Below are 72089 nucleotides of genomic sequence, written 5' to 3' on the forward strand. Positions count from 1 at the left end.
GGCTTGGATAGGTGTAGCAATATGGTGATGACTCAACCCGGCGGTGTAACGGGCTTGGATAGGTGTAGCAATATGGTGATGACTCAACCCGGCTGTGTAATGGACTCCGGGACACTTCTGCCATATTACATACACAAATCTAGAACCTCCAGATATGCGAACACTAACTAGAAACCAATGTCCAACTCCATACCAACCCTGGTCTAAAATTTGATTTGGAATTGGACACAAAAGATGAATGGCTAGGGAGAAGGGGTTAAGGACCAGGTAGCCTAGTGGTTAGAGCGCTGGGCCAGTAACCAAAAGGTTGCAAGATCGAATCCCTGAGCTGACAAGGTAAAAGTATGTCGTTCTACCCCTGAACAAGGCAGTTAACCCAGAGTTCCGAGGCCGTCATTGAAAATAAGCGTTTGTTCAAAGGTTACATTTTTTTATTTTTTTAAGTCTGTAACTGGGCAACTGAACAGTGAATTTCAGTCAATTGAACATTTTACTTGCAATGAATACATTTAATATGCAAATGTATACATTTACAGCCAATTCGAGCAAGTTTCAAATATTTACCAGCAAACAAATGAAAAAATGTACAAATATTTACATGCTTGTAAACATTACTTGGAATACAAGACAGATACATATGCTATATACTTACCAAACAACTTACCAACTTCACAGCCAATATCTGCAACAACAAAAAAACACATCTTTATACAAATTTAAAACAATATTACAACCGGTTATGCAGGACACAGGTAGTCTTGACACGCCTGAATTCCTCCTGGAGGCAGTCCCAGGTGGCCCTGGTCACCCAACCTTGCAGTGCCCTACACGGTAACTGTAGGCAGGAATCGCCAGTTACAAGGTATCTGTAGGAATATGGAAGACAATGTAATTATTAGACTGTTACATCACCAGGTCATTGTGGATTACTAAAGTATAATATCCCTGATAACAAATCATGATAACATTGGATTGCTAGATGCATGGGCACACATATGTACATGTGTAGCATGTGACAATAACAGGATCATATCAAGGACAGCATCACAAATGAACACATAAATACCACTTGAAGCTTGATGATGAGTTGATCATTGGAATCAGCTGTGCAGTGTGAAGGCAAAAACAAAAATGTGCCCCTCTTTAAGTCCCCAGGACTGACAACCACTGCTCTTCATTGGGACCTCTTCATATGTAGACAGGCCCACTGTTCCCCGGGCGCCCATTGTTCCCCGGGCGCCTAGCAACAGCCCTAGCAACAGAAATTAGAACTCAGAATCCCATTGTGACGTAGAGGGGGACACTATTTGGCCGGGGGACGACAGGCCCTTATACAGCCTACTGTAGATAGTCTACCTTACTAGTTATAGGTGGTCTCTATGGAAACAAGCCTACCTTACTACACTGAACAACAATATAAATACAGTATGTGTTGGTCCCATCACATTACAGAGTATTTTAGATATATATATAATTTAAAAAAATATTTTTTTAAATAAATGATCTACACAAGTATTTTGTAAAACAGTGATTGGTTCATTGAAGCCCTGCCCACAAACCTCAAATATCATCCGCCATTAATCTGACCCAGGCTCCAGGGTAGGTGTCTCATTGAGGGGATTCCATTAATCTGACCCAGCATCCAGGGTAGGTGTCTCATTGAGGGGATTCCATTAATCTGACCCAGTCTCCAGGGTAGGTATCTCATTGAGGGGATTCCATTAATCTGACCCAGGGGGATCTGCTGAGGAATATTTCTGTTTGTAATAAAGCCCTTTTGTGGGGGAAAAAACAAATTCTGATTGGCTGGGCCTGGTTCCCTAGTGGGTCGGCCTGGCTCCCAATTGGGTGGGCCTATGCAACATGCAACAATTTCTAATGTTTTACTGAGTTACAGTTCGTTTAAAGAAATCAGTCAATAAAATAAATTCAACAGGCCCAACCATGGCTATGCCCCTGCCCAGTAATGTGAAATCCATAGATTAGGGCCTAATGAATTTATTTCAATTGACTGATTTCCTTAAACGAAATGTAACTCAGTAAAACCTTAGAAATTGTTGCATGTTGCGTTTAAATTGTTGTTCAGTATATATTCACCCTGTCACACACTCACATACCTGATCAGAACCTCTCTCTCTCTCTTTTTATCTCTCCCTCTCTATTTTTCTCTCTCCCTCTCTCTCTCTCTTTTTCTCTCTCTCTCTTTTTCTCTCCCCCTCTCTTTTTCTCTCTCCCTCTCTCTCTTTTTCTCTTTTTCTCTCTCCTTCACTCTCTCTCTTTTTCTCTTTCTCTCTCTCTTTTTATCTCTCCCTCTCTATTTTTCTCTCTCCCTCTCTCTCTCTCTTTTTCTCTCTCTCTCTTTTTCTCTCTCCCTCTCTCTCTTTTTCTCTCTCCCTCTCTCTCTTTTTCTCTTTTTCTCTCTCCTTCACTCTCTCTCTTTTTCTCTTTCTCTCTCTCTTTTTCTCTCTCCCTCTCTATTTTTCTCTCTCCCCCTCTCTCTCTCTTTTTCTCTCTCTCTTTTTCTCTCTCCATCTCTCTGTCTCTCTCTTTCACTCTCTCTCTTTTTCTCTTTCTTTCTCTCTCTCTATCTTTTTCTTTTTTGGAGGGCGGCAGGTAGCCTAGTAACCGAAAGGTAGCTGGATCGAATCCCCGAGCTGACAAGGTAAAAATCTATCGTTCTGCCCCTGAACAAGGCAGTTAACCCACTGTTCCCTGGTAGGCCATTACTGTAAAATAAGAATTTGTTCTTAACTGACTTGCCTAGTTAAATAAAGGTTAAATCTCTCTCTCTCTCTCTCTCTCTCTCTCTCTCTCTCTCTCTCTCACACATCTGATCAGAACCTAACCCCTAGGTACAGTAAACAGGTACAGTAGGTAGGTACAGGTACAGTAAACAGGTACAGTAGGTAGGTAGGTACAGTAAATAGGTACAGTAGGTAGGTACTGTAGGTAGGTACAGTAAATAGGTACAGTAGCTTGGTACAGGTACAATAAATAGGTACAGTAGGTAGGTACAGGTACAGTAGGTAGGTACAGTAGGTAGGTACAGTAAACAGGTACAGTAGGTAGGTACAGTAAATAGGTAGGTACAGTAGGTAAGTACAGTAGGTAGGTACAGGTAAAGTAAACAGGTACAGTAGGTAGGTACAGGTACATTAGGTAGGTACAGGTACAGTAGGTAGGAACAGTAGGTAGGTACAGGTACAGTAGGTAGGTACAGGTACAGTAAATAGATACAGTTGGTAGGTACAGGTACAGTAGGTAAGGTACAGTAGGTAGGTACAGGTACAGTAGGTAGGTACAGGTACAGTAAACAGGTACAGGTACAGTAAATAGGTACAGTAGGTAGGTACAGTAAATAGGTAGAGTAGGTAGGTACTGTAGGCAGGTACTAGTAAATAGGTACAGTAGGTAGGTACAGGTACAATAAATAGGTACAGTAGGTAGGTACAGGTACAGTAGGTAGGTACAGTAGGTAGGTACAGTAAACAGGTACAGTAGGTAGGTACAGGTACAGTAAACAGGTACAGTAGGTAGGTACAGTAAATAGGTACGTAGGTAGGTACAGTAAATAGGTACAGTAGGTAGGTACAGGTACAGTAAATAGGTACAGTAGGTAGGTACAGGTACAGTAAATAGGTACAGTAGGTAGGTACAGTTACAATAAATAGGTACAGTTGGTAGGTACAGTAAATAGGTAGAGTAGGTAGGTACAGGTACAGTAAACAGGTACAGTAAATAGGTACAGTAGGTAAGTACAGTAAATAGGTACAGTAGGTAGGTACAGTAAATAGGTACACTAGGTAGGTACAGGTACAGTAGGTAGGTACAGTAAATAGGTACAGTAGGTAGGTACAGTAAATAGGTACAGTAGGTAGGTACAGTAAATAGGTACACTAGGTAGGTACAGGTACAGTAAATAGGTACAGTAAATAGGTACAGTAGGTAGGTACAGGTACAGTAAACGGGTACAGTAGGTAGGTACAGGTACAGTAGGTTGGTACAGTAGGTAGGTACAGTAAACAGGTACAGTAGGTAGGTACAGGTACAGTAAACAGGTACAGTAGGTAGGTACAGTAAATAGGTAGGTACAGTAGGTAAGTACAGTAGGTAGGTACAGGTAAAGGAAACAGGTACTGTAGGGTTAGGTACAGGTACAGTAGGTAGGTACAGTAGGTAGGTACAGTAGGTTGGTACAGGTACAGTAAACAGGTACAGTAGGTAGGTACAGGTACAGTAGGTAGGTACAGTAAGTAGGTACAGGTACAGTAGGTAGGTACAGGTACAGTAAACAGGTACAGTTGGTAGGTACAGGTACAGTAGGTAGGTACAGTAGGTATGTACAGGTACAGTAGGTAGGTACAGTAGGTAGGTACAGGTACAGTAGGTAGGTACAGGTACAGTAAACAGGTACAGTAGGTAGGTACAGGTACAGATAGGTACAGTAGGTAGGTACAGGTACAGTAAACGGCTACAGTAGATAGGTACAGGTACAGTAGGTAGGTACAGTAGGTAGGTACAGTAAACAGGTACAGTAGGTAGGTACAGGTACAGTAAACAGGTACAGTAGGTAGGTACAGTAAATAGGTAGGTACAGTAGGTAAGTACAGTAGGTAGGTACAGGTAAAGTAAACAGGTACAGTAGGTAGGTACAGGTACATTAGGTAGGTACAGTAGGTAGGTACAGGTACAGTAGGTAGGTACAGTAGGTAGGTACAGGTACAGTAGGTAGGTACAGGTACAGTAAACAGGTACAGTAGGTAGGTACAGGTACAGTAGGTAGGTACAGTAGGTAGGTACAGGTACAGTAGGTAGGTACAGGTACAGTAAACAGGTACAGTTGGTAGGTAGGTACAGTAGGTAGGTACAGGTACAGTAGGTAGGTACAGTAGGTAGGTACAGGTACAGTAGGTAGGTACAGGTACAGTAAACAGGTACAGTTGGTAGGTACAGGTACAGTAGGTAGGTACAGTAGGTAGGTACAGGTACAGTAGGTAGGTACAGTAGGTAGGTACAGGTACAGTAGGTAGGTACAGGTACAGTAAACAGGTACATTTACATTTACATTTACATTTAAGTCATTTAGCAGACGCTCTTATCCAGAGCGACTTACAAATTGGTGCATTCACCTTATGATATCCAGTGGAACAACCACTTTACAATAGTGCATCTAAATCTTTTAAGGGGGTACAGGTAGAAGGGGGGGGGTTAGAAGGATTACTTTATCCTATCCTAGGTATTCCTTAAAGAGGTGGGGTTTCAGGTGTCTCCGGAAGGTGGTGATTGACTCCGCTGTCCTGGCGTCGTGAGGGAGCTTGTTCCACCATTGGGGTGCCAGAGCAGCGAACAGTTTTGACTGGGCTGAGCGGGAACTGTGCTTCCTCAGAGGTAGGGGGGCCAGCAGGCCAGAGGTGGATGAACGCAGTGCCCTTGTTTGGGTGTAGGGCCTGATCAGAGCCTGAAGGTATGGAGGTGCCGTTCCCCTCACAGCTCCGTAGGCAATCACCATGGTCTTGTAGCGGATGCGAGCTTCAACTGGAAGCCAGTGGAGAGAGCGGAGGAGCGGGGTGACGTGAGAGAACTTGGGAAGGTTGAACACCAGACGGGCTGCGGCGTTCTGGATGAGTTGTAGGGGTTTAATGGCACAGGCAGGGAGCCCAGCCAACAGCGAGTTGCAGTAATCCAGACGGGAGATGACAAGTGCCTGGATTAGGACCTGCGCCGCTTCCTGTGTGAGGCAGGGTCGTACTCTGCGAATGTTGTAGAGCATGAACCTACAGGATCGGGTCACCGCCTTGATGTTAGTGGAGAACGACAGGGTGTTGTCCAGGATCATGCCAAGGTTCTTAGCACTCTGGGAGGAGGACACAAGGGAGTTGTCAACCGTGATGGCGAGATCATGGAACGGGCAGTCCTTCCCCGGGAGGAAGAGCAGCTCCGTCTTGCCGAGGTTCAGCTTGAGGTGGTGATCCGTCATCCACACTGATATGTCTGACAGACATGCAGAGATGCGATTCGCCGCCTGGTTATCAGAAGGGGGAAAGGAGAAGATTAATTGTGTGTCGTCTGCATAGCAATGATAGGAGAGACCATGTGAGGATATGACAGAGCCAAGTGACTTGGTGTATAGCGAGAATAGGAGAGGGCCTAGAACAGAGCCCTGGGGGACACTAGTGGTGAGAGCGCATGGTGCGGAGACAGATTCTCGCCACGCCACCTGGTAGGAGTGACCTGTCAGGTAGGACGCAATCCAAGCGTGGGCGGCGCCGAAGATGCCCAACTCGGAGAGGGTGGAGAGGAGGATCTGATGGTTCACAGTATCAAAGGCAGCAGATAGGTCTAGAAGGATGAGAGCAGAGGAGAGAGAGTTAGCTTTAGCAGTGCGGAGAGCCTCCGTGACACAGAGAAGAGCAGTCTCAGTTGAATGCCCAGTCTTGAAACCTGACTGATTAGGATCAAGAAGGTCATTCTGAGAGAGATAGCAGGAGAGCTGGCCAAGGACGGCACGTTCAAGAGTTTTGGAGAGAAAAGAAAGAAGGGATACTGGTCTGTAGTTGTTGACATCGGAGGGATCGAGTGTAGGTTTTTTCAGAAGGGGTGCAACTCTTGCTCTCTTGAAGACGGAAGGGACGTAGCCAGCGGTCAAGGATGAGTTGATGAGCGAGGTGAGCTAGGGGGGAAGGTCTCCGGAAATGGTCTGGAGAAGAGAGGAGGGGATAGGGTCAAGTGGGCAGGTTGTTGGGCGGCCGGCCGTCACAAGACGCGAGATTTTATCTGGAGAGAGAGGGGAGAAAGAGGTCAAAGCACAGGGTAGGGCAGTGTGAGCAGGACCAGCGGTGTCGTTTGACTTAGCAAACGAGGATCGGATATCGTCAACCTTCTTTTCAAAATGGTTGACGAAGTCATCCGCAGAGAGGGAGGAGGGGGGGGGGGGGGAGGGGGAGGAGGATTCAGGAGGGAGGAGAAGGTAGCAAAGAGCTTCCTAGGGTTAGAGGCAGATGCTTGGAATTTAGAGTGGTAGAAAGTGGCTTTAGCAGCAGAGACAGAAGAGGAGAATGTAGAGAGGAGGGAGTGAAAGGATGCCAGGTCCGCAGGGAGGCGAGTTTTCCCTCATTTCCGCTCGGCTGCCCGGAGCCCTGTTCTGTGAGCTCGTAGTGAGTCGTCGAGCCACGGAGCAGGAGGGGAGGACCGAGCCGGCCTGGAGGATAGGGGACAGAGAAAATCAAAGGATGCAGAAAGGGAGGAGAGGAGGGTTGAGGAGGCAGAATCAGGAGATTGGTTGGAGAAGGTTTGAGCAGAGGGAAGAGATGATAGGATGGAAGAGGAGAGAGTAGCGGGAGAGAGAGAGCGAAGGTTGGGACGGCGCAATACCATCCGAGTAGGGGCAGAGTGAGAAGTGTTGGATGAGAGCAAGAGGGAAAAGGATACAAGGTAGTGGTCGGAGATTTGGAGGGGAGTTGCAATGAGATTAGTGGAAGAACAGCATCTAGTAAAGATGAGGTCAAGCGTATTGCCTGCCTTGTGAGTAGGGGGGGAAGGTGAGAGGGTGAGGTCAAAAGAGGAGAGGAGTGGAAAGAAGGAGGCAGAGAGGAATGAGTCAAAGGTAGACGTGGGGAGGTTAAAGTCACCCAGAACTGTGAGAGGTGAGCCATCTTCAGGAAAGGAACTTATCAAGGCGTCAAGCTCATTGATGAACTCTCCAAGGGAACCTGGAGGGCGATAAATGATAAGAATGTTAAGCTTGAAAGGGCTGGTAACTGTGACAGCATGGAATTCAAATGAGGAGATAGACAGATGGGTCAGGGGAGAAAGAGAGAATGTCCACTTGGGAGAGATGAGGATTCCAGTGCCACCACCCCGCTGGCTCGATGCTCTAGGGGTATGCGAGAACACGTGGGCAGACGAAGAGAGAGCAGTAGGAGTAGCAGTGTTATCTGTGGTAATCCATGTTTCCGTCAGCGCCAGGAAGTCTAGGGACTGGAGGGTAGCATAGGCTGAGATGAACTCAGCCTTGTTGGCTGCAGACCGGCAGTTCCAGAGGCTGCCGGAGACCTGGAACTCCACATGGGTCGTGCGCGCTGGGACCACCAGGTTAGAGTGGCAGCGTAGGTACAGTAGGTAGGTACAGGTACAGTAGGTAGGTACAGTAGGTAGGTGCTGTAAACAGGTACAGTAGGTAGGTACAGGTCAGTAAACAGGAACAGTAAATAGGTACAGTAGGTAGGTACAGTAAACAGGTACTGTAGGTAGGTACAGTAAATAGGTACAGTAGGTAGGTACAGGTACAGTAGGTAGGTACAGGTACAGTGGGTAGGTACAGTAGGTAGGTACAGTAAACAGGTACAGTAGGTAGGTACAGTAAACAGGTACAGTAGGTAGGTACAGTAAACAGGTACAGTAGGTAGGTACAGGTACAGTAGGTAGGTACAGTAGGTAGGTACAGTAAACAGGTACACTAGGTAAGTACAGTAAACAGGTACAGGTACAGTAGGTAGGTACAGTAGGTAGGTACAGTAAACAGGTATAGTAGGTAGGTACAGGTACAGTAGGTAGGTACAGTAAACAGGTATAGTAGGTAGGTACAGGTACAGTAGGTAGGTACAGTAAACAGGTACACTAGGTAAGTACAGTAAACAGGTACAGGTACAGTAGGTAGGTACAGTAGGTAGGTACAGTAAACAGGTATAGTAGGTAGGTACAGGTACAGTAGGTAAGGAAGCCAAAAAACACTTAGTCACCCGTGTCACAGTCACACCCCTGCTGTAAATTCCTCTCATCACAAAGCAGCTCTCTATTCCTCCTTACAACACATGAACAGGATTCTCGTCCTCCCCTTTTCACCATGGGGAGTGTACAGATTTTAATATACCTACAAGGGACCGTTTTAATGAAGTATACAATGTATAATGAAAGAGAACGTTTGGAGGGTTCTTGGAAAACGGTCACAGGACTCGGGACACTTTGACGGGGGGGAGGAGTTACGGTGCTGTGTTCGTTGAACTTTTTTGGGATTTCGTTAAACTCGCCATAGCGTTTCAGGCGGAGGACAGTAAAGGCAACATGGTTGACTGGCAGGCTACTACATCCAAGATCGTGTTTGAAAACGGGACCTTGACGGTGACGGTAATGTAATGGTGTGATTTATAGCCTACGCATTGCACGCTGAGTATCTACATTCTTAGTGCGAAGTTTCCCACCACCGACCCATTTGGTTAACGTCGCATGCCCCTCCAGAAAACGGTAAGCGCCTGACGCTCCCCAACTTGCTCCATTTGAAACAAGACTACGGTCATATTTTTGTTGCATTTATCGGGAATATATGAAGCTATTTTACTTTGAATGAAGTCGGGCGGTGTTGTGCTGTATTGGGTTAAACCGATTAATGTATAAAGAATATAAAGAACGTTTGAATGGCAACTGGTGAGCTGTAGCTTGAAGCTCGAGACAGTTTGCACAATGAGCTGGTTTGCATGTCCAGGCGTTATAATTGAACCCACCGCAGAGCTGTCATGACAGTCAGACTGAAAGTGAAAGTGTTTCCTACAACCCGTCTTGCTGCTGCTGCCAGAATCTTCCAAACAGACACAGTCCTGTTTTATCGCTCCTCTGATTATGTTTATAACAGCCAATGAATAGGAAGATAAGACACTGTCCTGTTTTTATTTTTTTTATTTCACCTTTATTTAAAAAGGTAGGCTATTTGAGAACAAGTTCTCATTCCCAACTGCGACCTGGCCAAGATAAAGCAAAGCAGTTCGGCACATACAACAATACAGAGTTACACATGGAATAAACAAACATACAATCGGACAATCAATAATACAGTACAAAAATCTATATACAGCATGTGCAAATGAGGTAAGATAAGGGAGGTAAGGCAATAAATAGGCCATAGTGGCGAAGTAATTACAATATAGCAATTAAACACTGGAATGGTAGGATGGGCAGAAGATGAATGTGCAAGTAGAGATACTGGGGTGCAAAGGAGCAAGATAAATAAATAAATACAGTATGGGGATGAGGTAGATTGGATGGGCTATTTACAGAAGAGCTATGTACAGGTGCAGTGATCTGTGAGCTGCTCTGACAGTGTAACGCTGTCTGAAGAGAGAGTAGACCAAGGTGCAGCGTAGTTAGTGTTCATCTTGAGTTTTAAATTGCGTACGAACACAATACAACAAAACAAGAAAACCGACAGCCAAACAGTACTGTCAGGTGCAAGACACTAAACAGAAACAATCCCCCACAAAACCCAAAGGAAAAACAGGCTCCTTATGTGTGACTCCCAATCAGCAACAACGAACTACAGCTGTGCCTGATTGGGAGCCACACACGGCCCAAAACAAAGAAATACAAAAACATAGAAAAATGAACATAGAACGCCCACCCAATGTAACACCCTGGCATAACCGAAATAAAGAACAAAAACCCCTCTCTATGGCCAGGGCGTTACAGTACCCCCCCCAAAGGTGCGGACTCCGGCCGCAAAACCTGACTCTGAAGGGGAGGGTCCGGGTGGGCCTTCTTACGGCGGCGGCTCAGGTGCGGGATGTGGCCTCCGCTCCACCCTCGGCGTCACCCACTTAGGTGGCGCCCCTGGCCACGCCGGAGGACTGCCGGCGACTCTGGCTGCGCCCGGCTGGCGGGCGACCCTGGCTGCGCCCGGCTGGCGGGCGTCCCTGGCTGCGCCCGGCTGGCGGGCGACCCTGGCGGCTCCGGCGGCTCCGGGCTGGCGGGTGGCTCCGGCGGTTCTGGCCCAGGATTCACCAGGCTGGGGAGACATGAAGGAGGCCTGGCCCTGGGCGCAGGTACAGGACTCACCAGGCTGGTGGGCGGCTCTGGCGGCTCCGGCGGCTCCGGGCTGGCGGGCGGTTCTGGTGGCTCTGGCCCAGGATTCACCAGGCTGGGGAGACATTAAGGAGGCCTGGCCCTGGGCACAGGCACAGGACTCACCAGGCTGGGGAGACATGAAGGAGGCCTGGCCCTGTGCGCAGGCACAGGACTCACCAGGCTGGTGGGCGGCTCCGGCGGCTCCGGGCTGGCGGGCGGTTCTGGTGGCTCTGGCCCAGGATTCACCAGGCTGGGGAGACATTAAGGAGGCCTGGCCCTGTGCGCAGGCACAGGACTCACCAGGCTGGCCGGCAGCTCTGGCGGCTCCGGACAGGCGGGCGGCTCTGGTGGCTCCGGACAGGCGGGCGGCTCTGGCGGCTCCGGACAGGAGGGCGGCTCTGGTGGCTCCGGTCAGGCGGGCGGCTCTGGCGGCTCCGGGCTGGCGGGCGGCTCTGGCGACTCCGGACAGGCGGGCGGCTCTGGCGGCTCCGGACTGGCGGGCGGCTCTGGTGGCTCCGGACTGGCGGGCGGCTCTGAACTGGCGGGCGGCTCTGATGGCTCCGGACTGTTGGGCGGCTCTGGCGGCTGCGGACTGGGGGGCGGCTCTGGCTGCTCCAGACTGTCGGGCGGCTCTGGCGGCTCCGGACTGGCGGGCGGCTCTGGCGGCTCTGGCCCAGGACTCACCAGGCTGGGGAGACATGAAGGAGGCCTGGCATAACCGAAATAACACCCTGGCATAACCGAAATAAAGAACAAAAACCCCTCTCTATGGCCAGGGCGTTACAGTACCCCCCCCAAAGGTGCGGACTCCGGCCGCAAAACCTGACTCTGAAGGGGAGGGTCCGGGTGGGCCTTCTTACGGCGGCGGCTCAGGTGCGGGACGTGGCCTCCGCTCCACCCTCGGCGTCACCCACTTAGGTGGCGCCCCTGGCCACGCCGGAGGACTGCCGGCGACTCTGGCTGCGCCCGGCTGGCGGGCGACCCTGGCTGCGCCCGGCTGGCGGGCGTCCCTGGCTGCGCCCGGCTGGCGGGCGACCCTGGCGGCTCCGGCGGCTCCGGGCTGGCGGGTGGCTCCGGCGGTTCTGGCCCAGGATTCACCAGGCTGGGGAGACATGAAGGAGGCCTGGCCCTGGGCGCAGGTACAGGACTCACCAGGCTGGTGGGCGGCTCTGGCGGCTCCGGCGGCTCCGGGCTGGCGGGCGGTTCTGGTGGCTCTGGCCCAGGATTCACCAGGCTGGGGAGACATTAAGGAGGCCTGGCCCTGGGCACAGGCACAGGACTCACCAGGCTGGGGAGACATGAAGGAGGCCTGGCCCTGTGCGCAGGCACAGGACTCACCAGGCTGGTGGGCGGCTCTGGCGGCTCCGGCGGCTCCGGGCTGGCGGGCGGTTCTGGTGGCTCTGGCCCAGGATTCACCAGGCTGGGGAGACATTAAGGAGGCCTGGCCCTGTGCGCAGGCACAGGACTCACCAGGCTGGCCGGCAGCTCTGGCGGCTCCGGACAGGCGGGCGGCTCTGGTGGCTCCGGACAGGCGGGCGGCTCTGGCGGCTCCGGACAGGAGGGCGGCTCTGGTGGCTCCGGTCAGGCGGGCGGCTCTGGCGGCTCCGGGCTGGCGGGCGGCTCTGGCGACTCCGGACAGGCGGGCGGCTCTGGCGGCTCCGGACTGGCGGGCGGCTCTGGTGGCTCCGGACTGGCGGGCGGCTCTGAACTGGCGGGCGGCTCTGATGGCTCCGGACTGTTGGGCGGCTCTGGCGGCTGCGGACTGGGGGGCGGCTCTGGCTGCTCCAGACTGTCGGGCGGCTCTGGCGGCTCCGGACTGGCGGGCGGCTCTGGCGGCTCTGGCCCAGGACTCACCAGGCTGGGGAGACATGAAGGAGGCCTGGCTCTGGGCGCAGGCACTGGACTCACCAGGCTGGGGAGACCCACAGGAGGCCTGGTCCTGGGAGGAGGCACAGGATAGACCAGGCTGGAGAGACCCACAGGAGGCCTGGTCCTGGGAGGAGGTGCAGGATAAACCAGGCTGGAGCGACCCACTGGAGGCCTGGTCCGAGGAGGAGGCACAGGATAAACCGGGCTGTGGGGGAGCACTGGAGTTCTGGTGCGTAGGCTTGCCACCCAAACTCCAGGCTGAATGCCCACTTTTGCCCGGCACGGGCGGAACGCAGGCATTGGGCAAACTGAGCCCTCCCAGCGCCCTGGAGACACAGTGCGCAGAGCCGGCGCAGGATAGCCTGGACCGAAACGGCGCACTGGAGACCAGACACGCTGAGCTGGCACAATCCGTCCTGGCTCGATGCCTGCACTCGCATGGCACTCCTTCCTCCGCTGCTTGGTCCGTTGTTGGTGGGGGATTCTGAAACGGCTGTCTGAAGAGAGAGTAGACCAAGGTGCAGCGGAGTTAGTGTTCATCTTGAGTTTTAATTAACGAACACAATACAACAAAACAAGAAAACCAACAGCCAAACAGTACTGTCAGGTGCAAGACACTAAACAGAAACAATCCCCCACAAAACCCAAAGGAAAAACAGGCTCCTTATGTGTGACTCCCAATCAGCAACAATGAACTACAGCTGTGCCTGATTGGGAGCCACACACGGCCCAAAACAAAGAAATACAAAAACATAGAAAAATGAACATAGAACGCCCACCCAATGTAACACCCTGGCCTAACCGAAATAAAGAACAAAAACCCCTCTCTATGGCCAGGGCGTTACAGACAGCTGGTGCTTAAAGCTAGCGAGGGAGGTAAGAGTCTCCAGCTTCAGAGATTTTTGCAGTTCATTCCAGTCATTGGCAGCAGAGAACTGGAAGGAGAGGCGGCCAAAGGAAGAATTGGCTTTGGGGGTGACCAGTGAGGTATACCTGCTGGAGCGCATGCTACGGGTGGGTGCTCGAAATGTTTTGGTACAGACCTGGATAGTAAGATAGATCTCTGCAGGCTATCTCTGCAGTAGATTGCAACACCGCCCACTTTGGCAGTTCTATTTTGGTGGAAAATGTGATAGTTAGGGATGGAAATTTCAGGATTTTTGGTGGTTTTCCTAAGCCAGGATTCAGACACGGCTAAGACACCCGGGTTGGCAGAATGTGCTAAAGCAGTGAATAAAGCAAACTTAGGGAGTAGGCTTCTAATGTTAACATGCATGAAACCAAGGCTTTTACGGTTACAGATGTCAACAAATGAGAGCACCTGGGGAGTGGGAGTGGAGCTAGGCACTGCAGGACCTGGATTAACCTCCACATCAACAGAGGAGAAGTAGGATAAGGGTACGGCTAAAGGCTATAAGAACTGGCCGTCTAGCACGTTCGGAACAGAGATTAAAAGGAGCAGGTTTCTGGGCACGATAGCATAGATTCAAGGCATAATGTACAGACAAAGGTATGGTAGGAAGAGAGTACATTGGAGGTAAACCTAGGCATTGAGTGATGATGAGAGAGATATAGTCTCTAGAGACGTTTAAACCAGGTGATGTCATCGCATATGTAGGAGGTGGAACAACATGGTTGGTTAATGCATATTGAGCGGGGCTAGAGGCTCTACAGTGGAATAAGACAGTAATCACTAACCAGGACAGTAATGGACGAGGCATATTGATATTAGGGAGAGGCATGCGTAGCCAAGTGATCGTATGGGTCCAGTGAGTGGTTGGGCTGGCTGGGTACACGGCGATTCAGACAGTTAGCAGGCTGGGGCTAGCAGTTAGCAGGCCGAGGCTAGCAAGCTAGCATAAGGGCATTAGAGGGACGTCGCGATGGGGGAAAGTCTGTTTTTGCCTCCTCGTGCGGTGACGTCGATAGTAGGGTTCCAAGTAGCAGAGGGGTCCAAGTCCAATTGGCAAAATGGGTATAGTGGTCCAAGAAACTGGCCGATGGATCAGCTAACAGTCCAATATGCTCTAGATAGCTAGCAGGCCGCAGTTAGCAGAATGGGCCTTCAGGGGACATCGCGCCTGAGGGGCATGTTGGGATCCTCAGGCAGATTATGTCGGTATTCCAGTCGTAGAGGATCGGCGGGGTTCCGTGCCCCGTACCGGCAGTAGAAGAGGTCCGGATATTGTAGCCGAGCAGTGGGCTTCAGGAGTAGCCCAGGAGCCCTACCCGGGAGATGTGTCTAGCATGGGCTAGCCCCAGGCTAGTTGGTGCTAGCTCCGGGACAGAAACGTTAGCCAGGAGTAGTCAACCCGGGTTGCGGTTAGCTAGTTGTGATGATCCAGATGAAAAGGTTTCAGAGTTTGCGGTAGGAATCCGGGGATATGAAGAGAAAAATAGATCCGGTATGCTCTGGTTTGAAACGCGTTGTACGAACTGGCGAGAGCTTTCCGAGCTAAAGGTCAGCTGATGACCGCTAGCAGTGGTTAGCTGACTGATAGCTGATAGCTAGCTAGCTTCAGGTGAGGTATTCCAGTTTGGAAGTAAATAGAAATACTTTAGAAAAAAACAGATCCACACCACATTGGGTGAGGCGGGTTGCAGTAGAGTATTTTGAAGTTGAGGTTTAGGATTTTTTTTTAAAGAATGTGAAGAAAATGATAGAAAAAAATATATACATGTGACGAGACATGACAAAGACGTCTGACAGCTACGCCATCTTGGATGCTGATGTTAGCAGCTCTAACTAGGAAGATAAGACACTGTCCTGTTAACAGCTAGAACTAGGAAGATAATACACTGTTCTGTTAGCAGCTAGAACTAGGAAGATAAGACACTGTCCTGTTAACAGCTGTAACTAGGAAGATAAGACACTGTCCTGTTAACAGCTAGAACTAGGAAGATAAGACACTGTCCTGTTAGAAGCTAGAACTAGGAAGATAAGACACTGTCCTGTTAACAGCTAGAACTAGGAAGATAAGACACTGTCCCGTTAACAGCTGTAACTAGGAAGATAAGACACTGTCCTGTTAGCAGCTAGAACTAGGAAGATAAGACACTGTCCTGTTAGCAGCTAGAACTAGGAAGATAAGACACTGTCCTGTTAACAGCTGTAACTAGGAAGATAAGACACTGTCTTGTTAGCAGCTATAACTAGGAAGATAAGACACTGTCCTGTTAGCAGCTAGAACTAGGAAGATAAGACACTGTCCTGTTAGCAGCTAGAACTAGGAAGATAAGACACTGTCCTGTTAACAGCTGTAACTAGGAAGATAAGACACTGTCCTGTTAACAGCTAGAACTAGGAAGATAAGACACTGTCCTGTTAGCAGCTAGAACTAGGAAGATAAGACACTGTCCTGTTAGCAGCTAGAACTAGGAAGATAAGACACTGTCCTGTTAACAGCTGTAACTAGGAAGATAAGACACTGTCCTGTTAGCAGCTAGAACTAGGAAGATAAGACACTGTCCTGTTAGCAGCTAGAACTAGGAAGATAAGACACTGTCCTGTTAACAGCTGTAACTAGGAAGATAAGACACTGTCCTGTTAGCAGCTAGAACTAGGAAGATAAGACACTGTCCTGTTAACAGCTGTAACTAGGAAGATAAGACACTGTCCTGTTAGCAGCTAGAACTAGGAAGATAAGACACTGTCCTGTTAACAGCTAGAACTAGGAAGATAAGACACTGTCCTGTTAACAGCTGTAACTAGGAAGATAAGACACTGTCCTGTTAACAGCTAGAACTAGGAAGATAAGACGTTGTTTGTGATTATTTGTTTTATTTGACCATTTATTTTTTAAATCAAAATCAAATTTTATTGGTCACATACACATATTTAGCCAATGTTATCGCAGGTGTAGCGAAATGCTTGTCAGGTCAATGAAGAACACATTGTGATTTAGAATGATTGCCTGGCAAGAAGCAAAAAGGCTCCTGTGGGGCAGGGGGGCGGGGATTAAAAGAAAGGGGGCTCCTGAGTGGCGCAGCAGTCTAAGGCACTGCCTCTCAGTGCTAGAGTCGTCACTACAGACCCTGGTTCCATTCCAGGCTGTATCACAGCAGTCTAAGGCACTGCCTCTCAGTGCTAGAGTCGTCACTACAGACCCTGGTTCCATTCCAGGCTGTATCACAGCGGTCTAAGGCACTGCCTCTCAGTGCTAGAGGCGTCACTACAGACCCTGGTTCCATTCCAGGCTGTATCACAGCGGTCTAAGGCACTGCATCTCAGTGCTAGAGGCGTCACTACAGACCCTGGTTCCATTCCAGGCTGTATCACAGCGGTCTAAGGCACTGCCTCTCAGTGCTAGAGGCGTCACTACAGACCCTGGTTCCATTCCAGCCTGTATAACAACCGGCCGTGATTAGGAGTCCCACAGGGCGGCGCACAATTGGCCCAGCGTCCTCCGGGGTTTGGCCAGGGGTAGACCGTCATTGTAAATAAGAATTTGTTCTTAACTGACTTGCCTTGTTAAATAAAGGTTAAATACATATAAAAAAAAACATGGAGAACATGGACAGAACATTCTTGGCAACAGCAAAGATACACTAAATGACCAGAGGTATGTGGACACCTGCTCATAGAACATCTCATTCCAAAATCATGGGTATTAATATGGAGTTGGTCCCGCATTTGCTGCTATAACAGCCTCCAGTCTTCTGGGAAGGATATCCACCTGATGTTGGACCAACATTAAACAACACCACATGGTACAGCATTAACTAGGACAGATAACACTCCAAGAAGGGAGACCACAAGGTTACATGAAGGGAGATCCACAGCAACGACATGGCAGACCACAATACAAGCAGCACAAACGACAGCAGCAGAAAGAGACAGACAGAAACATGCAGCACAATCAGCAGCCTGCGTTACTGGGTTCCCATAACAACTACAGCTGTCCATGACGGAGTCCTTGAAACCTGAGACGGAGACTGAACTTTCCAGCGTTAGTGGTTTCTGTAGTGTGTGTGTGTGTGTGTGTGTGTGGCCTATGTTATTATACAGCATCTCAATAACACTGTCGCCTGTCTGTCTGTCTCTTCTCCCAGGATCTCTCCAGATCATTCCGGATCTCTCTCCCCTCGCCCCTATAGTGGATTTGGATATGTGATAGTGATCCACCAATGGGATGGTAGGGATCTGGTGATGGGGGATCCAGTGGGGGGCTCTCTTCTGTATGATGGTCAGAGACACTCTGGCAGGAACCACAGTGGAACCATCGCAGAACCACACGGCACCCACACAGAACCAGGACGGAACCCAGCAGCTTCCAGGGAAAACCCTAGAACACGTAGAACAACAGAACCAACTCCTAGAACTCGAGAACTTAGAACTCCTAGGTCAAGAGAATGAAGTCTTAGAACAACAGAACCTAGAACAACAGATCCAACTCTTAGAACTAGAGAATACGGTCCAGACCAGCACAGACAACCTGACCAGACCTCCAGACAAGACTAGTTCTGGCGGTCCTCTCCATCTCTGGTGGTCTCAACAGAGCAGCTTTAGAACGGCTAGACCCAATATCCCTCTCCCCTGGCCAAGCCCCAGACCCTGCCTTCTCCCCATTCCTCTCCCCTGGCCAAGCCCCAGACCCTGCCTTCTCCCCATTCCTCTCCCCTGCCTCAGACTCCCTCTCCACTTGCCCGATCCGATCCCAGACTACTGGACCACACACCTCCGGCCCTTCTTCAGCCAGCAGGAGTATGTTGTAGTGCGACACACACACCGTCAGCTGGTTCACAGTGGCTACTACTGGGGCCCTATGGAGATGGAGGAGGCCCACCGCACACTTCTACACACACCGCCTGGGAGCTTCCTCATCAGGTATACACCACACCATTCTACACACACCGCCTGGGAGCTTACTCATCAGGTATACACCACACCATTCTACACACACCGCCTGGGAGCTTCCTCATCAGGTATACACCACACCATTCTACACACACCGCCTGGGAGCTTCCTCATCAGGTATACACCACACCATTCTACACACACCGCCTGAGAGCTTCCTCATCAGGTATACACCACACACACACATTGTTCCTCGTCAGGAAACAAACAAGCACACCCCTCCTCCCTGCTGTTCCGTCCTGTGTAACGTTGTGCTGTCATGTGGTTGTGTGGTTGCCAGGGACAGCAGTCAGCCGGACGTCTTCTTCACCCTCAGTTACCACGGCGACCAGGGGCCCATCAGTGTCCGCGTCCTCTTAACCAGTCAGAGGTTCCGCCTCAACGGCAGTAACAAGGCCTTTGATTCATTGTTCGCCTTGCTGCGGTTCTACATGGAGTCATCCCATAGGCGGCTGCGGAGGGCGTGGCGCAGGGAGCGACCGATGACCTTACAGCAGCTGTGTAGGGGGCGAATCATCGAGTTGTATGGAGCGGAGAGGATAAATTCACTACCTGAGCTTAACCAGGTGGTCACACAGTATCTACAGGACTATCCTTATAGTATATAGACACACCCTCCTACTGGAGAGTTTGGGGACCAGTTCCATTTCAACAGACTGAAACTCTCTGGACGGTACTGACCAAAACTAAAATGGAATGGCGCCCCAGAAAACTGAATGCGAATTTGCTGTTTCTTACACTCTCTGTCTCTGGTCTGTGGTTCTGTCTCTGGTCTGGTTCTGTGGTTCTGTCTGTGGTTCGGTCTCTGGTCTGTGGTTCTTATCTGTGTGGTTCTGTCTCTGGTCTGGTTCTGTGGTTCTGTCTGTGGTTCTGTCTCTGGTCTGGTTCTGTGGTTCTGTCTGTGGTTCTGTCTCTGGTCTGGTTCTGTGGTTCTGTCTGTGGTTCTGTCTCTGGTCTGTGGTTCTGTCTGGTTCTGTCTCTGGTCTGTGGTTCTGGTCTCTCTGTGGTTCTGTCTCTTGGGCCAGTTCTATGGCTGGTCATGTACTGTAGTTCTGGTCTGTGGTTCTGAAGGTTCAGTGGGTTGGTTTCCCAACCTTTATTCCTTATTCTAAAATGGATCAAATCATTTTTTCCCTCATCAATCTACACACAATACCCCATAATGACATCACAATACCCCATAATGACATCACAATACCCCATAATGACATCACAATACCCCATAATGACAAAGCGAAAACAGGTTTTTAGAATTTGGGGCAAAAAATAAAACAGATACCTTATTTACATAAGTATTCAGACCCTTTACTCTGAGACTTGAAATTGAGCTCAGGTGCATCCTGTTTACATTGATCATCCTTGAGATGTTTCTACAACTTGACTGGAGTCCACCTGTGGTAAATTCAATTGATTGGACATGATTTGGAAAGGCACACACCTGTCTATATAAGGTCCCACAGTTGACAGTGCATGTCAGAGCAAAGACCAAGCCATGATGTTGATGGAATTGTCCGTAGAGCTCCGAGACGACAGGATTTTGTCGAGGCACAGATCTGGGGAAGGGTACCAAAAAATGTTTGCAGCATTGAAGAACACAGTGGCCTCCATCATTCTGAAATGGAAGAAGTTTGGAACCAGCAAGACTTCCTAGAGCTGGCTGCCCAGACAAACTGAGCAATCGGGGGAGCAAGGCCTTGGTCAGTCTTTACTAACGACATGCTACATGGTATTGAGTAAAGGCAGAGTGTCTATGTATGCGGATGACTCAACACTATACATGTCAGCTACTACAGCGACAGAAATGACTGCAACACTTAAAGAGCTGCAGTTAGTTTCGGAGTGGGTAGCAAGGAATAAATTAGTCCTAAATATTTCCAACACTAAAAGCATTGTATTTGTATAATGAATAATGTGGAAATTGCGCGACTTACAGTAGTGAATGCAAAAGAGCGACTTACAGTAGTGAATGCATACATTTCATTAAAAAAAAAATCCGTACTGGTCCCTTGTGGGAATCGAACCCACAACTCTGGCGTTGCAAACACCATGCTCTACCAACTGAGCCACTCCTCAGTAAAAGGCACACGATAGCCGCTTGGAGTTTGCAAAAATGCACCTAAAGGACTCTCAAGATTTTCTGGTCTGATGGCCTGAATGCCAAGTGTCACATCTGGAGCAAACTTGGCACCATCCCTACGGTGAAGCATGGTGGTGGCAGCATCATGCTGTAAGGATATTTTTCAGCAGAAGGGACTGGGAGACTAGTCAGGATCAAGGGAAAGATGAAAAAGAGCAAAGTACAGAGAGATCCTTGATGAAAACCTGCTCCAGAGCGCTCAGCACCTCAGACTGGGGGCGAAGGTTCACCTTCCATCAGGACAACGACCCTAAGCACACAGCCAAGACAACGCAGGAGTGGCTTTGGGACAAGTCTCTGAATGTCCTTGAGTGGCACAGCCAAACCTGGACTTGAACCCAAAGATACTTCAACAAAGTACTGAGTAAAAGGTCTGAATACTTATGTAAATGTTATATTTAAGTTTTTTTTATTTTTAATAAATTAGCAAACATTTCTAAAAACCAGTTTTTGCTTTGTCATTATGGGGTATTGTGTGTAGATTGATGAAGGGTGGGGACAACTTAATACATTTTATAATAAGGCTGTAATGTAAGAAAATGGGAAAAAAGTGAAGGGGTCTGAATACTTTCCGGATTAACTACATATTGAATATTGAATGTGTGTTAACTGTACAGCTGTTGTTTTATGATCAACGTGCGTCTGTTAAATATTGCAAAGACTTATTCAGCGTTTTCTATGTTATTTAAAAATGAAGAACATATTTTGATAGTGTTTCATGATAAAATGACTGCTTGACACACCCATACACAAAAAGGAGACAGGAGAGCAGGAATGAAAGGAGGGAATAAGTATTGTTGGAACGGGCGCTGCTAGTGAGCCGCTAACCGTTGGATGTTGGAGTGACAGCGACATGAGCTGGTCAGAGCGGGTAAGAACGTAAACACTCTTATATCTAATTTAATAAAAACAGTCCGTTACTACCTAACAAAACATTAAAAAAGTCTTAGCAACAGTTTAAGTAGCCCAGACGACCGGATAACCTACTGTATAATATGGCTGAATGTAGGCTATATTAAAATAGCAACGTAGCGTGTTTCTCTCACAGAAAGAAAGTTCGCATCTCTCTTTCCAGATCATGCTGATGCGAGAGCATCTCTCTCCGTCTCTGGTGGGTTAGATAGGAGGTCCAGTCGGACCCATTTCACTGCGACACCTGCTCTAATCTATCCACCATTAACAACGGACAGGGCTGTCAGAACAGAACGAATGAGCAAATAGCAGACAGGTCTGGACTACAACACCCGTCTATCGCTCACAATGAAACAGGTAGGCTAGGTTGCGTGTGTTGTTGTTATAATTAAATCCTTTCTCCGGTCGGTCGGTCGGTAGCTAGTGGTCTAACGGTTTGTGTGATTACAGTTGTGTGTGCCCCGGTTCAGGGTGGTCTCGTGGACGACACGGAGGATGTGGAGTTGGATTTCAGTACCGAGGAGGAGGAGCAGAGAGCGCTCAGGGGGCCAAAAATCCGGTAAGAGAGACTAGAGAGGTAACCTACCCTCTATAGGTCTACATGGATGTACCCAGTAATAGAGACTAGAGAGGTAACCTACCCTCTATAGGTCTACATGGATGTACCCAGTAATAGAGACCAGAGCAGTAACCTACCCTCTATAGGTCTACATGGATGTACCCAGTAATAGAGACTAGAGAGGTAACCTACCCTCTATAGGTCTACATGGATGTACCCAGTAATAGAGACTAGAGAGGTAACCTACCCTCTATAGGTCTACATGGATGTACACAGTAATAGAGACTAGAGCAGTAACCTACCCTCTATAGGTCTACATGGATGTATAGTACCAGTCAGGAGTTTGGACACACCTTCTCATTAAAGGGTTTTTCTTTAAATTTACTATTTTCTACATTGTAGAATAATAGTGAAGACATCAAAACTATGAAATAACACATATGGAATCATGTGGTAACCAAAAAAGTGTTAAACAAATCAAAATATATTTTATATTTGAGATTCTTCAAAGTAGCCACCCTTTGCCTTGATGACAGCTTTGCACATTCTTGGAATTTTGTCAACCAGCTTCATGAGCTAGTCACCTGGAATGCATTTCAATTAACAGGTGTGCCTTGTTAAAAGTTAATTTGGGGAATTTCTTTCCTTCTTAATGTGTTTGAGCCAATCAGTTGTGTTGTGACAAGGTAGGGGTGGTATACAGAAGATAGCCCTATTTGGTAAAAGACCAAGTCCATATTATGGCAAGAACAGCTCAAATAAGCAAAGAGAAACGACTGTCCATCATTACTCTAAGACATGAAGGTCAGTCAATCTGGAAAATGTCATGTTTCTTCAAGTACAGTCATATCTGCAGCAGAGGTAACTCTGGTTCTTCCTTTTCTGTGGCGGTCCTCATGAGAGACAATGTCATCATAGCGCTTGATGGTTTTTCGACTGTACTTGAAGAAACTTGACATTTTCCGTATTGACTGGCCTTCATGTCTTAAAGTAATGATGGACTGTCGTTTCTCTTTGCTTATTTGAGCTGTTCTTGCCATAATATGGACTTGGTCTTTTACCAAATAGGGTCATCTTCTGTATACCACCCCTACCTTGTCACAGCACAACTGATTGGCTCAAATGCATTAAGAAGGAAAGAAATTCCACACATTTAAAAAAAAAAAATGGACACCTGTTAATTGAAATGCATTCCAGGTTACTACCTCATGAAGCTGGTTGAGAAAATGCCAAGAATGTGCAAAGCTGTCATCAAGGCAAAGGGTGGCTACTTTGGTTACTACATGATTCCATATGTGTTATTTCATAGTTTTGATGTCTTCACCATTATTCTACAATGTAGAAAATAGTAAAAATAAAGAAAAACCCTTGAATGAGTAGGTGTGTCCAAACTTTTGACTGGTACTGTATATATATTCTCCAATTTTCGCTTTTTGGATATAAAAATTGTAAAATTACCAGGTTTGAAATTATTCTGTTTAAGTCTGACTGGCTGATTGACTGACTGGCTGATTGACTGACTGGCTGACTGACTTTCCAGACACCCCCTCGCCTCCTTCCTGCACCTGTTCTTCCGAGTGGCTGCCATAGTAACCTACCTGCTCTGTGATTGGTTCACCAAGAGCTTTACTTCCTGCTTCATTATGATCATCACTCTGCTGTCCTGCGACTTCTGGTCCGTTAAGGTGAGAACACACACACACACACACACACACACACACACACACACACACACACACACACACACACTTTCTCACATGTGTGTGTGTCAGAATGTGACAGGCAGGTTGTTGGTGGGTCTGCGATGGTGGAACCAGATCGATGAGGATGGGAGAAGCCTCTGGGTGTTTGAGGACAGGAAGGTGAGACGCTGGTGTGTGGAAGGCAATGCAGTTCTAAGTTGGTGTTGTGTTGTGTAGTCCTCTGTTGTCTATGTGTGTAGTCCTCTGATGTCTATGTGTGTAGTCCTCTGATGTCTATGTGTGTAGTCCTCTGATGTCTATGTGTGTAGTCCTCTGATGTCTATGTGTGTAGTCCTCTGATGTCTATGTGTGTAGTCCTCTGATGTCTATGTGTGTAGTCCTCTGATGTCTATGTGTGTAGTCCTCTGATGTCTATGTGTGTAGTCTTCTCCCCAGGCCGGTGGTACGGAGGTGGAGGCCAGGATCTTCTGGTCGGGTCTGATCATCTGTCCTCTCATCTGGACCGGCTTCTTCTTCACTACCCTGTTCTGTCTGAACATACACTGGCTGGTAACACACACACACACACACACACACACACACACACACACACACACACACACACACACACACACACACACACACACACACACACACACACACACACACAGCTAGACTGACCATAACAGCTGAAACAGAGCAGTACCTTCTCCATACAGCTAGACTGACCATAACAGCTGAAACAGAGCAGTACCCCTGAGTTAAGTCTCCACCCCCGTGAGTTAGGTCTCCACCCCCCTGAGTTAAGTCTCCACCCCTCCTGAGTTAAGTCTCCACCCCCTCTGAGTTAAGTCTCCACCCCTCCTGAGTTAAATCTCCACCCCCCTGAGTTAAGTCTCCACCCCCCCGAGTTAAGTCTCCACCCCCCCTTAGTTAAGTCTCCACCCCCCCTGAGTTAAGTCTCCACCCCCCTGAGTTAAGTCTCCATCCCCCTGAGTTAAGTCTCCACCCCCCTGAGTTAAGTCTCCACCCCCATAGTTAAGTCTCCACCCCCTTGAGTTAAGTCTCCACCCCCCTGAGTTAAGTCTCCACCCCCGAGTTAAGTCTCCACCCCCCTGAGTTAAGTCTCCACCCCCCTGAGTTAAGTCTCCACCCCCCTGAGTTAAGTCTCCACCCCCCCTGAGTTGTCTCCACCCCCCCTGAGTTAAATCTCCACCCCCCTGAGTTAAGTCTCCACCCCCCCGAGTTAAGTCTCCACCCCCCCTTAGTTAAGTCTCCACCCCCCCTGAGTTAAGTCTCCACCCCCCCTGAGTTAAGTCTCCACCCCCCTGAGTTAAGTCTCCACCCCCCTGAGTTAAGTCTCCACCCCCCTGAGTTAAGTCTCCACCCCCATAGTTAAGTCTCCACCCCCATAGTAAGTCTCCACCCCCCTGAGTTAAGTCTCCACCCCCCTGAGTTAAGTCTCCACCCCCCAGAGTTAAGTCTCCACCCCCTGAGTTAAGTCTCCACCCCCCCGAGTTAAGTCTCCACCCCCCTGAGTTAAGTCTCCACCCCCCCGAGTTAAGTCTCCACCCCCCTGAGTTAAGTCTCCACCCCCCTGAGTTAAGTCTCCACCCCCCTGAGTTAAGTCTCCACCCCCTGAGTTAAGTCTCCACCCCCCCAAGTTAAGTCTCCACCCCCCTGAGTTAAGTCTCCATCCCCCCTGAGTTGTATCCACCCCCCTGAGTTAAGTCTCCACCCCCACTGAGTTAAGTCTCCACCCCCACTGAGTTAAGTCTCCACCCCCCCGAGTTAAGTCTCCATCCCCCCTGAGTTAAGTCTCCACCCCCTGAGTTAAGTCTCCACCCCCCCTGAGTTAAGTCTCCACCCCCCTGAGCTAAGTCTCCATCCCCCCTGAGTTAGTCTCCACCCCCCTGAGTTAAGTCTCCATCCCCCTGAGTTAAGTCTCCACCCCCCCTGAGTTAAGTCTCCATCCCCCCTGAGTTAAGTCTCCACCCCCCTGAGTTAAGTCTCCACCCCCCTGAGTTAAGTCTCCATCCCCCCTGAGTTAAGTCTCCACCCCCCCTGAGTTAAGTCTCCACCCCCTGAGTTAAGTCTCCACACCCCTGAGTTAATTCTTGGTGAAAGCACCTTTGGCAGCCATTAAAGCTATGAATAAATGTCATTAAGATTCTGTCAACTTTACCCAACTCTGCCATGCAGGTTTTCTATAGCCGCTGTACGTGACCGAGACGACTAAATATCATTGCTACTGATCTGCACTCGTAACCAAGGCTGTCCAAGTGTGTGTTACAAGGGGCTGGGTTTTAAGAAGCTTGTCAACAACAGGCAGGTTCTATGTAACAGTCAAATGAGCAGCCCACCTCCAGAATCAGCACCTCCCTCTGGTCTCCCCCCACGTCAACATGATCTGCTGTATTTTGTACACAATAAAACACACAGACTCACACGTACTCCCTCTCCCCCCAGGTGTTGGTGGTAGCCAGTATCTCTCTCCAGGTGGCTAATCTATATGGTTACCTGCGCTGCAAGAACGGCAGACAGGAAGCCCCACCCACATCCACTTCCTCTTTCCTGCAGGGACAGCACTTCCTCCAGCGGGTGAGGTTAGGGGTTAGAGGTGAGGGGTTAGAGGTTATAGTCAGTTGTCCAGGTTAATCCCTCCCAGTCTGTTTCATAATGACTATGACTAGTAGAGGTCAGGGGTTAGAGGTTATAGTCAGCGTTGGGGAGTAGTAGAGGTCAGAGGTTAGAGGTTATTGTCAGTGTTGGGGAGTAGTACAGGTTAGAGGTTAGAGTCAGTGTTGGGGAGTAGTAGAGGTCAGAGGTTAAAGTCAGTGTTGGGGAGTAGTAGAGGATAGAGGTTATAGTCAGTGTTGGGGAGTAGTAGAGGTCAGAGGTTAGAGGTTATAGTCAGTGTTGGAGGGTAGTAGAGGTTAGAGGTTATAGTCAGTGTTGGGGAGTAGTAGAGGTCAGAGGTTATAGTCAGTGTTGGGGAGTAGTAGAGGTCAGGGGTTAAAGTCAGTGTTGGGGAGTAGTAGAGGTCAGAGGTTAGAGGTTATAGTCAGTGTTGGGGAGTAGTAGAGGTTAGAGGTTATAGTCAGTGTTGGGGAGTAGTAGAGGTCAGAGGTTATAGTCAGTGTTGGGGAGTAGTAGAGGTTAGAGGTTATAGTCAGTGTTGGGGAGTAGTAGAGGTCAGAAGTTATAGTCAGTGTTGGGGAGTAGTGGAGGTCAGAGGTTATAGTCAGTGTTGGGGAGTAGTAGAGGTCAGAGGTTATAGTCAGTGTTGGGGAGTAGTAGAGGTCAGAACTTATAGTCAGTGTTGGGGAGTAGTAGAGGTCAGAGGTTATAGTCAGTGTTGGGGAGTAGTAGAGGTTAGAGGTTAGAGGTTATAGTCAGTGTTGGGGAGCAGTAGAGGTCAGAGGTTATAGTCAGTGTTGGGGAGTAGTAGAGGTTAGAGGTTATAGTCAGTGTTGGGGAGTAGTAGAGGTCAGAGGTTATAGTCAGTGTTGGGGAGTAGTAGAGGTCTGGGGTTAAAGTCAGTGTTGGGGAGCAGTAGAGGTCAGAGGTTAAAGTCAGTGTTGGGGAGCAGTAGAGGTTAAAGGTTATTTTGTGCCCAATAGAAATGAATGGTCGCCAGTTTGATGTAGTCATTGCATGCTACGAATATGGGACCAAATACTGCACTTTTGACTACTTTATTTTAACAAATCTTTAGAGCTGTCAATAATCTTTAGAGGTGTCAATAATATTAAGGGGTGTCAATAATATTAAGAGGTGTCAATAATATTTAGAGGTGTCAATAATCTTTAGAGGTGTCAATAATCTTTAGAGGTGTCAATAATATTAAGGGGTGTCAATAATATTAAGGGGTGTCAATAATATTTAGAGGTGTCAATAATATTTAGAGGTGTCAATAATATTTAGGGGTGTCAATAATATTTAGAGGTGTCAATAATATTTAGGGGTGTCAATAATATTTAGGAGTGTCAATAATATTTAGAGGTGTTAATAATATTAAGGGGTGTCAATAATATTTAGAGGTGTCAATAATCTTTAAGGGTGTCAATAATATTTAGGAGTGTCAATAATATTAAGGGGTGTCAATAATATTTAGGGGTGTCAATAATATTTAGAGGTGTCAATAATATTTAGAGGTGTCAATAATATTTAGTGGTGTCAATAATATTAAGGGGTGTTAATAATATTTAGGGGTGTCAATAATATAAAGGTGTGTCAATAATATTTAGGAATGTCAATAATATTTAGGAATGTCAATAATATTAAGGGGTGTTAATAATATTTAGGAGTGTCAATATTATTAAGGGTCGTATGAAATAATTTCCAAATGTTTTGATCCTAGAATATAGCTCAGTATTTGAATACATTTTTTTATACAGTCATTATTGATCATCTTTATCAAGGATTAATTTCAGACCCCACTGTAATCCAACTAGTCATTTAAGTACAATTTGCAGTAACTTGGTGGTAGTTTAAATTCTAATCTTTGTGGTGTTTTCAGTAGGTAATTCCTTTTTTTTTACCATGTATTAGTGTAGCTAACTCCTGAAACTACCCACTAAATATTTCACATAGAAATAAAATGAATCTCTCCCCGGCCACTGGGCTAAGACTCCCTCTCTGGCTGTCACACAGATCCTACTACACTGCTAACATCTGACCACAGAGGGATGTGTTCTGACAGACATGTTTCTTAATGTTGTATTACATGGCCTGCCTGTTTCACGACTAACCTGGACAATAATGACAGTAATTTATGAAACAGGCAGGGAGGGACTAACCTGGACAATAATGACATCTTTAATTGGTCCAGTAAGAAACCCCTGTGTGACTGGTCTCCTCTGTTCTCTAATGAACAGGACCCTGTGTGACTGGTCTCCTCTGTTCTCTAATGAACAGGACCCTGTGTGACTGGTCTCCTCTGTTCTCTAATGAACAGGACCCTGTGTGACTGGTCTCCTCTGTTCTCTAATGAACAGGACCCTGTGTGACTGGTCTCTGTTCTCTAATGAACAGGACCCTGTGTGACTGGTCTCCTCTGTTCTCTAATGAACAGGACCCTGTGTGACTGGTCTCCTCTGTTCTCTAATGAACAGGACCCTGTGTGACTGGTCTCCTCTGTTCTCTAATGAACAGGACCCTGTGTGACTGGTCTCCTCTGTTCTCTAATGAACAGGACCCTGTGTGACTGGTCTCCTCTGTTCTCTAATGAACAGGACCCTGTGTGACTGGTCTCCTCTGTTCTCTAATGAACAGGACCCTGTGTGACTGGTCTCTGTTCTCTAATGAACAGGACCCTGTGTGACTGGTCTCCTCTGTTCTCTAATGAACAGGACCCTGTGTGACTGGTCTCCTCTGTTCTCTAATGAACAGGACCCTGTGTGACTGGTCTCCTCTGTTCTCTAATGAACAGGACCCTGTGTGACTGGTCTCCTCTGTTCTCTAATGAACAGGACCCTGTGTGACTGGTCTCCTCTGTTCTCTAATGAACAGGACCCTGTGTGACTGGTCTCCTCTGTTCTCTAATGAACAGGACCCTGTGTGACTGGTCTCTGTTCTCTAATGAACAGGACCCTGTGTGACTGGTCTCCTCTGTTCTCTAATGAACAGGACCCTGTGTGACTGGTCTCCTCTGTTCTCTAATGAACAGGACCCTGTGTGACTGGTCTCCTCTGTTCTCTAATGAACAGGACCCTGTGTGACTGGTCTCCTCTGTTCTCTAATGAACAGGACCCTGTGTGACTGGTCTCCTCTGTTCTCTAATGAACAGGACCCTGTGTGACTGGTCTCCTCTGTTCTCTAATGAACAGGACCCTGTGTGACTGGTCTCTTTTGTTCTCTAATGAACAGGACCCTGTGTGACTGGTCTCCTCTGTTCTCTAATGAACAGGACCCTGTGTGACTGGTCTCCTCTGTTCTCTAATGAACAGGACCCTGTGTGACTGGTCTCCTCTGTTCCTGGTATTTCAGCCTGATATCATCTCCAGAATGCTGTGATGGAATAGGAATCACCTGCAGCTGCCTTCTTCTCTCTCTCTGTGTGTGTGTGTGTGTGTGTGTGTGTGTGTGTGTGTGTGTGTGTGTGTGTGTGTGTGTGTGTGTGTGTGTGTGTGTGTGTGTGTGTGTGTGTGTGTGTGTGTGTGTGTGTGTGTGTGTGTGTGTGTGTGTGACAGACAGAGCAGGAAATGTTCTGGAACTCAGAAGGGGATTTACAGAAGCCTCTCCAAGGCCTCTCAACATCAAAGCTACTGGAATTACATTAGTTTCATATTCAGCATTTTAATTATTTTGATTTAAATTTATATTTCTATGAATATATACAGTATTTTTTACTTCTAATGATGTTATAATCTGTTTCCTGTCTGTCTGATGGCTAATAGAACAAACACACCTTCCTGTTTTCTGTCTGTCTGATGGCTAATAGAACAAACACACCTTCCTGTTTCCTTTCTGTCTGATGGCTAATAGAACAAACATAACTTTCTATTTCCTGTCTGTCTGATGGCTAATAGAACAAACACTCCTTCCTGTTTCCTGTCTGTCTGATGGCTAATAGAACAAACACACCTTCCTGTTTCCTGTCTGTCTGATGGCTAATAGAACAAACACACCTTCCTGTTTCCTGTCTGTTTGATGGCTAATAGAAAAAACACACCTTTCTGTTTCCTGTCTGTCTGATGAACATAATTAAAACACTGAAGAATTGAAGCGGTGTCTCTCATTCTGGATGTAATATTGTGTTTGTGCTGTTTTATTGAGGTTCATTTACTGACTATGACTGTGATATGTGGTTGAGGATAACGGGGCGGCAGGTAGCCTAGTGGTTGGAAGAGCCGAAACGGTGAAAAATCTGTCGACGTGCCCTTGAGCAAGGCACTTAACCCTCATTTGCTCTAGGGGTGCCGTAATACTACGGCTGACTCTGTTAAACAACACATTTCACTGCACCTATCTGGTGTATGTGACAATAAAATATATACAGTGCATTCGGAAAAGTATTCAGACCCCTTGACTTTTTCCACATTTTATTACATTACCGCCTTGTTCTAAAATGTATTCAATTATTCTTTTTCCTCCTCAACAATCTACACACAATACCTCATAATGACATCACAATAACCCATAATGACAAAGTGAAAACAAGTTTTTAGACATTTTTGCAAATGTATTAAAAATAAAAAACAGGAATATCTTATTTACATCAGTATTTAGACCATTTGCTATGAGACTAGAAATTGATTTCAGGAGAATCCCGTTTACATTGATCATCCTTGAGATGTATCTACAACTTGATTGGAGTCCACCTGTGGTAAATTCAATTGATTTGACATGGTTTGGAAAGGCACACACCTGTCTATATAAGGTCCCAAAGTTGACAGTGCATGTCAGAACAAAAACCAAGCCATGAGGTCGAAGGAATTGTCCATAGAGCACAGAGACAGGATTGTGTCGAGGCACAGATCTATGGAAAGGAACCAAAACATTTCTGCAGCATTGAAGAACACAGTGGCCTTCATCATTCTGAAATGGAAGAAGTTTGGAACCACCAAGACTCTTCCTAGAGTTGGCCACCCGGCCAAACTGAGCAATCGGGGGAGAAGGACCTTGGTCAGGGAGGTGACCGAGAACCCGATGGTCACTCTGACAGAGCTCTAGAGTTCCTCTGTAGAGATGGAAGAACCTTCAAGAAGGACAACCATCTCTGCAGTACTCCACAAATCACGCCTTTTTCGTAGACTCTTTGGCCTGAATGCTAAGTGTCATGTCTGGAGGAAACCTGGCACCATTCCTACGGTGAAGCATGGTGGTGGCAGCATCATGCTGTGGGGATGTTTTTCAGCGGCAGGGACTGGGAGACTACTCAGGATTGAGGGAAAGATGAACGGACTACAGTACAAAGAGATCCTTGATGAAAACCTGCTCCAGAGCGCTCAGGACCTCAGACTGGGGTGAAGGTTCAACTTCCAAAAGGACAATGACCCTAAGCACACAGCCAAAACAACGCAGGAGTGGCTTCGGTACAAGTCTCTGAATGTCCTTGAGTGGCCCAGCCAGAGCCCGGACTTGAACCCGATCGAACATCTCTGGAGAGACCTGAAAATAGCTGTGCAGCAACGCTCCCCATCCAACCTGACAGAGCTTGAGAGGATCTGCAGAGAAGAATGGGAGAAACTCCCCAAATACAGATGTGCCAAGCTTGTAGAGTCATTGTCACGTCCTGACCAGTAGAGGGTGTAGTTGGGTCAGGACGTGGCAGAAGGGAGTGTGTGTTTTTTATTGTTTCATTGATTTTGGCCGTGTGACTTCCAATCAAGCACAGCTGTAGAGGGTTGTGGTTGATTGGGAGTCACACATAAGTTGCCTACGTTTCCTTTGTGTTTCATGGGTAATTGTGCTTGTCAATGTGGTTGCACCTGACAGGACTGTGTTGGCTGTCAGTTTTTGTTGTTTTTGTAAATGCATAGTGTTTGTGACATTAAATATGACGAACCCTAACTCCGCCGCATTTTGGTCCACTTCTTCCTCAGACAGCCGTTACAGAATTACCCACCAAACCCGGACCAAGCGGCGGAAGAGGAAGGAGCAGCAGGAGTATAGCGTTATGGACCAATGGACTTGGGAACAGATCCTGGACGGAGAGGGACCATGGACTCAGGCTGGGGAATATCGCCTCCCGCAGTGGGAGATTGAAGTGGCGAGAGCGGAGAGGCGCTATTACGAGGAGAGAGAGCGCAACGAGCGCGAGAGGCAGCCCCAATAATTTTTTTGGGGGGGGCACACGGGACAGTCGGTGGAGCTGAGGTCGGAACCAGAGCCAGTCGGGATGACATTGGAGGTGAGCGAGGGATATGAGACAGACACTGTGACGGGATTAATGGGGAAATTAGGAGAGAGAGAGATGAGAGAGCTGCTAGTATGGTGCATTAAGTACGGCATTCGCCCTAATGAGCGTGTCGTGGGAATGATGTCACCTGAGGCAGCTCTCCATACTCGTCCTGAGGTGCGTGCTGGTTGTCTGGTAAAGACTGTGCCTGCGCCCAGAAACAGGCCTCCTGTATGTCTTCCCAGCCCTGCACGTCCTGTGCCTACGCCCAGAACCAAGCCTCCTGCATGTCTTCCTATCCTGGTCAAGCCCGTGTCTCCTCCACGGACCAGTACTCCAATGGGTCTCCCTATCCTGGTCAAGCCCGTGTCTCCTCCACAGACCAGTCCTCCAGTGGGTCTCCCTATCTTGGTCAAGCCCGTGCCTCCTCCACGGACCAGTACTCCAATGGGTCTCCCTATCCTGGTCAAGCCCGTGTCTCCTCCACAGACCAGTCCTCCAGTGGGTCTCTCCACCCTGGTCTCTCCTGTGCCACCTCCTCAAACCAGGCCTCCAGCGGGTCTTCCCAGACTGGTGAGTCCAGGGCCTGCGCCCAGAGCCAGGTCTCCGTTATGTCTCCCCAGCCTGGTGAATCCTGAGCCGGAACTGCCAGAGTGGCCAGACTGCCCGGAACTGCCACAGTCACCAGAGCTGCCCGCCAGGCAACAGTCACCAGAGCTGCCCGCCAGGCAACAGTCACCAGAGCTGCCCGCCAGTCAACAGTCGTCAGAGCTGCCCGCCAGGCAACAGTCACCAGAGCTGCCCGCCAGTCAACAGTCGTCAGAGCTGCCGCCAGTCAACAGTCGTCAGAGCTGCCCGCCAGTCAACAGTCGTCAGAGCTGCCCGCCAGTCAACAGTCGTCAGAGCTGCCCGCCAGTCAACAGTCGTCAGAGCTGCCCGCCAGTCAACAGTCGTCAGACTGCCCTGAACTGCCGGAGTGGCCAGACTGCCCTGAACTGCCGGAGTGGCCAGACTGCCCTGAACTGCCGGAGTGGCCAGACTGCCCTGAACTGCCGGAGTGGCCAGACTGCCCTGAACTGCCCGAGTGGTCAGACTGCCCTGAACTGCCGGAGTGGCCAGACTGCCCGGAGCTGCCGGAGTGGCCAGACTGCCCGGAGCTGCCAGAGGTGCCCGCCTGCCAGGATCTGCCAGGGTGCCCTGCCTGTCCTCCGGCCCAGCCCGAGTGGCCCTCCTGCCGGGCCCTCCTGCCCTCCGGCCCAGCCCGAGTGGCCCTCCTGCCCTCCGGTACAGCCCGAGGGGCCCTCCTGCCCTCCGGCCCAGCCCGAGTGGCCCTCCTGCCCTCCGGTACAGCCCGAGGGGCCCTCCTGCCCTCCGGCCCAGCCCGAGTGGCCCTCCTGCTCTCCGGCCCAGCCCGAGGGGCCCTCCTGCCCTCCGGTACAGCCCGAGGGGCCCTCCTGCCCTCCGGCCCAGCCCGAGGGGCCCTCCTGCCCTCCGGCCCAGCCCGAGGGGCCCTCCTGCCCTCCGGCCCAGCCCGAGGGGCCCTCCTGCTCTCCGGCCCAGCCCGAGGGGCCCTCCTGCTCTCCGGCCCAGCCCGAGGGGCCCTCCTGCTCTCCGGCCCAGCCCGAGGGGCCCTCCTGCCCTCCGGCCCAGCCCCAAGGGCCCTCCTGTCCTCCGGCCCAGCCCGAGTTGCCCTCCAGTCCTCCGGCCCAGCCCGAGTGGTCTGTCTGCCAGGGTCAGCCCGAGTGGCCCGTCTGCCCGGCGCAGCTATCGGCGCCACCAAAGTGGGCGACGCCGAAGGTGGAGCGAGGTCCACGTCCTGCACCTGAGCCACCTCCAGGATAGGTGGGTTGGGGAGGGAGGGTGTAGCACAGTGCCGTCGGTGACGGCAGCCACCCTCCCTTCCCTCCCTTATTGTTTAGGTGTTCCTTTTTGTTGGGGATTTTCTTGTGTGTTCTTTTTTTAGGTGCATCCCGGGGTCTGCACCTTGAGGGGGGGGTACTGTCACGTCCTGACCAGTAGAGGGTGTAGTTGGGTCAGGACGTGGCAGAAGGGAGTGTGTGTTTTTTATTGTTTCATTGATTTTGGCCGTGTGACTTCCAATCAAGCACAGCTGTAGAGGGTTGTGGTTGATTGGGAGTCACACATAAGTTGCCTACGTTTCCTTTGTGTTTCGTGGGTAATTGTGCTTGTCAATGTGGTTGCACCTGACAGGACTGTGTTGGCTGTCAGTTTTTGTTGTTTTTGTAAATGCATAGTGTTCGTGACATTAAATATGACGAACCCTAACTCCGCCGCATTTTGGTCCACTTCTTCCATAGACAGCCGTTACAGTCATACACAAGAAGTCTCGAGGCTGTAATCGCTGCCAAAGGTGCTTCAACAAAGTACTGAGTAAAAGGTCTGAGTACCTATGAAAATATGTATACATTTGCAAAAAGTTATAAAAACCTGTTTTTGCTTTGTCATTATAGGGTATTGTGTGTAGATTGATGAAGGAGAAAAAAAACCGATTAATTAATTTTTTAAACAAGGCTTTAACGTAACAAAATGTGGAAATATTCAAGGGGTCTGAATACTTTCTGAATGCACTGTAAATAACCTTAACCACTAACTGGAGGATGTTCTGGATAGGAGTGTCTGCTGAATGACTTCAGTTTAAACATCAGTAACCTAATAGGTAATATAAGACTAGATCATTAATAGAACACAAAATATCTGGTCTGGTTAAACGACAGGATGACCTGTATTAATATGGCTTTCGCTGTTACCGTCTCCCACCGCTAGATGGCGCTGTTACACTGTCAACTGTCCACTTCTACGTAGAACCAAGCTTGTTTGAATGGTTTTAGTGTCGAACAACTGCAGTAAGGGAAAGGGAAAATGGGGGGGATACAACTGAATGCCTTCAACTGAAATGTGTCTTCCGCATTTTTAACCCAACCCCTCTGAATCAGAGAGGTGCATCATTCATAGTCGTATCACCTATCAATCACAATGTCCAGAAGAGGAGAAGAGCATCTACCAGCCGCCCTGTCTGCAGGCGCCGCTGCTCTAGGGTGTCCCGGCGTGGCAGGAAAGGAGGCTGCAGGAGGCGTTCGCCAGGCTGGGTAGCCTACCTGACCTATCCGCCCCATCCCGGTTCTCTCTCCCCACCAACCCCTGGTAGTGTAGAGATGTTCAAGTCTGCTTAAAGACATTTCTGGACTTATAAGTCGATGATATGTACCCATTAATTGGTGAAGAATATAACTTATAAATCAATGATATGTACTCATTGATTCTTGAAGAATATAACTTCCTCATGAAAAAAATTCCTCATGAGTTCAGCTCACCTGTCGCTCCCCATCAGAACCCCAACATATCAGCTGGTTTGTAAAGTAAATGTAAACAAACACACTGTATATCCTCAAAACATGGTTAAAACTAGAATGTTGATATCATGGATGGTCAGTCCTTGCATCCATAGGTCTGTTTATGAATTTGAAAGCGGTTACATTTATCCAGGCCCATCCCTCAGCTTTTTAGAAAAACCATGATAAAACGGCAAATCATTCATTCGTAAACGTTTTGTGACATTGCACAACATTGACAGACAACGAAGGAAAATAATAGACGTGAATATACACTACCATTCAAAAGTTTGGGGTTACTTAGAAATGTCCTTGTTTTTTAAAGAAAAGCACGTCTTTTGTCCATTAAAATAACATCAAATTGATCTATGTAGATATTCCATTAAAAAAATCAGCTGTTTCCAGCTATAATAGTAATTTACAACATGAACAATATCTACACTGTATTTCTGATCAATTTGATGTTATTTTTAATGGACCAAAAATGTGCTTTTCTTTCAAAAACAAGGAAATTTCGAAGTGACGCCAAACCTTTGAACGGTAGTGTGTGTTGATAGGCTATTCATGTAAAAGTATAAGGTTTAGTCCTATAGGACCATTTTAAGAGCCAATCATTATAAACGGTAAATCATCTATATTATATAATACAGTAAGCCTACTAAGCTAACATTTGGAATTGTTTTAAGAGCCAATCATTATAAACAGTACATCGTCTATATTATATAATACAGTAAGCCTACTAAGCTAACATTTGGAATTGTTTTAAGAGCCAATCATTATAAACAGTACATTGTCTATATTATATAATACAGTAAGCCTACTAAGCTAACATATGGAATTGTTTTAAGAGCCAGTCATTATAAACGGTACATCATCTATATTATATAATACAGTAAGCCTACTAAGCTAACATATGGAATTGTTTTAAGAAGGTCATCATACCAAGGACTATTTAGATATTTGATTTGGAGTTTTAAGACCCCTTGAAGTATTCCCCCCATAAAATATATGAAAAAATGAATTGATAAAAAAATTACTTTGAGCATTACTGCTATTAGCCCATACAAATGCATTGCATAACAGATTCACTACATGGAACAACAGATAGTCCCAAAAGGAAGGTAGTTCTGAAGTGTCAGTCCTATTTCTGAGAGATATAAGAAAGATCAGGATTTGTTTTTAAAAGTTGTATTTTTTATTTAACCCCTTATTTTTTGGTACTAAACATACACACTTCCATTCATATTTCCATCTGGTACCAGTGGACATTCAGACGAGTCTTGTGAGGCCTGTGGGCGTCCAAGAGGAAAAACAACCGATGTGTTCGTGTTCGTCTCACCTTTCCACAGACGGTTAATATTAGTGTTTGGACATTCAAACTGTTTGGATGCTACAGACAGAAGTTGGCAGATCGGCTGTACCAAGGTTGACAAAAAAAAAATCTATGTTTGGAACACACTCACTCTCATTCACTCTCAGCCATATTATTACACAGGCACCGTATGACAGGCTAGAATGATCAGCCCCCCGCACACACAGAATTAGAAATTAAAATACTAATACAATTAATATTTATAATACAAATATGTATTTGCCTGCCATAGCCTGAGGGAGACTGAATAATAACATCTGTATAGTAAATAGTAACTTATTAGTATTATTGTTATTTCTATTATGATTGTTGTATATCATTCCAAATAGTAGTGGTATGGGTAGTAGGGTGATGGTAATGATAGCAGTTCAGTGATGGTGGTGGTAGTAGTAGTAGTAATGATGATGGTAGTAGTAGTAATGATGATGGTAGTGATGGTGGTAGAAGTAGTAGTAATGATGATGGTCATGATAGCAGTTTAGTGATGGTGGTAGTAGTAGTAATGACGATGGTAGTGATAGCAGTTTAGTGATGGTGGTAGTAGTAGTAGTAATGATGATGGTAGTGATAGCAGTATAGTGGTGGTAGTAGTAGTCGTAATGATGATGGTATTGATAGCAGTTTAGTGATGGTGGTAGTAGTAGTAATGATGATGGTAATGATAGCAGTATAGTGATGGTGGTAGTAGTAGTAATTATGATGGTAGTGATAGCAGTTTAGTGATGGTGGTGGTAGTAGAAGTAGTAGTACTAATGATGGTAATGATAGCAGTTTAGTGATGGTAGTAGTAGTAATGATGATGGTAATGATAGCAGTATAGTGATGGTGGTAGTAGTAGTAGTACTAATGATGATGGTAATGATAGCAGTTTAGTGATGGTGGTGGTAGTAGTAATGATGATGGTAGTGATAGCAGTTTACATTTACATTTAAGTCATTTAGCAGACGCTCTTATCCAGAGCGACTTACAAATTGGTGCATTCACCTTATGATATCCAGTGGAACAACCACTTTACAATAGTGCATCTAAATCTTTTAAGGGGGGGGGGGGTTAGAAGGATTACTTTATCCTATCCTAGGTATTCCTTAAAGAGGTGGGGTTTCAGGTGTCTCCGGAAGGTGGTGATTGACTCCGCTGTCCTGGCGTCGTGAGGGAGCTTGTTCCACCATTGGGGTGCCAGAACAGCGAACAGTTTTGACTGGGCTGAGCGGGAACTGTGCTTCCTCAGAGGTAGGGGGGCCAGCAGGCCAGAGGTGGATGAACGCAGTGCCCTTGTTTGGGTGTAGGACCTGATCAAAGCCTGAAGGTATGGAGGTGCCGTTCCCTTTGCAGCTCCGTAGGCAATCACCATGGTCTTGTAGCGGATGCGAGCTTCAACTGGAAGCCAGTGGAGAGAGCGGAGGAGCGGGGTGACGTGAGAGAACTTGGGAAGGTTGAACACCAGACGGGCTGCGGCGTTCTGGATGAGTTGTAGGGGTTTAATGGCACAGGCAGGGAGCCCAGCCAACAGCGAGTTGCAGTAATCCAGACGGGAGATGACAAGTGCCTGGATTAGGACCTGCGCCGCTTCCTGTGTGAGGCAGGGTCGTACTCTGCGAATGTTGTAGAGCATGAACCTACAGGATCGGGTCACCGCCTTGATGTTAGTGGAGAACAACAGGGTGTTGTCCAGGATCACGCCAAGGTTCTTAGCACTCTGGGAGGAGGACACAAGGGAGTTGTCAACCGTGATGGCAAGATCATGGAACGGGCAGTTCTTCCCCGGGAGGAAGAGCAGCTCCGTCTTGCCGAGGTTCAGCTTGAGGTGGTGATCCGTCATCCACACTGATATGTCTGACAGACATGCAGAGATGCGATTCGCCGCCTGGTTATCAGAAGGGGGAAAGGAGAAGATTAATTGTGTGTCGTCTGCATAGCAATGATAGGAGAGACCATGTGAGGATATGACAGAGCCAAGTGACTTGGTGTATAGCGAGAATAGGAGAGGGCCTAGAACAGAGCCCTGGGGGACACCAGTGGTGAGAGCGCATGGTGCGGATTCTCGCCACGCCCCCTGGTAGGAGCGACCTGTCAGGTAGGACGCAATCCAAGCGTGGGCCGCGCCGGAGATGCCCAACTCGGAGAGGGTGGAGAGGAGGATCTGATGGTTCACAGTATCAAAGGCAGCAGATAGGTCTAGAAGGATGAGGAGAGAGAGTTAGCTTTAGCAGTGCGGAGAGCCTCCGTGACACAGAGAAGAGCAGTCTCAGTTGAATGCCCAGTCTTGAAACCTGACTGATTAGGATCAAGAAGGTAATTCTGAGAGAGATAGCAGGAGAGCTGGCAGTTTAGTGGTGGTGGTAGTAGTAGTAGTAATGATGATGTAGTGACAGCAGTATAGTGGTCGTAGTAGTAGTAATGATGATGGTAATGATAACAGTATAGTGATGGTGGTAGTAGTAGTAGTAATGATGATGGTAGTTATAGCAGTTTAGTGATGGTGGTAGTAGTGGTAGTAATGATGATGGTAGTGATAGCAGTATAGTGGTGGTAGTAGTAGTAGAAGTAATGATGATGGTAATGATAGCAGTTTAGTGGTGGTGGTAGTAGTAGTAATGATGATGGTAATGATAGCAGTTTAGTGATGGTGGTAGTAATAGTAGTAATGATGATGGTAATGATAGCAGTATAGTGATGGTGGTAGTAGTAATGATGATGGTAGTGATAGCAGTTTAGTGATGGTGGTAGTAGTAGTAGTAGTAATGATGATGGTAATGATAGCATTATAGTGATGGTGGTAGTTGTAGTAATGATGATGGTAGTGATAGCAGTTTAGTGATGGTGGTAGTAGTAGTGGTAGTAATGATGATGGTAGTGATATCAGTTTAGTGATGGTGGTAGCAGTAGTAGTAGTAATGATGATGGTAGTGATAGCAGTTTAGTGATGGTAGTAGTAGTAGTGGTAGTAATGATGATGGTAGTGATAGCAGTTTAGTGATGGTGGTAGTAGTACTAGTAATGATGGTAATGATAGCAGTTTAGTGATGGTGGTGGTAGTAGTAGTAGTAATGATGGTAATGATAGCAGTTTAGTGATGGTAGTAGTAGTAATGATGATGGTAATGATAGCAGTTTAGTGATGGTGGTAGTTGTAGTAGTAGTAATGATGATGGTAATGATAGCAGTATAGTGATGGTGGTAGTAGTAGTAATGATGATGGTAATGATAGCAGTTTAGTGATGGTGGTAGTAGTAGTAATGATGATGGTAATGATAGCAGTATAGTGATGGTGGTAGTAGTAGTAATGATGGTAATGATAGCAGTTTAGTGGTGGTGGTGGTAGTAGTAGTAATGACGGTAGTGATAGCAGTTTAGTGATGGTGGTAGTAGTAGTAGTAATGATGATGGTAGTGATAGCAGTTTAGTGATGGTGGTAGTAGTAGTAGTAGTAATGATAATGGTAATGATAGCAGTTTAGTGATGTGGTAGTAGTAGTAGTAGTAATGATGGTAATGATAGCAGTTTAGTGATTGTGGTAGTAGTAGTGTCACGTCCTGGCCAGTATAAGGGTTAATTGTCATTTTAGTTTGGTCAGGACGTGGCAGAGGGTATTTGTTTTATGTGGTTCAGGGTGGTGTGTTAGTTAGGAGGGCGTTTGATTTATTATTTCCGGGTTTTGAGTTATGGTTTATGTTGATGTATTTCTATGTGTAGTCTGATTGATCTATTTCTATGTTGAGTTAATTGGGGTGGACTTCCAATTGAAGGCAGCTGTGTGGTGTTGCCTTTGATTGGAAGTCCTATATTAGTTGGGTGTGTTTGTCTGTGTATTTGTGGGAGATTGTTCTGTGTTTAGCCTTGTGTCTTGCCAGACTGTTTGTTGTTCGTTCGTTCTCTTGTTTTATTATTTTGGAAGTTAATAAACGTCAAGATGAGCGTACACATACCTGCTGCGTTTTGGTCCTCCATTACCAACGACAACCGTGAAAGAATCTCCCACCAAACCAGGACCAAGCAGCAGAGGAACGAGGAGGAAGGATGGACATGGGCCGAGTTAAGGAGAAGCGTTTCCAGGGTGATGGAAGAGTTTAGGAAACTCGAGAGGCCGCCCCAATAATTTTTTTGGGGGGGGCACAAGGGCAGTTTTTCGGGGCAAGAATGGAGCCCCAGGCCAGCTCCCTGCACTAGCATGGAGGTACGTGTTCCCAGTCTGGTACGTCCAGTACCAGCACCACGCACCAGGCTTCAAGTGCGTCAGCCCAGCCTCGCCAGTCAACAGTCACCAGAGCTGCCCGCCAGTCAACGGTCACCAGAGCTGCCCGCCAGTCAACGGTCACCAGAGCTGCCCGCCAGTCAACAGTCACCAGAGCTGCCCGCCAGTCAACAGTCACCAGAGCTGCCCGCCAGTCAACAGTCACCAGAGCTGCCCGCCAGTCAACAGTCACCAGAGCTGCCCGCTAGTCAACAGTCACCAGAGCTGCCCGCTAGTCAACAGTCACCAGAGCTGCCCGCCAGTCGTACGTCACCAGAGCTGCCCGCCAGTCGTACGTCACCAGAGCTGCCCGCCAGTCGTACGTCACCAGAGCTGCCCGCCAGTCGTACGTCACCAGAGCTGCCCGCCAGTCGTACGTCACCAGAGCTGCCCGCCAGTCAGGAGTCACCAGAGCCGCCCGCTAGTCAGGAGCCGCCAGAGCCGCCCGCTAGTCAGAAGCCGCCAGAGTGGCCAGACTGCCCGGAACTGCCAGAGTGGCCAGACTGCCCAGAACTGCCGGAGTGGCCAGACTGCCCTGAACTGCCGGAGTGGCCAGACTGCCCTGAACTGCCGGAGTGGCCAGACTGCCCTGAACTGCCGGAGTGGCCAGACTGCCCTGAACTGCCGGAGTGGCCAGACTGCCCTGAACTGCCGGAGTGGCCAGACTGCCCGGAACTGCCGGAGTGGCCAGACTGCCCGGAACTGCCGGAGTGGCCAGACTGCCCGGAACTGCCAGAGTGGCCCGACTGCCCCCCGGCGATGCCAGACTGCCCCGAGCTGTCAGACTGCCCCGAGCTGACAGACTGCCCCGAGCTGCCAAACTGCCCAGACTGCCCCGAGCTGCCGGAGTGGCCCGACTGCCTGGAACGGCCAGACCCTTAGCCACCTCCAGATCTAGGTGGGTTGGGGAGGGGGGGTGTAGCACAGTGCCGTCGTTGACGGCAGCCACCCTCCCTTCCCTCCCTTGAGTAGGGGGGCATTTTTGTTTTGTTGTTGTTTGGGGTTGTTTTTCTTAAGGTGCTTCCGGGGTTAGCACCTTTAAGGGGGGGGGGGTACTGTCACGTCCTGGCCAGTATAAGGGTTAATTGTCATTTTAGTTTGGTCAGGACGTGGCAGAGGGTATTTGTTTTATGTGGTTCAGGGTGGTGTGTTAGTTAGGAGGGCGTTTGATTTATTATTTCCGGGTTTTGAGTTATGGTCTGATTGATCTATTTCTATGTTGAGTTAATTGGAGTGGACTTCCAATTGAAGGCAGCTGTGTGGTGTTGGCTTTGATTGGAAGTGCTATATTAGTTGGGTGTATTTGTCTGTGTATTTGTGGGAGTTTGTTTCTGTGTCTAGCCTTGTGCCTTGCCAGACTGTCTGTTGATCGTTCGTTCTCTTGTTTGTTGTTTTTTTACGTTCATTCTGAGTTAATATATGTCAAGATGAGCGTACACAAACCTGCTGCATTTTGGTCCTCCTTAACCGACGACAATCGTGACAAGTAGTAGTAGTAATGATGGTAATGATAGCAGTTTAGTGATGGTGGTAGTAGTAGTAGTAGTAGTAATGACGATGGTAATGATAGCAGTTTAGTGATGGTGGTTGTAGTAGTAGTGATGATGATGGTAATGATAGCAGTATAGTGATGGTGGTAGTAGTAATAATGATGGTAATGATAGCAGTTTAGTGATGGTGGTAGTAGTAGTAGTAGTAATGATGGTAATGATAGCATTTTAGTGATGGTGGTAGTAGTAGTAGTAATGATGATGTTTATGTTAGCAGTTTAGTGATGTTGGTAGTAGTAGTGGTAGTAATGATGATGGTAATGATAGCAGTATAGTGATGGTTGTAGTAGTAGTAGTAGTAATGATGGTAGTGATAGCAGTATAGTGGTGGTAGTAGTAGTAATGATGATGGTAGTGATAGCAGTATAGTGGTGGTAGTAGTAGTAGTAGTAATGATGATGGTAATGATAGCAGTTTAGTGGTGGTGGTAGTAGTAGTAATGATGATGGTAGTTATAGCAGTTTAGTGATGATGGTAGTAGTGGTAGTAATGATGATGGTAGTGATAGCAGTATAGTGGTGGTAGTAGTAGTAGTAGTAGTAGTAATGATGATGGTAATGATAGCAGTTTAGTGGTGGTGGTAGTAGTAGTAATGATGATGGTAATGATAGCAGTTTAGTGATGGTGGTAGTAATAGTAGTAATGATGATAGTAATGATAGCAGTTTAGTGATGGTGGTAGTAGTAGTAATGATGATGGTAGTGATAGCAGTTTATTGATGGTGATAGTAGTAGTATTAATGAGGATATTAGTGATAGCAGTATAGTGGTGGTAGTAGTAGTAATGATGATGGTAATGATAGCAGTTTAGTGATGGTGGTAGTAGTAGTAATGATGATGGTAATGATGGTAATGATAGCAGTTTAGTGATGGTGGTGGTAGTAGTAGTAATGATGATGGTAATGATAGCAGTATAGTGATGGTGGTAGTAGTAGTAGAAATGATGATGGTAGTGATAGCAGTTTAGTGATGGTGGTGGTAGTAGTATTGATGATGGTAATGATAGCAGTATAGTGATGTTGTAGTAGTAGTAGTAGTAATGATGGTAGTGATAGCAGTATAGTGGTGGTAGTAGTAGTAATGATGATGGTAATGATAGCAGTTTAGTGGTGGTGGTAATAGTAGTAGTAATGATGATGGTAGTGATAGCAGTATAGTGGTGGTAGTAGTAGTAATGATGATGGTAATGATAGCAGTTTAATGATGGTGGTAGTATTAGTAATGATGATGGTAATGATATCAGTATAGTGGTGGTGGTAGTAGAAGTAGTAATGATGATGGTAGTGATAGCAGTATAGTGGTGGTAGTACTAGGAATAGTAGTAATGATGATGGTAGTGATAGCAGTTTAGTGATGGTGGTAGTAGTAATGATGATGGTAGTGATAGCAGTATAGTGGTGGTAGTAGTAGTAGTAATGATGATGGTAATGATAGCAGTTTAGTGATGGTGGTGGTAGTAGTAATGACGATGGTAATGATAGCAGTATAGTGATGGTGGTAGTAGTAGTAGTAATGATGATGGTAATGATGGTAATGATAGCAGTTTAGTGATGGTGGTGGCGGTAGTAGTAATGATGATGGTAATGATAGCAGTATAGGGATGGTGGTAGTAGTAGTAGAAATGATGATGGTAGTGATAGCAGTTTAGTGATGGTGGTGGTAGTAGTATTGATGATGGTAATGATAGCAGTATAGTGATGGTTGTAGTAGTAGTAGTAGTAATGATGGTAGTGATAGCAGTATAGTGGTGGTAGTAGTAGTAATGATGATGGTAATGATAGCAGTTTAGTGGTGGTGGTAATAGTAGTAGTAATGATGATGGTAGTGATAGCAGTATAGTGGTGGTAGTAGTAGTAATGATGATGGTAATGATAGCAGTTTAATGATGGTGGTAGTAGTAGTAGTAATGATGATGGTAGTGATAGCAGTATAGTGGTGGTAGTACTAGGAATAGTAGTAATGATGATGGTAGTGATAGCAGTTTAGTGATGGTGGTAGTAGTAATGATGATGGTAGTGATAGCAGTATAGTGGTGGTAGTAGTAGTAGTAATGATGATGGTAATGATAGCAGTTTAGTGATGGTGGTAGTAGTAGTAGTAATGATGATGGTAGTGATAGCAGTTTATTGATGGTGATAGTAGTAGTATTAATGAGGATATTAGTGATAGCAGTATAGTGGTGGTAGTAGTAGTAATGATGATGGTAATGATAGCAGTTTAGTGATGGTGGTAGTAGTAGTAATGATGATGGTAATGATGGTAATGATAGCAGTTTAGTGATGGTGGTGGTAGTAGTAGTAATGATGATGGTAATGATAGCAGTATAGTGATGGTGGTAGTAGTAGTAGAAATGATGATGGTAGTGATAGCAGTTTAGTGATGGTGGTGGTAGTAGTATTGATGATGGTAATGATAGCAGTATAGTGATGTTGTAGTAGTAGTAGTAGTAATGATGGTAGTGATAGCAGTATAGTGGTGGTAGTAGTAGTAATGATGATGGTAATGATAGCAGTTTAGTGGTGGTGGTAATAGTAGTAGTAATGATGATGGTAGTGATAGCAGTATAGTGGTGGTAGTAGTAGTAATGATGATGGTAATGATAGCAGTTTAATGATGGTGGTAGTATTAGTAATGATGATGGTAATGATATCAGTATAGTGGTGGTGGTAGTAGAAGTAGTAATGATGATGTTTATGTTAGCAGTTTAGTGATGTTGGTAGTAGTAGTGGTAGTAATGATGATGGTAATGATAGCAGTATAGTGATGGTTGTAGTAGTAGTAGTAGTAATGATGGTAGTGATAGCAGTATAGTGGTGGTAGTAGTAGTAATGATGATGGTAGTGATAGCAGTATAGTGGTGGTAGTAGTAGTAGTAGTAATGATGATGGTAATGATAGCAGTTTAGTGGTGGTGGTAGTAGTAGTAATGATGATGGTAGTTATAGCAGTTTAGTGATGATGGTAGTAGTGGTAGTAATGATGATGGTAGTGATAGCAGTATAGTGGTGGTAGTAGTAGTAGTAGTAGTAGTAATGATGATGGTAATGATAGCAGTTTAGTGGTGGTGGTAGTAGTAGTAATGATGATGGTAATGATAGCAGTTTAGTGATGGTGGTAGTAATAGTAGTAATGATGATAGTAATGATAGCAGTTTAGTGATGGTGGTAGTAGTAGTAGTAATGATGATGGTAGTGATAGCAGTTTATTGATGGTGATAGTAGTAGTATTAATGAGGATATTAGTGATAGCAGTATAGTGGTGGTAGTAGTAGTAATGATGATGGTAATGATAGCAGTTTAGTGATGGTGGTAGTAGTAGTAATGATGATGGTAATGATGGTAATGATAGCAGTTTAGTGATGGTGGTGGTAGTAGTAGTAATGATGATGGTAATGATAGCAGTATAGTGATGGTGGTAGTAGTAGTAGAAATGATGATGGTAGTGATAGCAGTTTAGTGATGGTGGTGGTAGTAGTATTGATGATGGTAATGATAGCAGTATAGTGATGTTGTAGTAGTAGTAGTAGTAATGATGGTAGTGATAGCAGTATAGTGGTGGTAGTAGTAGTAATGATGATGGTAATGATAGCAGTTTAGTGGTGGTGGTAATAGTAGTAGTAATGATGATGGTAGTGATAGCAGTATAGTGGTGGTAGTAGTAGTAATGATGATGGTAATGATAGCAGTTTAATGATGGTGGTAGTATTAGTAATGATGATGGTAATGATATCAGTATAGTGGTGGTGGTAGTAGAAGTAGTAATGATGATGGTAGTGATAGCAGTATAGTGGTGGTAGTACTAGGAATAGTAGTAATGATGATGGTAGTGATAGCAGTTTAGTGATGGTGGTAGTAGTAATGATGATGGTAGTGATAGCAGTATAGTGGTGGTAGTAGTAGTAGTAATGATGATGGTAATGATAGCAGTTTAGTGATGGTGGTGGTAGTAGTAATGACGATGGTAATGATAGCAGTATAGTGATGGTGGTAGTAGTAGTAGTAATGATGATGGTAATGATGGTAATGATAGCAGTTTAGTGATGGTGGTGGCGGTAGTAGTAATGATGATGGTAATGATAGCAGTATAGGGATGGTGGTAGTAGTAGTAGAAATGATGATGGTAGTGATAGCAGTTTAGTGATGGTGGTGGTAGTAGTATTGATGATGGTAATGATAGCAGTATAGTGATGGTTGTAGTAGTAGTAGTAGTAATGATGGTAGTGATAGCAGTATAGTGGTGGTAGTAGTAGTAATGATGATGGTAATGATAGCAGTTTAGTGGTGGTGGTAATAGTAGTAGTAATGATGATGGTAGTGATAGCAGTATAGTGGTGGTAGTAGTAGTAATGATGATGGTAATGATAGCAGTTTAATGATGGTGGTAGTAGTAGTAGTAATGATGATGGTAGTGATAGCAGTATAGTGGTGGTAGTACTAGGAATAGTAGTAATGATGATGGTAGTGATAGCAGTTTAGTGATGGTGGTAGTAGTAATGATGATGGTAGTGATAGCAGTATAGTGGTGGTAGTAGTAGTAGTAATGATGATGGTAATGATAGCAGTTTAGTGATGGTGGTAGTAGTAGTAGTAATGATGATGGTAGTGATAGCAGTTTATTGATGGTGATAGTAGTAGTATTAATGAGGATATTAGTGATAGCAGTATAGTGGTGGTAGTAGTAGTAATGATGATGGTAATGATAGCAGTTTAGTGATGGTGGTAGTAGTAGTAATGATGATGGTAATGATGGTAATGATAGCAGTTTAGTGATGGTGGTGGTAGTAGTAGTAATGATGATGGTAATGATAGCAGTATAGTGATGGTGGTAGTAGTAGTAGAAATGATGATGGTAGTGATAGCAGTTTAGTGATGGTGGTGGTAGTAGTATTGATGATGGTAATGATAGCAGTATAGTGATGTTGTAGTAGTAGTAGTAGTAATGATGGTAGTGATAGCAGTATAGTGGTGGTAGTAGTAGTAATGATGATGGTAATGATAGCAGTTTAGTGGTGGTGGTAATAGTAGTAGTAATGATGATGGTAGTGATAGCAGTATAGTGGTGGTAGTAGTAGTAATGATGATGGTAATGATAGCAGTTTAATGATGGTGGTAGTATTAGTAATGATGATGGTAATGATATCAGTATAGTGGTGGTGGTAGTAGAAGTAGTAATGATGATGGTAGTGATAGCAGTATAGTGGTGGTAGTACTAGGAATAGTAGTAATGATGATGGTAGTGATAGCAGTTTAGTGATGGTGGTAGTAGTAATGATGATGGTAGTGATAGCAGTATAGTGGTGGTAGTAGTAGTAGTAATGATGATGGTAATGATAGCAGTTTAGTGATGGTGGTGGTAGTAGTAATGACGATGGTAATGATAGCAGTATAGTGATGGTGGTAGTAGTAGTAGTAATGATGATGGTAATGATGGTAATGATAGCAGTTTAGTGATGGTGGTGGCGGTAGTAGTAATGATGATGGTAATGATAGCAGTATAGGGATGGTGGTAGTAGTAGTAGAAATGATGATGGTAGTGATAGCAGTTTAGTGATGGTGGTGGTAGTAGTATTGATGATGGTAATGATAGCAGTTTAGTGATGGTTGTAGTAGTAGTAGTAGTAATGATGGTAGTGATAGCAGTATAGTGGTGGTAGTAGTAGTAATGATGATGGTAATGATAGCAGTTTAGTGGTGGTGGTAATAGTAGTAGTAATGATGATGGTAGTGATAGCAGTATAGTGGTGGTAGTAGTAGTAATGATGATGGTAATGATAGCAGTTTAATGATGGTGGTAGTAGTAGTAGTAATGATGATGGTAGTGATAGCAGTATAGTGGTGGTAGTACTAGGAATAGTAGTAATGATGATGGTAGTGATAGCAGTTTAGTGATGGTGGTAGTAGTAATGATGATGGTAGTGATAGTAGTATAGTGGTGGTAGTAGTAGTAGTAATGATGATGGTAATGATAGCAGTTTAGTGGTGGTGGTAGTAGTAATGATGATGGTAATGATAGCAGTTTTGTGATGGTGGTAGTCATAGTAGTAATGATGATGGTAATGATAGCAGTTTAGTGATGGTGGTGGTAGTAGTAGTAGTAGTAATGATGATGGTAATGATAGCAGTATAGTGATGGTGATAGTAGTAATGATGATGGTAATGATAGCAGTATAGTGATGGTGGTAGTAGTGGTAGTAATGGTGATGGTAGTGATAGCAGTATAGTGGTGGTAGTAGTAGTAGTAATGATGATGGTAATGATAGCAGTTTAGTGGTGGTGGTAGTAGTAGTAATGATGATGGTAATGATAGCAGTTTAGTGATGGTGGTAGTAATAGTAGTAATGATGATGGTAATGATAGCAGTTTAGTGATGGTGGTAGTAGTAGTAGTAATGATGATGGTAGTGATAGCAGTTTATTGATGGTGATAGTGGTAGTATTAATGATGATGTTAGTGATAGCAGTATAGTGGTGGTAGTAGTAGTAATGATGATGGTAATGATAGCAGTTTAGTGATGGTGGTAGTAGTAGTAGTAATGATGATGGTAATGATAGCAGTTTAGTGATGGTGGTGGTAGTAGTAATGACAATGGTAATGATAGCAGTATAGTGATGGTTGTAGTAGTAGTGGTAATGATGGTAATGATAGCAGTTTAGTGATGGTGGTGGTAGTAGTAGTAATGATGATGGTAATGATACCAGTTTAGTGGTGGTGGTAATAGTAGTAGTAATGATGATGGTAGTGATAGCAGTATAGTGGTGGTAGTAGTAGTAATGATGATGGTAATGATAGCAGTTTAGTGATGGTGGTAGTAGTAGTAATGATGATGGTAATGATATCAGTATAGTGATGGTGGTAGTAGTAGTAGTAATGATGATGGTAGTGATAGCAGTATAGTGGTGGTAGTACTAGGAATAGTAGTAATGATGATGGTAGTGATAGCAGTTTAGTGATGGTGGTAGTAGTAGTAGTAATGATGATGGTAGTGATAGCAGTACAGTGGTGGTAGTAGTAGTAGTAATGATGATGGTAATGATAGCAGTTTAGTGGTGGTGGTAGTAGTAATGATGATGGTAATGATAGCATTTTTGTGATGGTGGTAGTAATAGTAGTAATGATGATGGTAATGATAGCAGTTTAGTAATGGTGGTAGTAGTAGTAGTAGTAATGATGATGGTAATGATAGCAGTATAGTGATGGTGATAGTAGTAATGATGATGGTAATGATAGCAGTTTAGTGATGGTGGTGGTAGTAGTAGTAGTAGTAATGATGATGGTAATGATAGCAGTTTAGCTATGGTGGAAGTAGTAGTAGTAATTATGATGGTAATGATAGCAGTATAGTGATGGTGGTAGTAGTAATGATGATGGTAATGATAGCAGTTTAGTGGTGGTGGTAGTAGTAGTAATGATGGTAGTGATAGCAGTTTAGTGATGGTGGTAGTAGTAGTAGTAATGATGATGGTAATGATAGCAGTATAGTGATGGTGGTAGAAGTAGTAATGATGATGGTAGTGATAGCAGTTTAGTGATGGTGGTAGTAGTAGTATTGATGATGATGGTAATGATAGCAGTTTAGTGGTGATGGTGGTAGTAGTAGTAATAGTAATGATAATGGTAATTATAGCAGTATAGTGATGGTGGTAGTAGTAATGATGGTAATGATAGCAGTTTAGTGATGGTGGTGGTAGTAGAGGTAATGATGATAGTAATGATAGCAGTTTAGTGATGGTGGTAGTGGTAGTAGTAATGATGATGGTAATTATAGCAGTATAGTGATGGTGGTAGTAGTAATGATGGTAATGATAGCAGTTTAGTGATGGTGGTGTTAGTAGAGGTAATGATGATAGTAATGATAGCAGTTTAGTGATGGTGGTAGTGGTAGTAGTAATGATGATGGTAGTGATAGCAGTTTAGTGATGGTGGTAGTAGTAGTAGTAATGATGGTAATGATAGCAGTTTAGTGATGGTGGTAGTAGTAGTAGTAGTAATGATGGTAATGATAGCAGTTTAGTGATGGTGGTAGTAGCAGTAGTAATGATGGTAGTGATAGCAGTTTAGTGATGGTGGTAGTAGTAGTAGTAATGATGATGGTAATGATAGCAGTATAGTGATGGTGGTAGAAGTAGTAATGATGATGGTAGTGATAGCAGTTTAGTGATGGTGGTAGTAGTAGTATTGATGATGATGGTAATGATAGCAGTTTAGTGGTGATGGTGGTAGTAGTAGTAGTAGTAATGATAATGGTAATTATAGCAGTATAGTGATGGTGGTAGTAGTAATGATGGTAATGATAGCAGTTTAGTGATGGTGGTGGTAGTAGAGGTAATGATGATAGTAATGATAGCAGTTTAGTGATGGTGGTAGTGGTAGTAGTAATGATGATGGTAATTATAGCAGTATAGTGATGGTGGTAGTAGTAATGATGGTAATGATAGCAGTTTAGTGATGGTGGTGTTAGTAGAGGTAATGATGATAGTAATGATAGCAGTTTAGTGATGGTGGTAGTGGTAGTAGTAATGATGATGGTAGTGATAGCAGTTTAGTGATGGTGGTAGTAGTAGTAGTAATGATGGTAATGATAGCAGTTTAGTGATGGTGGTAGTAGTAGTAGTAGTAATGATGGTAATGATAGCAGTTTAGTGATGGTGGTAGTAGCAGTAGTAATGATGGTAATGATAGCAGTTTAGTGATGGTGGTAGTAGTAGTAGTAGTAATGATGGTAATGATAGCAGTTTAGTGATGGTAGTAGTAGTAGTAGTAGTAATGATGGTAATGATAGCAGTTTCGTGATGGTCGTAGTAGTAGTAGTAGTAATGATGATGGTAATGATAGCAGTTTAGTGATGGTGGTAGTAGTAGTAGTAGTAATGATGGTAATGATAGCAGTTTAGTGATGGTGGTAGTAGCAGTAGTAATGATGGTAATGATAGCAGTTTAGTGATGGTGGTAGTAGTAGTAGTAGTAATGATGGTAATGATAGCAGTTTAGTGATGGTAGTAGTAGTAGTAGTAGTAATGATGGTAATGATAGCAGTTTCGTGATGGTCGTAGTAGTAGTAGTAGTAATGATGATGGTAATGATAGCAGTTTCGTGTTGGTGGTAGTAGCAGTAGTAATGATGGTAGTGATAGCAGTTTAGTGATGGTGGTAGTAGTAGTAGTAATGATGATGGTAATGATAGCAGTATAGTGATGGTGGTAGTAGTAGTAGTAATGATGATGGTAATGATAGCAGTTTAGTAATGGTGGTAATAGTAGTAATGATGGTAGTGATAACAGTTTAGTGCTGGTGGTAGTAGTAGTAGTAGTAATGATGATGGTAGTGATAGCAGTTTAGTGATGGTGGTAGTAGTAGTGGTAGCAATGATGATGGTAGAGATGTGACAGTTTAGTGATGGTGGTAGTAGTAGTAGTAATGATGGTCATGATAGCAGTTTAGTGATGGTAGTAGTAGTAATGATAGCAGTTTAGTGATGGTGGTAGTAGTAGTAGTAGTAATGATGATGGTAATGATAGCAGTATAGTGATGGTGGTAGTAGTAGTAATGATGGTAGTGATAGCAGTTTAGTGATGTGGTAGTAGTAGTAATGATGATGGTAATGATAGCAGTTTAGTGATGGTGGTAGTACTAGTAGTAATGATGATGGTAATGATAGCAGTTTAGTGGTGGTGGTAGTAGTAGTAGTAGTAATGATGATGGTAATGATAGCAGTTTAGTGATGGTGGTAGTAGTAGTAGTGGTAATGGTGATGGTAATGATAGCAGTTTAGTGATGGTGGTAGTAGTAGTAGTAGTAATGATGATGGTAATGATTGCAGTTTAGTGATGGTGGTGGTAGTAGTAGTAGTAATGATGATGGTAGTGATAGCAGTATAGTGATGGTAGTAGTAGTAGTAATGATGATGGTAATGATAGCAGTTTAGTGATGGTGGTAGTAGTAGTAGTAGTAATGATGATGGTAGTTGTAGTACTGATGTAATGGTGAAGATGATCGTTATTTAGTTAGTTATAGTTTCATTTTCCATGTTTAGATTTGTATATTTATTACATATCTACTATTGACTGTTACCATTTTATTGTTGTTATTTTTGTATTTAATTTTTGTATTATTATTTACTGCCATTTTATATTATTATTTGTTATTATTTATAATTGTATTACAATGTATATTTGTTTGTTGCTTTGGCAATATTGACACAATGTTTTTCATGCCAATAAAGCAGCTTGAATTTGAATTTGAGAGAGAAAGAGAGAGAGATGAGAGGGATGAGAGAGAGAGAGGGATGAGAGAGAGAGAGGGATGAGAGAGAGAAAGAGAGAAAGAGAGAAAGAGGGATGAGAGAGAGAGAGGGATGAGAGAGAGAGAGGGATGAGAGAGAGAAAGAGAGAAAGAGAGAGAGAGAGAGAGAATTGAATTTGAAATCATTCTAAGTACTGTAACAGGTTTTCTATGGGCCTCCAGCAGTTCTATCATGATGTCACAATGCCCCTGTCATCAACCAGGAGTCATCAGGTTATAAAACAACAGTGTTCGGGGCTCAAGGCTGTCTGTCACCAAGAGCAGCCTGACAGCAGGTCGCACCGTACGCTCAGGATCTCCAGCACTGATGGAAGTCTACGGATCCTTGCGACCTTGCCCCTCTGGATTCTTACCGACCCGGACCACCATGAGAGACAGCTACAAGGGCTTCACTGCCACGCAGCTTCAGCCACAGCACGTCAGCTTCGACCTAACGGGAAGCGGGAAGTCCAAACCCAGGCTGGTCTCTGTTCAGCGGAAATCCACGGAGCCGTTCGAGACCCACTGGGAAGGGGAGCAGCTCATTAGGATGCCGCCTCTCAAACCGACCCCGGTGGCCATGTGTCAGATCACCCGGGAAGATTGGCTGCACGCCAACAACGTAAACTACCGGCGCTTGGAGAGCAGCAGGCGGTATGCGGAAAGCTTCTGGCGCGAGACCTCCCGGTTGATCCAGAGTACAGAGCAGCTGACTCGTCGAACGCAGTCTGACAGCTCCCGGTGGGTCGGTAAACGGATAACGGAAATCTCGTTCTGGCGGAGCGAGCTGGGGTTCGAGCTCGAGCAGCTTCTACGGGACACGGAGAGGCTACGTCAGGTCAAGTTCCGGTTGGACAGGGCCTTAAAGGAGACCGACGGCCCACTGCAGGTGAGAGAATGACAGAAAGATGATTGATAAAAATGAATTAGATAATTTATCAATTTATTGATTAGGAGTTTCTGAGGATAATGAGATACTACGGTGATGGGTGTCTTGGCATCTTCTTCTTCAACGTTTGTATTACAATTCCGGTTTGAAAAGTCCTGTGTTCTGTAAGATAATGGAAGAGCTGGTAAAGCTGTAGAACTAGTAGCCTAGCAGTAAATATACAACTTGGTCTGTATTCAAAATTGCACATAGAATTCCCTATATGTACTAGTGCACCAGCCTAAATAAGGAATCGGTTGTGTTATTTGTTACATACCATTAAACATATCATTGGGATTGATAGTGTCTACTGTAAAGAGAACCAGACTGGCACCCAGGCTAGTGTCTACTGTAAAGAGAACCAGACTGGCACCCAGGCTAGAGTCTACTGTAAAGAGAACCAGACTGGCACCCAGGCTAGTGTCTACTGTAAAGAGAACCAGACTGGCACCCAGGCTAGTGTCTACTGTAAAGAGAACCAGACTGGCACCCAGGCTAGTGTCTACTGTAAAGAGAACCAGACTGGCACCCAGGCTAGTGTCTACTGTAAAGAGAACCAGACTGGCACCCAGGCTAGTGTCTACTGTAAAGAGAACCAGACTGGCACCCAGGCTAGTGTCTACTGTAAAGAGAACCAGACTGGCACCCAGGCTAGTGTCTACTGTAAAGAGAACCAGACTGGCACCCAGGCTAGTGTCTACTGTAAAGAGAACCAGACTGGCACCCAGGCTAGTGTCTACTGTAAAGAGAACCAGACTGGCACCCAGGCTAGGTGCCAGTAAATAATATGTTATAGAATGAAACTAAATGGTTGTGTGTGTGTGTGTGTGTGTGGATCAGATGTCGCAGGAGTGCCAGGTCCAGTGTCAGAAACTCAACGACAGTCATCGATGTCGTGGAGAAAGAACTGGTGCAGGTGAAACACACACACACACACATAAACAAACACAACAAACAATTGTAGAAGGTTTACAGAATAGTCCTCCACCCCAGGTATGTCTGACCCTAGTCCTGCCTACATTGGTTTTATTCCACTCACCTTTGTTCTGTGGTAACAATGCTATTATCTTTCTCTCTCCCTCCATCTCACCCTCTCCATCATTCCCTCCATCTCTCTCTCTCCTGCTCCGTCTCCCTCCATCTCCCCCCTCCCTCTCCCTCTCCCTCTCCCTCTCTCTCTCTCCATCCCCCAATCTCTCCCTCAATCTCTCTCTCCCTCTCCCTCCATCTCTCTCCCTCCCTCTCTCCCTCCATATCTCTATCTCTCTCTCCCTCCATCTCGCTATTTCCCTCTCCCTCTCCTGCCATCTCTTCATTTCCCCCTCCCTCCCTCCCTCCCTCCCTCCCGCTCCCTCTCCCTCCATCTCCCCCTCTCTCTCTCCCCTCTCCCCTCTCCCTCTCCTGCCATCTCTTCCTTTCTCCCTCCCTCCCTCCCTCCCTCCCTCCCTCCCTCCCTCCCTCCCTCCCTCCCTCCCTCCCTCCCTCCCTTCAGGAGGTAACAGTGATCAGGTCTTCTCAGGAACAGTTGGAGAGGATCAGAGATAAAGTCCAGAAACAGCTGGATTGAGTACACACACGCACACGCCACACACACACACACACACACACACACACACACACACACACACACACACACACACACACACACACACACACACACACACACACACACACACACACACACACACACACACACAGTTGACATTTAGTTGTAACTACAGAGCCCCCTGCTGAGATGAATCACTGCAACAAGAATTAAGTTGAACAAACCATCATTTTATTTCTGGACTTTGTTTGGATCCTCATGTTGTAGGGGCTGGCTAACTGGAATAAGTCAGACTCAACACTTTGATGATAAAGTGGTAGGTGCTGGCTACCACACACTGTGTGTGTGTGTGTGTGTGTGTGTGTGTGTGTGTGTGTGTGTGTGTGTGTGTGTGTGTGTGTGTGTGTGTGTGTGTGTGTGTGTGTGTGTGTGTGTGTGTGTGTGTGTGTGTGTGTGTGTGTGTGTGTGTGTGTGTGTGTGTGTGTGTGCAGGTCCAACAGGAGAGTGCAACACCAGTTGGAAAAAAACATGAATGATAAACACAGAGCTCTCCAGATCGACAGCCACTGTCACACACTGACCAACTGTTCTCCTGCTACCAGTTATTACCCTGACCTCAGCCTGGTAGATACCAGGTAACACTGACCAACTGTTCTCCTGCTACCAGTTATTACCCTGACCTCAGCCTGGTAGATACCAGGTAACACTGACCAACTGTTCTCCTGCTACCAGTTATTACCCTGACCTCAGCCTGGTAGATACCAGGTAACACTGACCAACTGTTCTCCTGCTACCAGTTACTACCCTGACCTCAGCCTGGTATATACCAGGAAACACTGACCAACTGTTCTCCTGCTACAAGTTATCACCCTGACCTCAGCCTCCTGGATACCAGGTAACACTGACCAACTGTTCTCCTGCTACCAGTTATTACCCTGACCTCAGCCTGGTAGATACCAGGTAACACTGACCAACTTTTCTCCTGCTACCAGTTATTACCCTGACCTCAGCCTGGTAGATACCAGGTAACACTGACCAACTGTTCTCCTGCTACCAGTTATTACCCTGACCTCAGCCTCCTGGATACCAGGTAACACTGACCAACTGTTCTCCTGCTACCAGTTATTACCCTGACCTCAGCCTGGTAGATACCAGGTAACACTGACCAACTGTTCTCCTGCTACCAGTTATTACCCTGACCTCAGCCTGGTAGATACCAGGTAACACTGATCAACTGTTCTCCTGCTACCAGCTATTACCCTGACCTCAGCCTGGTAGATACCAGGTAACACTGACCAACTGTTCTCCTGCTACCAGTTATCACCCTGACCTCAGCCTGGTAGATACCAGGTAACACTGACCAACTGTTCTCCTGCTACCAGTTATTACCCTGACCTCAGCCTGGTAGATACCAGGTAACACTGACCAACTGTTCTCCTGCTACCAGTTATTACCCTGACCTCAGCCTGGTAGATACCAGGTAACACTGACCAACTGTTCTCCTGCTACCAGCTATTACCCTGACCTCAGCCTGGTAGATACCAGGTAACACTGACCAACTGTTCTCCTGCTACCAGTTATTACCCTGACCTCAGCCTGGTAGATACCAGGTAACACTGACCAACTGTTCTCCTGCTACCAGCTATTACCCTGACCTCAGCCTGGTAGATACCAGGTAACACTGACCAACTGTTCTCCTGCTACCAGTTATTACCCTGACCTCAGCCTGGTAGATACCAGGTAACACTGACCAACTGTTCTCCTGCTACCAGCTATTACCCTGACCTCAGCCTGGTAGATACCAGGTAACACTGACCAACTGTTCTCCTGCTACCAGTTATTACCCTGACCTCATCCTCCTGGATACCAGGTAACACTGACCAACTGTTCTCCTGCTACCAGTTATTACCCTGACCTCAGCCTCCTGGATACCAGGTAACACTGACCAACTGTTCTCCTGCTACCAGTTATTACCCTGAGCTCAGCCTGGTAGATACCAGGTAACACTGACCAACTGTTCTCCTGCTACCAGTTATTACCCTGACCTCAGCCTCCTGGATACCAGGTAACACTGACCAACTGTTCTCCTGCTACCAGTTATTACCCTGACCTCAGCCTGGTAGATACCAGGTAACACTGACCAACTGTTCTCCTGCTACCAGTTATTACCCTGACCTCAGCCTGGTAGATACCAGGTAACACTGACCAACTGTTCTCCTGCTACCAGTTATTACCCTGACCTCAGCCTGGTAGATACCAGGTAACACTGACCAACTGTTCTCCTGCTACCAGTTATTACCCTGACCTCAGCCTGGTAGATACCAGGTAACACTGACCAACTGTTCTCCTGCTACCAGTTATTACCCTGACCTCAGCCTGGTAGATACCAGGTAACACTGACCAACTGTTCTCCTGCTACCAGTTATCACCCTGACCTCAGCCTGGTAGATACCAGGTAACACTGACCAACTGTTCTCCTGCTACCAGCTATTACCCTGACCTCAGCCTGGTAGATACCAGGTAACTCTGACCAACTGTTCTCCTGCTACCAGTTATTACCCTGACCTCAGCCTGGTAGATACCAGGTAACACTGACCAACTGTTCTCCTGCTACCAGTTTTTACCCTGACCTCAGCCTGGTAGATACCAGGTAACACTGACCAACTGTTCTCCTGCTCCAAGTTATCACCCTGACCTCAGCATGGTAGATACCAGGTAACACTGACCAACTGTTCTCTTGCTACCAGCTATTACCCTGACCTCAGCCTGGTAGATACCAGGTAACTCTGACCAACTGTTCTCCTGCTACCAGTTATTACCCTGACCTCAGCCTGGTAGATACCAGGTAACACTGACCAACTGTTCTCCTGCTACCAGTTATTACCCTGACCTCAGCCTGGTAGATACCAGTTAACACTGACCAACTGTTCTCCTGCTACCAGCTATTACCCTGACCTCAGCCTGGTAGATAACAGGTAACACTGACCAACTGTTCTCCTGCTACCAGTTATTACCCTGACCTCATCCTGGTAGATACCAGGTAACACTGACCAACTCTTCTCCTGCTACCAGTTATTACCCTGACCTCAGCCTCCTGGATAACAGGTAACACTGACCAACTGTTCTCCTGCTACCAGCTATTACCCTGACCTCAGCCTGGTAGATACCAGGTAACACTGACCAACTGTTCTCCTGCTACCAGTTATCACCCTGACCTCAGCCTGGTAGATACCAGGTAACACTGACCAACTGTTCTCCTGCTACCAGTTATTACCCTGACCTCAGCCTGGTAGATACCAGGTAACACGGACCAAATGTTCTCCTGCTACCAGTTATTACCCTGACCTCAGCCTGGTAGATACCAGGTAACACTGACCAACTGTTCTCCTGCTACCAGTTATTACCCTGACCTCAGCCTGGTAGATACCAGGTAACACTGACCAACTTTTCTCCTGCTACCAGTTATTACCCTGACCTCAGCCTGGTAGATACCAGGTAACACTGACCAACTGTTCTCCTGCTACCAGTTATTACCCTGACCTCAGCCTCCTGGATACCAGGTAACACTGACCAACTGTTCTCCTGCTACCAGTTATTACCCTGACCTCAGCCTGGTAGATACCAGGTAACACTGACCAACTGTTCTCCTGCTACCAGTTATTACCCTGACCTCAGCCTGGTAGATACCAGGTAACACTGATCAACTGTTCTCCTGCTACCAGCTATTACCCTGACCTCAGCCTGGTAGATACCAGGTAACACTGACCAACTGTTCTCCTGCTACCAGTTATCACCCTGACCTCAGCCTGGTAGATACCAGGTAACACTGACCAACTGTTCTCCTGCTACCAGTTATTACCCTGACCTCAGCCTGGTAGATACCAGGTAACACTGACCAACTGTTCTCCTGCTACCAGTTATTACCCTGACCTCAGCCTGGTAGATACCAGGTAACACTGACCAACTGTTCTCCTGCTACCAGTTATTACCCTGACCTCAGCCTGGTAGATACCAGGTAACACTGACAAACTGTTCTCCTGCTACCAGTTATTACCCTGACCTCAGCCTGGTAGATACCAGGTAACACTGACCAACTGTTCTCCTGCTACCAGTTATTACCCTGACCTCAGCCTCCTGGATACCAGGTAACACTGACCAACTGTTCTCCTGCTACCAGTTATTACCCTGACCTCAGCCTGGTAGATACCAGGTAACACTGACCAACTGTTCTCCTGCTACCAGTTATTACCCTGACCTCAGCCTGGTAGATACCAGGTAACACTGATCAACTGTTCTCCTGCTACCAGCTATTACCCTGACCTCAGCCTGGTAGATACCAGGTAACACTGACCAACTGTTCTCCTGCTACCAGTTATCACCCTGACCTCAGCCTGGTAGATACCAGGTAACACTGACCAACTGTTCTCCTGCTACCAGTTATTACCCTGACCTCAGCCTGGTAGATACCAGGTAACACTGACCAACTGTTCTCCTGCTACCAGTTATTACCCTGACCTCAGCCTGGTAGATACCAGGTAACACTGACCATCTGTTCTCCTGCTACCAGTTATTACCCTGACCTCAGCCTGGTAGATACCAGGTAACACTGACCAACTGTTCTCCTGCTACCAGTTATCACCCTGACCTCAGCCTGGTAGATACCAGGTAACACTGACCAACTGTTCTCCTGCTACCAGTTATTACCCTGACCTCAGCCTGGTAGATACCAGGTAACACTGACCAAATGTTCTCCTGCTACCAGTTATTACCCTGACCTCAGCCTGGTAGATACCAGGTAACACTGACCAACTGTTCTCCTGCTACCAGTTATTACCCTGACCTCAGCCTGGTAGATACCAGGTAACACTGACCAACTGTTCTCCTGCTACCAGTTATTACCCTGACCTCAGCCTGGTAGATACCAGGTAACACTGACCAACTGTTCTCCTGCTACCAGTTATTACCCTGACCTCAGCCTCCTGGATACCAGGTAACACTGACCAACTGTTCTCCTGCTACCAGTTATAACCCTGACCTCAGCCTGGTAGATACCAGGTAACACTGACCAACTGTTCTCCTGCTAGCAGTTATTACCCTGACCTCAGCCTGGTAGATACCAGGTAACACTGATCAACTGTTCTCCTGCTACCAGCTATTACCCTGACCTCAGCCTGGTAGATACCAGGTAAGACTGACCAACTGTTCTCCTGCTACCAGTTATCACCCTGACCTCAGCCTGGTAGATACCAGGTAACACTGACCAACTGTTCTCCTGCTACCAGTTATTACCCTGACCTCAGCCTGGTAGATACCAGGTAACACTGACCAACTGTTCTCCTGCTACCAGTTATTACCCTGACCTCAGCCTGGTAGATACCAGGTAACACTGACCAACTGTTCTCCTGCTACCAGCTATTACCCTGACCTCAGCCTGGTAGATAACAGGTAACACTGACCAACTGTTCTCCTGCTACCAGTTATTACCCTGACCTCAGCCTGGTAGATACCAGGTAACACTGACCAACTCTTCTCCTGCTACCAGTTATTACCCTGACCTCAGCCTCCTGGATACCAGGTAACACTGACCAACTGTTCTCCTGCTACCAGTTATTACCCTGACCTCAGCCTGGTAGATACCAGGTAACACTGACCAACTGTTCTCCTGCTACCAGCTATTACCCTGACCTCAGCCTGGTAGATACCAGGTAACACTGACCAACTGTTCTCCTGCTACCAGATATCACCCTGACCTCAGCCTGGTAGATACCAGGTAACACTGACCAACTGTTCTCCTGCTACCAGTTATTACCCTGACCTCAGCCTGGTAGATACCAGGTAACACTGACCAACTGTTCTCCTGCTACCAGTTATTACCCTGACCTCATCCTCCAGGATACCAGGTAACACTGACCAACTGTTCTCCTGCTACCAGTTATTACCCTGACCTCAGCCTCCTGGATACCAGGTAACACTGACCAACTGTTCTCCTGCTACCAGTTATTACCCTGAGCTCAGCCTGGTAGATACCAGGTAACACTGACCAACTGTTCTCCTGCTACCAGTTATTACCCTGACCTCAGCCTCCTGGATACCAGGTAACACTGACCAGCTGTTCTCCTGCTACCAGTTATTACCCTGACCTCAGCCTGGTAGATACCAGGTAACACTGACCAACTGTTCTCCTGCTACCAGTTATTACCCTGACCTCAGCCTGGTAGATACCAGGTAACACTGACCAACTGTTCTCCTGCTACCAGTTATTACCCTGACCTCAGCCTGGTAGATACCAGGTAACACTGACCAACTTTTCTCCTGCTACCAGTTATCACCCTGACCTCAGCCTGGTAGATACCAGGTAACACTGACCAACTGTTCTCCTGCTACCAGTTTTTACCCTGACCTCAGCCTGGTAGATACCAGGTAACACTGACCAACTGTTCTCCTGCTACCAGCTATTACCCTGACCTCAGCCTGGTAGATACCAGGTAACACTGACCAACTGTTCTCCTGCTACCAGTTATCACCCGGACCTCAGCATGGTAGATACCAGGTAACACTGACCAACTGTTCTCTTGCTACCAGCTATTACCCTGACCTCAGCCTGGTAGATACCAGGTAACTCTGACCAACTGTTCTGCTACCAGTTATTACCCTGACCTCAGCCTGGTAGATACCAGGTAACACTGACCAACTGTTCTCCTGCTACCAGTTATTACCATGACCTCAGCCTGGTAGATACCAGTTAACACTGACCAACTGTTCTCCTGCTACCAGCTATTACCCTGACCTCAGCCTGGTAGATAACAGGTAACACTGACCAACTGTTCTCCTGCTACCAGTTATTACCCTGACCTCATTCTGGTAGATACCAGTTAACACTGACCAACTGTTCTCCTGCTACCAGCTATTACCCTGACCTCAGCCTGGTAGATAACAGGTAACACTGACCAACTGTTCTCCTGCTATCAGTTATTACCCTGACCTCAGCCTGGTAGATACCAGGTAACACTGACCAACTCTTCTCCTGCTACCAGTTATTACCCTGACCTCAGCCTCCTGGATACCAGGTAACACTGACCAACTGTTCTCCTGCTACCAGTTATTACCCTGACCTCAGCCTGGTAGATACCAGGTAACACTGACCAACTGTTCTCCTGCTACCAGCTATTACCCTGACCTCAGCCTGGTAGATACCAGGTAACACTGACCAACTGTTCTCCTGCTACCAGTTATCACCCTGACCTCAGCCTGGTAGATACCAGGTAACACTGACCAACTGTTCTCCTGCTACCAGTTATTACCCTGACCTCAGCCTGGTAGATACCAGGTAACACTGACCAACTGTTCTCCTGCTACCAGTTATTACCCTGACCTCAGCCTGGTAGATACCAGGTAACACTGACCAACTGTTCTCCTGCTACCAGTTATTACCCTGACCTCAGCCTGGTAGATACCAGGTAACACTGACCAACTGTTCTCCTGCTACCAGTTATTACCCTGACCTCAGCCTCCTGGATACCAGGTAACACTGACCAACTGTTCTCCTGCTACCAGTTATAACCCTGACCTCAGCCTGGTAGATACCAGGTAACACTGACCAACTGTTCTCCTGCTACCAGTTATTAACCTGACCTCAGCCTGGTAGATACCAGGTAACACTGATCAACTGTTCTCCTGCTACCAGCTATTACCCTGACCTCAGCCTGGTAGATACCAGGTAAGACTGACCAACTGTTCTCCTGCTACCAGTTATCACCCTGACCTCAGCCTGGTAGATACCAGGTAACACTGACCAACTGTTCTCCTGTTGCCAGTTATTACCCTGACCTCAGCCTGGTAGATACCAGGTAACACTGACCAACCGTTCTCCTGCTACCAGTTATTACCCTGACCTCAGCCTGGTAGATACCAGGTAACACTGACCAACTGTTCTCCTGCTACCAGTTATTACCCTGACCTCAGCCTGGTAGATACCAGGTAACACTGACCAACTGTTCTCCTGCTACCAGCTATTACCCTGACCTCAGCCTGGTAGATACCAGGTAACACTGACCAACTGTTCTCCTGCTACCAGTTATTACCCTGACCTCAGCCTGGTAGATACCAGGTAACACTGACCAACTGTTCTCCTGCTACCAGCTATTACCCTGACCTCAGCCTGGTAGATACCAGGTAACACTGACCAACTGTTCTCCTGCTACCAGTTATTACCCTGACCTCAGCCTGGTAGATACCACGTAACACTGACCAACTGTTCTCCTGCTACCAGTTATTACCCTGACCTCAGCCTGGTAGATACCAGGTAACACTGACCAACTGTTCTCCTGCTACCAGCTATTACCCTGACCTCAGCCTGGTAGATACCAGGTAACACTGACCAACTGTTCTCCTGCTACCAGTTATTACCCTGACCTCATCCTCCAGGATACCAGGTAACACTGACCAACTGTTCTCCTGCTACCAGTTATTACCCTGACCTCAGCCTCCTGGATACCAGGTAACACTGACCAACTGTTCTCCTGCTACCAGTTATTACCCTGAGCTCAGCCTGGTAGATACCAGGTAACACTGACCAACTGTTCTCCTTCTACCAGTTATTACCCTGACCTCAGCCTCCTGGATACCAGGTAACACTGACCAACTGTTCTCCTGCTACCAGTTATTACCCTGACCTCAGCCTGGTAGATACCAGGTAACACTGACCAACTGTTCTCCTGCTACCAGTTATTACCCTGACCTCAGCCTGGTAGATACCAGGTAACACTGACCAACTGTTCTCCTGCTACCAGTTATTACCCTGACCTCAGCCTGGTAGATACCAGGTAACACTGACCAACTGTTCTCCTGCTACCAGTTATCACCCTGACCTCAGCCTGGTAGATACCAGGTAACACTGACCAACTGTTCTCCTGCTACCAGTTTTTACCCTGACCTCAGCCTGGTAGATACCAGGTAACACTGACCAACTGTTCTCCTGCTACCAGCTATTACCCTGACCTCAGCCTGGTAGATACCAGGTAACCCTGACCAACTGTTCTCCTGCTACCAGTTATCACCCTGACCTCAGCATGGTAGATACCAGGTAACACTGACCAACTGTTCTCTTGCTACCAGCTATTACCCTGACCTCAGCCTGGTAGATACCAGGTAACTCTGACCAACTGTTCTCCTGCTACCAGTTATTACCCTGACCTCAGCCTGGTAGATAACAGGTAACGCTGACCAACTGTTCTCCTGCTACCAGTTATTACCATGACCTCAGCCTGGTAGATACCAGGGAACACTGACCAACTCTTCTCCTGCTACCAGTTATTACCCTGACCTCAGCCTCCTGGATACCAGGTAACACTGACCAACTGTTCTCCTGCTACCAGTTATTACCCTGACCTCAGCCTGGTAGATACCAGGTAACACTGACAAACTGTTCTCCTGCTACCAGTTATTACCCTGACCTCAGGCTGGTAGATACCAGGTAACACTGACCAACTGTTCTCCTGCTACCAGCTATTACCCTGACCTCAGCCTGGTAGATACCAGGTAACACTGACCAACTGTTCTCCTGCTACCAGTTATCACCCTGACCTCAGCCTGGTAGATACCAGGTAACACTGACCAACTGTTCTCCTGCTACCAGTTATTACCCTGACCTCAGCCTGGTAGATACCAGGTAACACTGACCAACTGTTCTCCTGCTAACAGTTATTACCCTGACCTCAGCCTGGTAGATACCAGGTAACACTGACCAACTGTTTTCCTGCTACCAGTTATTACCCTGACCTCAGCCTGGTAGATACCAGGTAACACTGACCAACTGTTCTCCTGCTACCAGCTATTACCCTGACCTCAGCCTGGTAGATACCAGGTAACACTGACCAACTGTTCTCCTGCTACCAGTTATTACCCTGACCTCAGCCTGGTAGATACCAGGTAACACTGACCAACTGTTCTCCTGCTACCAGCTATTACCCTGACCTCAGCCTGGTAGATACCAGGTAACACTGACCAACTGTTCTCCTGCTACCAGTTATTACCCTGACCTCAGCCTGGTAGATACCAGGTAACACTGACCAACTGTTCTCCTGCTACCAGTTATTACCCTGACCTCAGCCTGGTAGATACCAGGTAACACTGACCAACTGTTCTCCTGCTACCAGCTATTACCCTGACCTCAGCCTGGTAGATACCAGGTAACACTGACCAACTGTTCTCCTGCTACCAGTTATTACCCTGACCTCAGCCTCCTGGATACCAGGTAACACTGACCAACTGTTCTCCTGCTACCAGTTATTACCCTGACCTCAGCCTGGTAGATACCAGGTAACACTGACCAACTGTTCTCCTGCTACCAGTTATTACCCTGACCTCAGCCTCCTGGATACCAGGTAACACTGACCAACTGTTCTCCTGCTACCAGTTATTACCCTGACCTCAGCCTGGTAGATACCAGGTAACACTGACCAACTGTTCTCCTGCTACCAGCTATTACCCTGACCTCAGCCTCCTGGATACCAGGTAACACTGACCAACTGTTCTCCTGCTACCAGTTATTACCCTGACCTCAGCCTCCTGGATACCAGGTAGCACTGACCAACTGTTCTCCTGCTACCAGTTATTACCCTGACCTCAGCCTGGTAGATACCAGGTAACACTGACCAACTGTTCTCCTGCTACCAGCTATCACCCTGACCTCAGCCTGGTAGATACCAGGTAACACTGACCAACTGTTCTCCTGCTACCAGTTATCACCCTGACCTCAGCCTGGTAGATACCAGGTAACACTGACCAACTGTTCTCCTGCTACCAGCTATTACCCTGACCTCAGCCTGGTAGATACCAGGTAACACTGACCAACTGTTCTCCTGCTACCAGTTATTACCCTGACCTCAGCCTGGTAGATACTAGGTAACACTGACCAACTGTTCTCCTGCTACCAGTTATTACCCTGACCTCAGCCTCCTGGTAACAGACTCTCACACGGTTTTCTTCAAACACTTCATTCAATCAGATCCTCCCTCCCTGTAGTGTCTCAGTGCCGGTGTCGTGGGTGCAGTTTTCGGAGGACATCATTGGGAAGTCGGCGTCGGAGCGGCGAGCCACACGGGAAGTAACGGAGCTGGCGGAAGGAACCCTGGTTGCCACGGCGAGAGACATGTGGTCTCAGTACAACCGTGTCAACGCCGCCTTCACACTCCGTGTCGACCAGACCACACACGCTAGGAACACGCTACAGCAGCACCTGGCCAAGGTGGGGGGGTCTGTATGTGTATTTTTGTCATTGTTTTGTGTGACCTGTGTGTGTCTATGTGTGTGTGTTCTTTGTGTGTCCACGTGTGTTTTTGTGCTGACCCCCCCCCCTCCCTCTCCATCTCTCTCCAGACCCTGCAGGAGATGCACCAGACGGAGCGTACCATCTCAGATTTGGAGGGGTCCATCTGGGCGAAGAGAGCCCCCCTCAGAGTGGCTCAGTCCAGGCTGGAGGAGCGCACCCATAGACCTAACATGGAGCTCTGCAGGGACCACCCACACACCAGGTAACACACACTCTCATGCTTACAAACATAGCATGTAGGCTAAGTGGCTAACGATATATTTATCTGTGTGCTTTTCTCTTTGTCTCTCAATTCAATTCAATTCAAGGGGTTTTATTGGCATGGGAAACATATGCTAACATTCCCAAAGCAAGTGAGGTAGATAATATACAAAAAATAAATAAACAATAAAAATGAACAGTAACCTTTACACTCACAGAAGTTCCAAAAGAATAAAGACATTTGAAATGTCATATTATGTCTATATACTGTCTCCGTCTCTCTCTGTCTCTTTCTTTCTCTCTCTGTCTCTTTCTTTCTCTCTCTGTCTCTTTCTTTCTCTCTGTCTCTTTCTTTTTCTCTCTGTCTCTTTCTTTCTCTCTCTGTCTCTTTCTTTCTTTCTCTCTCTGTCTCTTTCTTTCTCTGTCTGTCTGTCTGTCTGTCTGTCTGTCTGTCTGTCTGTCTGTCTGTCTGTCTGTCTGTCTGTCTGTCTGTCTGTCTGTCTGTCTGTCTGTCTGTCTGTCTGTCTGTCTGTCTGTCTGTCTCTCTCCCTCTCTCTTTCGTATGTCTCTCTCTCTCTCTCCCTCTCTCTATTCCAGATTGCTGTCTGGTCTGGTCTCCAGGACACTGTTTTATCTCTAAGACAGAGGTTGTCTGAAGCCCAGGCTGCCCTGCAGCAGCTGGCTGACTGTAAGAGTGGTTTAGAACAGGAGCTTTACACTAAGACCCACTCCCTCTTTATTGACCAGGAGAGATGTCTAGGACTCCGCAAGACATACACCTCTACCTCTAGACTGGTGGGTTACACATAGACAAGACATACCCCTCTAGACTGGTGGGTTACACATAGACAAGACATACCCTTCTAGAGTGGTGGGTTACACATAGACAAGACATACCCTTCTAGAGTGGTGGGTTACACATAGACAAGACATACCCTTCTAGACTGGTGGGTTCCACATAGACAAGACATACCCCTCTAGACTGGTGGGTTCCACATAGACAAGACATAACCTTCTAGACTGGTGGGTTCCACATAGACAAGACATACCCCTCTAGACTGGTGGGTTCCACATAGACAAGACATACCCTTCTAGACCGGTGGGTTACACATAATCAAGACATACCCCTCTAGACTGGTGGGTTCCACATAGACAAGACATACCCTTCTAGACTGGTGGGTTACACATAGACAAGACATACCCCTCTAGACTGGTGGGTTACACATAGACAAGACATACCCCTCTAGACTGGTGGGTTACACATAGACAAGACATACCCCTCTAGACTGGTGGGTTCCACATAGACAAGACATACCCCTCTAGACTGGTGGGTTCCACATAGACAAGACATACCCCTCTAGACTGGTGGGTTACACATAGACAAGACATACCCCTCTAGACTGGTGGGTTCCACATAGACAAGACATACCCTTCCAGACTGGTGGGTTCCACATAGACAAGACATACCCTTCTAGACTGGTGGGTTCCACATAGACAAGACATACCCCTCTGGACTGGTGGGATCCACATAGACAAGACATATCCCTCTAGACTGGTGGGTTACACATAGACAAGACATACCCCTCTAGACTGGTGGGTTCCACATAGACAAGACATACCCCTCTAGACTGGTGTGTTACACATAGACAAGACATACCCCTCTACCCCTAGACTGGTGGGTTACACATAGACAAGACATACTCCTCTAGACTGGTGGCTTACACATAGACAAGACATACCCTTCTAGACTTGGTGGGTTCCACATAGACAAGACATACCCCTCTAGACTGGTGGCTTACACATAGACAAGACATACCCTTCTAGACTGGTGGGTTACACATAGACAAGACATACCCCTCTAGACTGGTGGGTTCCACATAGACAAGACATACCCCTCTAGACTGGTGGGTTACACATAGACAAGACATACCCCTCTAGACTGGTGGGTTCCACATAGACAAGACATACCCTTCCAGACTGGTGGGTTCCACATAGACAAGACATACCCTTCTAGACTGGTGGGTTCCACATAGACAAGACATACCCCTCTGGACTGGTGGGATCCACATAGACAAGACATATCCCTCTAGACTGGTGGGTTACACATAGACAAGACATACCCCTCTAGACTGGTGTGTTACACATAGACAAGACATACCCCTCTACCCCTAGACTGGTGGGTTACACATAGACAAGACATACTCCTCTAGACTGGTGGCTTACACATAGACAAGACATACCCTTCTAGACTTGGTGGGTTCCACATAGACAAGACATACCCCTCTAGACTGGTGGCTTACACATAGACAAGACATACCCTTCTAGACTGGTGGGTTACACATAGACAAGACATACCCCTCTAGACTGGTGGGTTCCACATAGACAAGACATACCCCTCTAGACTGGTGGGTTACACATAGACAAGACATACCCCTCTAGACTGGTGGCTTACACATAGACAAGACATACCCTTCTAGACTGGTGGGTTACACATAGACAAGACATACCCCTCTAGACTGGTGGGTTCCACATAGACAAGACATACCCCTCTAGACTGGTGGGTTACACATAGACAAGACATACTCCTCTAGAATGGTGGGTTACACATAGACAAGACATACCCCTCTAGACTGTTGGGTCCCACATAGACAAGACATACCCCTCTAGACTGGTGGGTTACACATAGACAAGACATACCCCTCTAGACTGGTGGGTCCCACATAGACAAGACATACCCCTCTAGACTGGTGGGTTACACATAGACAAGACATACCCCTCTAGACTGGTGGGTTACACATAGACAAGACATACCCCTCTAGACTGGTGGGTTACACATAGACAAGACATACCCCTCTAGACTGGTGGGTTACACATAGACAAGACATACCCCTCTAGACTGGTGGGTTACACATAGACAAGACATACTCCTCTAGACTGGTGGGTTACACATAGACAAGACATACCCCTCTAGACTGGTGGGTTACACATAGACAAGACATACCCCTCTAGACTGGTGGGTTCCACATAGACAAGACATACCCCTCTACCCCTAGACTGGTGTGTTACACATAGACAAGACATACCCCTCTAGACTGGTGGGTCCCACATAGACAAGACATACCCCTCTAGACTGGTGGGTTCCACATAGACAAGACATACCCCTCTAGACTGGTGGGTTCCACATAGACAAGACATACCCCTCTAGACTGGTGGGTTCCACATAGACAAGACATACCCCTCTAGACTGGTGGGTTCCACATAGACAAGACATACCCCTCTAGACTGGTGGGTTACACATAGACAAGACATACCCCTCTAGACTGGTGGGTTACACATAGACAAGACATACCCCTCTAGACTGGTGGGTTACACATAGACAAGACATACCCCTCTAGACTGGTGGGTTACACATAGACAAGACATACCCCTCTAGACTGGTGGGTTCCACATAGACAAGACATACCCCTCTAGACTGGTGGGTTCCACATAGACAAGACATACCCCTCTACCCCTAGACTGGTGGGTTACACATAAACAAGACATACCCCTCTAGACTGGTGGGTCCCACATAGACAAGACATACCCCTCTAGACTGGTGGGTTCCACATAGACAAGACATACCCCTCTAGACTGGTGGGTTCCACATAGACAATACATACCCCTCTAGACTGGTGGGTTCCACATAGATAAGACATACCCCTCTAGACTGGTGGGTTACACATAGACAATACATACCCCTCTAGACTGGTGGGTTCCACATAGACAAGACATACCCCTCTAGACTGGTGGGTTACACATAGACAAGACATACCCTTCTAGTCTGGTGGGTTCCACATAGACAAGACATACCCCTCTAGACTGGTGGGTTCCACATAGACAAGACATACCCCTCTAGACTGGTGGGTTCCACATAGACAAGACATACCCCTCTAGACTGGTGGGTTCCACATAGACAAGACATACCCCTCTAGACTGGTGGGTTACACATAGACAAGACATACCCTTCTAGACTGGTGGGTTCCACATAGACAAGACATACCCCTCTAGACTGGTGGGTTACACATAGACAAGACATACCCTTCTAGACTGGTGGGTTCCACATAGACAAGACATACCCCTCTAGACTGGTGGGTTACACATAGACAAGACATACCCTTCTAGACTGGTGGGTTCCACATAGACAAGACATACCCCTCTAAACTTGTGGGTTCCACACAGACAAGACATACTCCTCTAGACTGGTGGGTTACACATAGACAAGACATACCCCTCTAGACTGGTGGGTTACACATAGACAAGACATACCCCTCTAGACTGGTGGGTTCCACATAGACAAGACATACCCCTCTACCCCTAGACTGGTGGGTTATACATAGACAAGACATACCCCTCTAGACTGGTGGGTTCCACATAGACAAGACATACCCCTCTAGACTGGTGGGTTCCACATAGACAATACATACCCCTCTAGACTGGTGGGTTACACATAGACAAGACATACCCTTCTAGACTGGTGGGTTACACATAATCAAGACATACCCCTCTAGACTGGTGGGTTACACATAGACAAGACATACCCCTCTACCCCTAGACTGGTGGGCTCCACTTAGACAAGACAT

General features: G+C 46.7%; 1 protein-coding gene across 2 annotated transcripts; it reads left to right on the plus strand.

Moving 5' to 3' along the window:
* Positions 1-8821: 8821 nt before the first annotated feature.
* LOC106563993 (Golgi apparatus membrane protein TVP23 homolog A) lies at positions 8822-28714 on the plus strand. 2 transcript variants are annotated; one of them, XM_045690509.2, is made up of 7 exons: positions 19164-21564; positions 21769-21962; positions 22076-22164; positions 23705-23849; positions 23937-24026; positions 24291-24416; positions 26316-28714. In XM_045690509.2, the coding sequence occupies exons 2-7, from the start codon at positions 21954-21956 to the stop codon at positions 26502-26504; spliced, it is 648 nt and encodes a 215-aa protein (XP_045546465.2). In that variant the 5' UTR covers positions 19164-21564; positions 21769-21953; the 3' UTR covers positions 26505-28714. The 2 variants fall into 2 exon arrangements, 1 of the variants encoding a protein (XP_045546465.2); XR_014379557.1 differs by lacking the exons at positions 22076-22164; positions 23705-23849; positions 23937-24026; positions 24291-24416; positions 26316-28714 and adding exons at positions 8822-9240; positions 17752-18526 and having other exon boundaries at positions 18837-21564; positions 21769-21957.
* Positions 28715-72089: the final 43375 nt, after the last annotated feature.

Source organism: Salmo salar, chromosome 12, assembly GCF_965601325.2.
Source record: "Salmo salar chromosome 12, fSalSal1, whole genome shotgun sequence".
Taxonomy (NCBI): Eukaryota; Metazoa; Chordata; class Actinopteri; order Salmoniformes; family Salmonidae; genus Salmo; species Salmo salar.

Bases quoted from the DNA above. Each gene is read 5' to 3' on its own strand.
- LOC106563993 (XM_045690509.2), top strand. The intron at 22,165-23,704 runs GTAAGAGAGACT...CTGACTTTCCAG, and splicing joins CTCAGGGGGCCAAAAATCCG to ACACCCCCTCGCCTCCTTCC. The intron at 23,850-23,936 runs GTGAGAACACAC...TGTGTGTGTCAG, and splicing joins GCGACTTCTGGTCCGTTAAG to AATGTGACAGGCAGGTTGTT.